The sequence below is a fragment of the Scleropages formosus genome, chromosome 17 (assembly GCF_900964775.1).
Source record: "Scleropages formosus chromosome 17, fSclFor1.1, whole genome shotgun sequence".
Classification (NCBI taxonomy): Eukaryota; Metazoa; Chordata; class Actinopteri; order Osteoglossiformes; family Osteoglossidae; genus Scleropages; species Scleropages formosus.
In genome coordinates this window covers 7,045,582-7,117,670 of record NC_041822.1, presented here as the reverse complement: position 1 = coordinate 7,117,670, position 72,089 = coordinate 7,045,582, and the positions used below count along the sequence as shown (strand labels likewise).

At 41.8% G+C, this 72,089-nt stretch overlaps 2 protein-coding genes and 2 long non-coding RNA genes across 9 annotated transcripts in view; 2 read left to right on the top strand and 2 right to left on the bottom strand.

Annotated features, from left to right (window-relative positions):
* The window catches only part of slc4a4a (solute carrier family 4 member 4a), a 65,261-nt gene extending 47,413 nt beyond the window's left edge, over positions 1-17,848 (top strand). For 3 of the 6 annotated variants that reach the window (XM_029259323.1, XM_029259322.1, XM_029259320.1), the window contains 13 exons: positions 1,959-2,029; positions 7,528-7,713; positions 8,699-8,812; positions 9,429-9,590; positions 10,500-10,678; positions 11,397-11,469; positions 12,140-12,208; positions 12,649-12,822; positions 13,738-13,899; positions 15,015-15,108; positions 16,152-16,190; positions 16,547-16,626; positions 17,776-17,848. In XM_029259323.1, the coding sequence (XP_029115156.1) occupies positions 1,959-2,029; positions 7,528-7,713; positions 8,699-8,812; positions 9,429-9,590; positions 10,500-10,678; positions 11,397-11,469; positions 12,140-12,208; positions 12,649-12,822; positions 13,738-13,899; positions 15,015-15,108; positions 16,152-16,190; positions 16,547-16,590 (1,367 nt within the window). In that variant the 3' untranslated portion in view covers positions 16,591-16,626; positions 17,776-17,848. The remainder of the gene's footprint in view (positions 1-1,958; positions 2,030-7,527; positions 7,714-8,698; positions 8,813-9,428; positions 9,591-10,499; positions 10,679-11,396; positions 11,470-12,139; positions 12,209-12,648; positions 12,823-13,737; positions 13,900-15,014; positions 15,109-16,151; positions 16,191-16,546; positions 16,627-17,775) is intronic. The other 3 variants (XM_029259325.1, XM_029259324.1, XM_029259321.1) reach the window with 1 other exon arrangement.
* A 7,453-nt stretch (positions 17,849-25,301) lies between these two features.
* LOC114912478 (uncharacterized) lies at positions 25,302-27,889 on the bottom strand. The gene is made up of 4 exons (XR_003798298.1): positions 27,841-27,889; positions 26,129-26,223; positions 25,745-25,889; positions 25,302-25,415 (listed from the first exon to the last, which is right to left on the bottom strand). It is a non-coding gene; the product is annotated as an uncharacterized LOC114912478 (long non-coding RNA).
* Positions 27,890-34,261: 6,372 nt separating this feature from the next.
* On the bottom strand, positions 34,262-36,104 carry LOC114912489 (uncharacterized). Its single transcript, XR_003798299.1, has 3 exons — positions 36,003-36,104; positions 35,568-35,634; positions 34,262-34,389 (listed from the first exon to the last, which is right to left on the bottom strand). It is a non-coding gene; the product is annotated as an uncharacterized LOC114912489 (long non-coding RNA).
* Positions 36,105-64,558: 28,454 nt separating this feature from the next.
* npffr2a (neuropeptide FF receptor 2a) lies at positions 64,559-71,721 on the top strand. Its single transcript, XM_018759009.1, has 3 exons — positions 64,559-64,889; positions 70,335-70,434; positions 70,878-71,721. The coding sequence occupies exons 1-3, from the start codon at positions 64,559-64,561 to the stop codon at positions 71,719-71,721; spliced, it is 1,275 nt and encodes a 424-aa protein (XP_018614525.1).
* Positions 71,722-72,089: the final 368 nt, after the last annotated feature.

Genomic DNA, 72,089 nt, shown 5'->3' with positions numbered 1-72,089 from the left:
CACTTACACCACAGATTATCCCAAATCTGATCTGACAGTTTAGCAGGAGTGTGCAATACAAGGAAATGTGCCTCTCAGGCCCATTTGCGTCTCTGTGCTGAGAAAGAACTCATGTTTTGTGTAGTGCTTTCCACAGAGTCTTTATGTGTGTTACATAATGGCCATAATGCAATATTCAGAAATCTTAATATCATACTTCTGATCTGTAATTTTCTTTAAAAATAATCTATACAAAATGTAAATTAAATGTAGTAATAATTATATTTTCGTAATAATGTGCAATTATATATGGAATAGCTCAGGCTAGCTCAGGATCACAGAGGCTGGTGGAGATTTGGCGCCTTTTGCTCCACCTGGAGTGATTAATGAATAATGAATATACGGAATAATTATATATTAACGTATAATTTTGTATATAGTAACTAATTGATTATTTAGTCTGTAGACAAAATATATATTGTTATTACTATGATTATTACAATTTGAGATAGCTTTTTTATACAACTTGTTCTGTCAGTGTAATTATCAGCAGGTACAGTAAGACACAAAGGCATGTGAGCTACCTGAGTGAATCTCCTGTGGAACAGGGAATTAATGTAGTGGTTTGAATGCAGCACCAGGTGTTTGTGTGCCACACAAGGTGTCTTCTTCCTAGGTCGCTTTCCCTTCTGCCTTGGGGGGGCACATTGCACTGCCCCCTGCTCGCATGAGCGAAACTCACTTGTGTTTAATTCGAAAGACTGCACTGGGGGAAACAACAGATGTTTAGAAATTAGTTCCAGTTACAGTGCATAGCCAAAGGCTGCTGTGGCTGTAAGGCTCTTTAAAAATTAATCTGGAGGAGAACGCAAGTCCTGCTTGGTAGACAGGGCAGGCTGGGGCTTCATCATGTACACTGCGAAAGTGCTGGCAGTGCTGGGGAGCGGGGGTTCTTCCTTTTAATTACACTTGTCCATCTGGGATAGAGTATCTGAGATGAGACCTTCGTCCATAGTCTCAAGTGAACTGTGAGATGAGGGTGTAGGCAGCTATGAAATACCAGTTGTGTTTAGTTCAGCCTACTAACTATACAAATGCCATGACATTTTATGCCTCATTCCATAATGTGTCTATAAAAAGTGTCTTAAAAACACCTGTCAGATGCTCTAAATTAAGGTGAATGAAGTAGAATAAAAATAAGCTTACACTTGCAAAAGAATTTCATATGTCTTTACGAAATATACTGTTTTTGCCATTCTGAATTAATACTATTTCCACCTGTTGGGCAGATTTTATTCTTATTTTTAATCTTTTGTCATAAAGCAGTATTATATTTTATCTCTCGCACAAGATTAAGGTGGAGACTTAAGATTGTTGTTTATACAAAACATTTTTTATTTATTCATTTGGAATAGAAACATATCCATTTATCTTTATGTTTGAGATACTGTACAGGTTTGAGTTGTATGCCCACGGCTTTTCATTTTACATTATATATTTGTTTGTTAGGCACATAGTACATAATGCTGCACCCTCCTGACCTGATATGACAAAGATATAAAGCTGTGTTGTACTTTCCTTTTTTCATTTTTCTGAAGTATTTCTGTAATACTATTTACAGTGAAGTGTATGTGTGAAGTTCTTCAGAATTCTTTTGTGTCCCATGTGGTGGACCTTGAGTGGCCACTGTGTAACCTTGTGCATTGTGCTTCTGGGTTAAATTGCTGTCTTTTTGCATCTCTGAGATCTTTTGGTTTGTGGGAATAGTTCAGCTGACTGAATGAATAACTCTTTGTCCAGTTCTTTCCCGTCAAAGGCACTACAAATTGCCATTTCATATTTTCACCATCAGGTTATAAAGTCACTTATTAATAGTACAATAATGAACAAGAATAGGTTCCCTCATTGCCATTGAAGCCAGCAGAAATGCAATTTTCTGAATGACATTAAAGACTGACGACTGATTTTTCTTTTCACAGACAATATCTCAGGGCTCTACAGTGATACATTGGATGGTACATCAGCATGGATTATTAACGCCACCGATCTGGCAAGTATTTTTTGAACATATTGCAAATGGGCTACTGGTGGTGATCATTACACTCTGCTTAATAGCCACGTATCTACTTCTTAGTGATTGCTGTTTACCGTTGTGATGTACAAGTAGTTCTTGATATACGAAAAATGTGACTTACAACGACTCTCGCAAAGACTTCATTCTATAATTTTCCCAACATTTAGTCATAACATCTAAGGATGACTACTGTACCGTCTGCTGTATGATAACATTGGCTGATTGTGCTGCCATAAGGCACCTATATTTCTGACTAACTCTGTGTGTTTGTCAGCAGTTGCATTTTATTTAAGAAAAAAGTTTGTAATTCCCTCCTCCATGAACCGCTACCTTACCGTGGTGGAGGGATTTGAGTGCCTGAATGAGTCCAGGAGCTATGTTGTCTGGGGCTATATGCCCCTGGTAGGGTCTCCCATGGCAGACAGGTCCTGGATGACAGACGAGACAAAGCGCGGTTCAAAAACCCCTTATGAAGGAAAAATCAAGGCTTTCGTTTACCCCGCCCGGTATGGGGTCACCGGGGCCCCACCCTGGAGCCAGGCCTGGGGGGGGGGCTCGCATGCGAGCGCCTGGTGGCCAGGTCTATGCCCACGGGGCCTGGCCGGGCTCAGCCCGAAGCCATGACGTGGAGCCGCTCTTCGGTGGGCTCACCACCTGCCGGAGAAACCGTAAGGGGCCGGTGCATTGTGATTTGGGCGGTGGTCGGGGCCGAGTGCCCGGCCGACCCAAACCTCGGGCGCCAACTCTGGTTTTTGGTACTTGGAATGTCACCTCACTGGCGGGAAAGGAGCCTGAGCTGGTGCGGGAAGTTGAGAGATACCGTCTAGATATAGTCGGGCTCACTTCCACTCACAGCTTGGGTTCTAGAACCACTCTCCTCGATCGAGGGTGGACTCTCCACTATTCTGGCGTTGCCCAAGGTGAGAGGCGGCGGGCTGGTGTGGGCTTATTAATAGCCCCCCAGTTCAGCCGCTATGTGTTGGAGTCTACCCTGGTGAATGAGAGGGTCGTCTCCCTGCGCCTTCGGGTCAGGGAACGGTCTCTCACTGTCGTTTGTGCTTATGCGCCTAGCGGCAGTGTAGAGTACTTGGCCTTTTTAGAGTCCCTGGGGGGCGTGCTGGAAAGTGCTCCCACTGGGGACTCTGTCGTTCTACTGGGGGACTTTAACGCCCATGTGGGCAGCGACAGTGATACCTGGAGAGGCGTGATTGGGAGGAATGGCCTCCCTGATCTGAACCCGAGCGGTGAGTTGTTATTGGATTTCTGTGCTAGTCGCGGTTTATCCATAACGAACACCATGTTCATGCATAAGGGTGTCCACCAGTGCACTTGGCACCAGGACACCCTAGGTCGGAGGTCGATGATTGACTTTGTAGTCGTTCCTTCTGACCTTCGGCCATATGTCTTGGACACTCGGGTGAAGAGAGGGGCTGAGCTGTCAACTGATCACCACCTGGTGGTGAGTTGGATTCGATGGCGGGCGAAAAAGCTGGACAGACCTGGCAGGCCCAAATGCATAGTGAGGGTCTGTTGGGAACGTTTGGCGGAGGCCCCTGTCAGAGAGGTCTTCAACTCCCACCTCCGACAGAGCTTCAACCAGGTCCCGAGGGAGGTGGGGGACATTGAGTCTGAATGGACTATGTTCCGCGCCTCCATTGTCGGGGCGGCGGTTCGGAGCTGCGGCCATAAGGTCTCCGGCGCCTGTCGCGGCGGCAATCCCCGAACACGGTGGCGGACACCGGAAGTAAGGGATGCCGTCAAGCTGAAGAAGGAGTTCTATCGGGCCTGGCTGGCTCATGGGACTCCTGAAGCAGCTGACAGGTACCGACGGGCCAAACGGAGCGCGGCTCTGGCAGTCGCCGCGGCAAAAACTCGGGCTTGGGAGGAGTTCGGTGAGGCCATGGAGGAAGACTTTCGGTCGGCCTCAAAGAGATTCTGGCAAACCGTCCGGCGACTCAGAGGGGGGAAGCGGTGTTCCACGAACACTGTTTACAGTGGAAGTGGTGCGCTGCTGACCTCAGCTGAGGATGTTCTCGGGCGGTGGAAGGAGTACTTTGAGGATCTCCTCAATCCCTCCGACACGCCTTCCGTAGAGGAAGCTGAGGCTGGGGACTCGGAGGGGGACTCGTCCATTACCCTGGCTGAAGTTGCTGAGGTAGTCAAAAAACTCCTCTGTGGCAAGGCTCCGGGGCTGGATGAGATCCGCCCCGAGTTTCTCAAGTCTCTGGATGTTGTGGGGCTGTCTTGGCTGACACGCCTCTGCAGCATCGCGTGGAGTTCGGGAACGGTGCCTCTGGACTGGCAGACCGGGGTGGTGGTCCCTCTTTTTAAGAAGGGGGGCCGGAGATTGTGTTCCAACTACAGGGGGATCACACTCTTTAGCCTCCCTGGGAAAGTCTATGCCAGGGTACTGGAAAGGAGAATCCGACTGATAGTCGAACCTCGGATTCAGGAGGAGCAATGCGGTTTTCGCCCTGGCCGTGGAACACTGGACCAGCTCTATACCCTCACTAGGGTGCTGGAGGGTTCGTGGGAGTTTGCCCAACCAGTCCATATGTGTTTTGTGGACCTGGAGAAGGCATTCGACCGTGTCCCTCGTGGCATCCTGTGGGGGGTACTTCGGGATTATGGGGTTCGGGGCTCGTTGCTACGGGCTGTTCGTTCCCTGTATGACCGGAGCAGGAGCTTGGTTCGCATTGCCGGCAGTAAGTCAGACCTGTTCCCGGTGCATGTTGGACTCCGCCAGGGCTGCCCTTTGTCACCGATTCTGTTCATTATCTTTATGGACAGAATTTCTAGGTGCAGTCAGGGAACGGAGGGTGTCTGTTTTGGTGGCCGCGAGATCTCGTCTCTGCTTTTTGCGGACGATGTGGTCCTGTTGGCTTCATCAGGTCAAGACTTGCAGCGTGCACTGGGGAGGTTTGCAGCCGAGTGCGAAGCGGCGGGGATGAGAATCAGCACCTCCAAATCCGAGGCCATGGTTCTCAGTCGGAAAAAGGTGGATTGCCCCCTCCGGGTTAGGGGGGAGTTGCTCCCTCAAGTGGAGGAGTTTAAGTATCTCGGGGTCTTGTTCACGAGTGAGGGAAAAATGGAGCGGCAGGTTGACAGACGGATCGGTGCGGCGTCCGCAGTAATGCGGTCATTGTACCGGTTTGTTGTGGTGAAGAAGGAGCTGAGTCGTAAGGCGAAGCTCTCAATTTACCGGTCGATCTACGTTCCTACCCTCACCTATGGTCATGAACTCTGGATCATGACCGAAAGAATGAGATCGCGGATACAAGCGGCAGAAATGAGTTTCCTCCGCAGAGTGGCTGGGCGCACCCTTAGGGATAGGGTGAGGAGCTCAGTCACCCGGGAGGAGCTCGGAGTAGAGCCGCTGCTCCTTCGCATCGAGAGGAGCCAGTTGAGGTGGCTCGGGCATCTGTTCCGGATGCCTCCTGGACGCCTCCCTGGGGAGGTGTTCCGGGCTTGTCCCACTGGGAGGAGGCCTCGGGGCAGACCCAGGACACGTTGGAGAGACTATGTCTCCCGGCTGGCCTGGGAACGCCTTGGGGTTCCCCCAGAGGAACTGGAGGAGGTGTGCGGGGAGAGGGAAGTCTGGAGGACTCTGCTCGGACTGCTGCCCCCGCGACCCGGCCCCGGATAGAAGTGGAGGAAGATGGATGGAAGTTTGTAATTCCACTGAAGTCACTTATTTACAGTGGTTAGCAAGCAAAAACATGAGTGCAGAAAACAAAAAACAAAAGAAAACAGATTTAAAAATGAAAATTAGAATAATAGTGTACTTTGAACACCATATTGCATTTATGTCATTATTCTATATTGCTAACATTTTAACATGGATAATGTGTAAAATCAAGGTTTCATAAGTTTAAGGTTCAGAAAATCTATAGTTGGTCCTTTGCTTACTTTCCTGAGACCAAGAGTTGGATTGTTAGTTCAAAAGTTTCCAAGTAACATGGAGTGGGCATGGGGCTCCTCATAATTTCTATATGCAGGTACTCACGTAATATATGCTGGAATAAATGGTGTTTGAGTAAATTGCTCTTATATGACTATTGTGTGTCTATCTGCATCTCTCTGCTGGTGAAATGCACTTTTTTCCCTCTGAGTTTTATTTTCCTTTGGAAAGAAGTGTCAGCAGCTCTGTTAGATGGGAAGCAACAGTGGGGTTTTTCAGACAGAAAGAGAGCAGCACAGCAGACTGTCTCTCTCTCTCTGTCTGTCTCACTTTCTCCCAGCACTTTCCTTCAGGGAGCCACGGAGACTCATGCAGTCACTCACTTGGACATTTTGAGTCCCCTGGCAGAGGTATTTATAACACATTATCAATCATAAAACATAACAAAGAGCCATGCCCAAAGCAAGAGCAAGGTTTTTGTGCTCATCTGCGGCCCTGCGATCCTTTTTTTTTTATCCTATATGTCACACAAAATTCAGTAATACCAAATACAAGTGTAATATTAAGAAATGATATCATAATTATTTTAGTTTTATTATTGTTATTATTAGTATTATTATTTAGAAATTTAAAAGACATGGTAAGTTGTATATTATTCACCTTGAAGTCGAGACAACTGTACATCACCTCAGAGCCGGAGGTATTACATTGAGATGGAGGCTCAAAATGGGTAGATGTAGAAGCCATAGGATCATCTACAGCTTGTTCGACAGCTGTTTTCTTCTCCGGTCTTTTGAAATTCAGCACATTATCTTTTACGATCGCATCTTCAGCCTGCGATTTGAATTGTTATGCTGGCTCTCTTTCTGAAAAATTAAATACACAATACTTCTGAAAAAGGTCTAACGGCAAAGTGCTGTACTGGAAAGTTCATAAGTCATGGGGGCCACTGTTTTTGTGTACAGGAGTATTTCTATTTATTCATTTTGGGCTACTGAGAGCCTTGCAGTTTTTTAAAGGGCAGAGCAAAATTAAAGGGTTTAGGACATGAAGATTCCGTTAAAGTATGACTTGCAAAATAAATTTGCATATTCTGATCACATTTTGTGGACTGGATTTGTACTCTGGTAACTTGGTATGGAAATGTCTCCTGCTATATGCAGCCTAGTATAATATCACTGTACAACAAAGCACTAACAATCCAACTGTGTTCTCTGCTGAAAATTAAGCATTCCTTGTAGGACAGGGTCACCATAACAATCGTTCTTTTCTCAGATCTTTTCTCAGTACTTTGTATGTTTATCTGTGCTTCAGTAATTCTGATATTGGCTTGGTGGTGAAATGGACTGAATGGTTATATTTGGAATATCAGATTCATTGTATTCAGGACAATGCCTGCTCATTAAACTTGGCACATTAACTCCATTATGAATTTTTACTCCAGTAGTAATTTTGTACAACACAATTTTTGCATATTATGTTTTGTTTTTGTTACATTGTGTTGTTTTAGCCATTTTTTAGCATATAATTCCTTTTAAAGCCCCATTCATATGTATGTGTATAATACTTTCAGCCGTTAAATGCTACATGGTCATCACTGACAAAGAAAGAGTGTCTGAAGTATGGAGGAGAGCTGGTGGGCAAGGCTTGCAAGTTCATCCCAGACATTGCCCTGATGTCCTTCATTTTGTTCTTTGGCACATATACGTGTTCCATGTGTCTCAAGAAGTTCAAGACGAGTCCCTTCTTCCCCACCACAGTGAGTCTGACTCCCGTTTTCCTTACTTGTGTGTTTTTGAAAAATACAAGACATTTGCAGTTGCTCTGCTAATAGCTCAGTCTGTTAAAAGGCTTCTGTTGAATGCAGTCTGGGGACAGATGAGAAGTTTTGACTTGTGTTCTATTGCAGCTCTATTGAGGAGACAGGTGCCTGTGAGTGTTTGCTAGTGGTCAGGGTTAGGGTTAAACAACCACAAACGCACATGGACAACCACAGATGTCTAACACATGCAACAAATATAATAACCATGTTGATACAGCACATAAATATTCTGTAGTGATATGACAGCCTGTAGGAATAAGTATCAGTTTAGTGGTTGATAAACCTTATTTCATTCGCTTGTATACGAATAGAAATGAATTTTATCTAGCTAATATTAAGTTATTAGTTAGCATTTCATTACACATAATATATATGAGAACTTGGGGTGCGGTGGCGCAGTGGGTTGGACCACAGTCCTGCTTTTCGGTGGGTCTAGGGTTCGAGTCCCGCTTGGGGTGCCTTGCGACGGACTGGCGTCCCGTCCTGGGTGTGTCCCCTCCCCCTCTGGCCTTATGCCCTGTGTTGCTGGGTAGGCTCCGGTTCCCCGCGACCCCGTATGGGACAAGCGGTTCTGAAAATGTGTGTGTATGAGAACTTGTTGAATCACACACACACACACACACACACACACACACACATTTTCAGAACCGCTTGTCCCATACGGGGTCACGGGGAACCGGAGCCTACCCGGCAACACAGGGCGTAAGGCCAGAGGGGGAGGGGACACACCCAGGACGGGACGCCAGTCCGTCGCAAGGCACCCCAAGCGGGACTCGAACCCCAGACCCACCGGACAGCAGGACTGCGGCCCAACCCACTGCGCCACCGCACCCCCTCTTGTTGAATCATCTTTTTACAATTAATGCTGAACTTTAACATTTTTACACTTGTTTGCCTTGCATTTGTTGTCGTGTTTTTCCAGGTAAGGAAGCTCATAAGTGATTTTGCCATAATCTTGGCCATTTTAATTTTCTGTGGTGTTGATGCATTGGTTGGAGTGGACACTCCAAAGCTTATCGTGCCAAGTGAATTCAAGGTAATTATTTTTTTATACAAATTTATTTCTGTTAGTCGTTTTGTTTTATGAGTAGCACAGCAGGTGTTGCAGCTGGACATAAGTTCCATTCCCACTCAGACTCTGAGCAGACTGCATATTCTCCCTGTGTTTGCTTGGTTTTATCTGAAAGCTATAATTCACACTATGCTGAAGGAAGCATGAAAGTTTCCTCCTGATGCCCCCATTTCCTCCCGCAGACAAAAGATGTACTTGCTCTTAGTGTTTGAGTACATGTGTGTTACATCACTCTGCTACAAAAGTAGGTGAATGAATGTAGGGAGTTTAGTGTAGTGTACCTATCCTTGTAAGGTGTCACCAAAAAACCAGTTAATCATTGTAAGCTGCACATGCAAATGTCATAAAATGCACTCCATGCTGTCATGTAAAACTGCAGTTTTTTTTTTTTTTTGATTTTTGTTACAGTAAATATTCATATTCAGCTTGAACTCGTTGCAAGATCGTGGAGCTTTCCGTGTAAAAATGTATTGCTCGATGTATCATGCATTACTGTAATGTCTAACCTCTCAGTTGATCTTTGGCGTTTGTGATGCCATAATTTGATGACTGGATTTTGGAAATTATTCTCTTTTTATAGCCAACAAGCCCCAACCGTGGCTGGTTTGTGCCCCCGTTCGGGGGAAACCCTTGGTGGGTGTACCTTGCATCAGCACTCCCTGCGCTGCTTGTCACCATCTTGCTTTTCATGGATCAGCAGATCACGGCCGTCATTGTCAACAGGAAGGAGCACAAACTCAAGGTGGGTCACTAAGACAAAACGCAGCCCTGCTTCTTTGCTTTCCATGGCGCTGCACATCAAAATATTATCCCTCGTCGAAACGTGACGTTTATATGTGCATTCGGAATACTAATCTTTAGGCTAGAAACATTTTTTGCCAGATATGCCATTTAATAATAAACTTACGATTGAATATGTACATGCATATATTAATTCATGAAACAACATTATTTAAATAGTTATAACCCTTAAAGCAGTTCTACCAAAACATTGAATAAACTGATCTAAATATACTAAAGGTGTGTTGCACTGCAAAATTAATGGCTGAATTTCTTTTGTTTGAAAAACCCTTTCTTATTGCTGCAGACAATTTTGAAGGGATCTCGTCATATTGAAAGTCATACCGAGAGTTGCATTTTCATAATGTGAAATGCAGAGGAAAAGACTGAAAAGCTTTTTGAGTGTTGCTAGGACTCATCTGTGGGGTCCCTTCAAAGCATTGGTAAAACCTCTGGGAGTATTTTCTTTTCTCTTGGGATTCAGCAACAGGTCCAAATCTCCTCCACAACATCAAGGGTGAATTGGCAGAACAGCACAATACAGGGATTGTTAACGGAGACAAAATGTGCTTTTCAGCATTGACTTTGGCCAGAAGTGTCGGAATCCTCCCTTAACGTTCTACTGATGGGTGTTTTTTGTTCAGCTGAATTTCCAATGCAAGTCTTTCTTTTGTTCTGTAAATAGAGATGCAGTTGTTTCCTTTGGGAATTCAGCATTTTTGCTGAAAATGCTTGGAGCAGTATGTTGCTTTTGGGTGTGCCAGTAGATTGTAAGTCTTCCAAGAAGAACATGTAACATAATGGCATTTCACAGTAGATTCTCATGTTACAGCAAGTTCCTCAGTGTCACATTTTTCTCTCTCCTCCACAGAAAGGTGCTGGATACCACCTTGATCTGTTTTGGGTTGCTGTTTTAATAGTGGTGTGTTCCTTCATGGGATTGCCATGGTACGTAGCAGCCACAGTTATCTCCATTGCCCATATTGACAGCTTGAAGATGGAGACGGAAACGTCAGCCCCTGGAGAGCAGCCCAAATTTCTGGGAGTGAGGTATGCCATTTGCAAAGCCCACTCACTACTGTTACTGTGCATGTACAGTAGGCCCATTGTTCCGCATGTACATGTATGGCATATTGCTCTTCTTCCTCCACACTCAATTCATTAGGGGAGACAATCCAGTTTATTGCATGCAAATTAAATGAAAATAAAGACGTCTTTAGTACACTTTTGTAAACCGCTCTTAATAGTACTCTCTTGGATGTTTTAAACAGCTGTTAACTTCAGGTTTTATTTACTTTTCCATGGTACAGATGGATGACATTTGACCAGCAGCTGTGGAGAAATTCCAAATACCAGCCTGTTTGTGTTAAGAACATTGCTTATTTCAGTCGCCTTAGGGGGCACCTAAAGCTGCAGCTGTTAGCTGAACAAATACCAGCGGTTTAGCTGGAGACCTCAGTCTCACAGCAATATTGAAGGATTATATAATTAACATTGGGTTACACAATCTGCACTAAGTTGACAAGTAGACAAATTAGGATATTAACAGCACTGATTGGATTTACATGTGTTATACTTTGTGTCGTAGTATAACATTATATTTTATCTTCAGCACAGGGCAATTTAATTTTTACAAGATACAATTTATTTCTCACTTTAAAAATATAAACGCAGGCATAGTACACAGTATTGGTCTCCTGTTTCGTTTTGCTTTCAGTGGTAGTCATAGAAAATGGGATGCTTTAACTAAAGCTTTGCATTTTTACAGGGAGCAGAGGATGACTGGTGTCTTTGTGTTTATTCTGACTGGACTGTCCGTCTTCATGTCTCCTGTCCTGAAGGTACTAGTCATATTCACCAGTTGTTGGGTTTTCGTAAAAATTCACAGGAAAATCATGACATCGAGTCACATACTGGAAGTTGGAAAGTTCAAATTACAGTACATTCATTTGGAATTAATCAAAGTTTATGTGTTAGTTGTGTAAATAATTTAATGTGTGTGTTTCAAAGCTTGATTGATATGAAACAGGTCTATAATATACAGTATGTTTTTCATTGTTGCTTACAACATCAGCTTAGAAAGGTATGATTTAGTGGGTGCTTGAAACTGCTTTGATTTCTGTGCAATTTCTGCCTCCTTGTGGACAGACCGTGCAGAGTAAACTGAGCAGTGCTTTGGGGGGGGTTCACAAAGCACACTTTCATTTTTGTATTTCCTGGCCTCCCTCTGGCTAGTACATTATTGATTTCAAGTGTATCAAAGAGGGTGAAAGACATGCATTTTGAATATGTTGATGTGATGTTATTCATGCCATATGTTGAACTGCTGGTGGAAGCTACTTGTCAGCCACTGGTATTTTTCCTTGGCCCTGTGCTTGTCCTTCCACTTTGTCCGTACATGTGTGCAAGGTCTCTACAGGTTATATTTTCCATTTACAATGTTGGCTCCTCAAATTGTCAGCTAAATTTAGTCGTGTTGCAATGAAATTTCCTTTTTGTGCTTTTTCACAGTTCATTCCCATGCCTGTATTGTATGGAGTCTTCCTCTACATGGGTGTGGCTTCCCTCAATGGCGTACAGGTGAGATGCTGGCAAAATATAATATTATCACTATGCACTTTGTAAAAAACACACACACAAAGTACAACATACACAAACACACACAGGGTCTTAAACCTCTTGTCCTGAGCGGGGTTGTGCTGAACCGGAGCCTAACCCGGCAACACCGGGCGCAAGGCTGGAGGGGGAGGGAACACACCCAGAACAGGGCAAAGTAAAAGTAGTATACAAAGTCCACATGAAACACACCGTGTATACTTGCAGTTTTGAGAAGCCAAATGTTCCACAGAAAATTGAATGCATTTCTCTCCTGAAACTATACCTCAGACTCCCCAACAGAACAAAATCAGGATGCGATGGGATACATTTCTGATGTCATGGATCACCCTAACATGGAGCACAGTGTTTTGAAGGGTTGTCTCGTTTCATTTAGTTCGCTAAACCTCTGTCTGTGCCTATAGTTCATGGATCGCCTCAAGTTGTTCCTCATGCCAGCAAAACACCAGCCTGACCTGATCTACCTGCGACACGTTCCCCTGCGCAAGGTCCATCTCTTCACGTTCGTCCAGGTGCTCTGTCTGGCTCTGCTCTGGATCCTCAAGTCCACGGTGGCCGCCATCATTTTCCCCGTCATGGTAAGGTGCTACCTTGGCTTAGCTGGCCAGCACTTTCCAACGTCACAGGTTATTTCTCTGAAATCCAGCGTAGAGTGCTTGAGAAATTTGAAAGAAAGGTGAGCTGCCCAACTGTAAAAGTAAGATGATTGTAAATTTCTCTGCTTTTCTAATGTAGGCCAAACTCGTGTTGTGTGTCACTAAAAGTTCTGTTGCAGTTCTGCGGTGGATTTTCACATTTATTTCTATACTTGCATCTATTGTTTCACCTGAACTTGATCAGCATCCTCACTGGTACTTTCTGATGAGGTTGTCATCGGGTGCACTTTGGGTGATCTGAAGTATCAATCAATCAATCAAAGGTTTATTTATCCAATGCACAACAATACAGCGTACAGCAGTAGTTGCTGGCAATGAAATGTCTTTTTCCGCAAGCTAGTGGAGGGTGGGGATACAAAAGGTAACAACATACATTAAGATTATTAGAAGTTAAAAATATAAACTTCCTGTTTCAAATAAGTTAAAAATAACAGCACGATAGGAATTGGGTAACACTGATAAAATATTAAGTGAAACTATGTAACGAAAACCAGATAAGTTATTGAATTTGGATGCTGCTTGACTGTTCAGGAGTCTAACAGCCTGGAGGTAGAAGCTGTCCTGCAGTCTGTTTGATTTTGATTGGATACAGTGGAAACGTTTGCCGAATGGCAGGAGAGAAAATAGTGTATGACCAGGATGACTGGGGTCCTAGAGGATAGCCCTTGCCCAGTAAAGTAAAGCCACAACTCTCCTTGGATTACGAACTGGAGGTTTTCCAATTAGCTGTGGAGCTGTCATGTCCATGTCATGTTGAAAACAGGCTTGTTCATACAGTATTTTAAAATGCAGGGAATTGGCGATCCCATCAATATCCTGCGCTGTTCTTGCTCTCAGATCTTGGCGTTGGTGGCTGTGAGGAAGGCAATGGACTATGTTTTCTCCCAGCATGACCTCAGCTTCTTGGATGATGTTATTCCCGAGAAAGACAAGAAGAAAAAAGAGGATGAGAAAAAGAAGAAGAAGAAAAAGGGCAGCATTGACAGTGATGCAGATGATGTGAGTTTCACTATTTCACTTATTTGCAGTTTCAGTTTTTTCTATATTTTCAATCCTCTGCAAAGGGTTGACTACACAGTGGCAGATAAACCTTTTCTCAAGGTGGCTGGAAGTTAATAACGAGAGTATTAAAAATGTCCTGTTTCACACAGTATTGGATACTGAGATGTTACAGATTTACACATATCTCATTTTGAATTCTCCACGTATGTACTCTACTTTTGTAAAACCAAGTGGAATTGTACAAATCCCAGAAACCTCATTGTTCCAGTTCTACAGCACATTCAGAAATTTTGGGCATATAAACTTGCATATAGAATTCACTTTATCTGTGTGCATGTGTGTTTCTAATGAAAATAAAAATGTAATTTCAGTGGTTTAGAACCTCATAAGCCCCGAGCTCAGTGAGTACAAAAGCAGAAGCAGACAGAATGCCATTTCGATGCTGACAAGCTGATGTGTGTGGATTATAAAATTAACTGCTTTCACATGCTTTGGTGTCCTCAAGTGCCACTAAAATGATTGAAGAGTGTGAAGTTCAACGATGTCAGCAGAGCACAGCTGTTATTTTCATTAATGCTGGTGCAGTGAGTAGTGCTATTGTCTCACAGCACCTGGGTGGTGTGATATGACATGGGTTTCGTCTCTGCTCAGTCTGTGTGGAGTTATGTTCTCGCTGTCATTGCGTCCGTTTCCTCCCACAGTCCAAAGACCTATGTTTCAAGTGAATTGGACCCTCTAAATTGCCCATAGTGTGTGTGTGTGTGTGTGTGTGTGTGTGTGTGTGTGTGGTGCTCTGATGCATAGAAGGGTCAGTCACTGTAAGTAGAATCTCACGTCACCTTGGGTGAAACGGTTTATGCTAAGTACTACATAGTGCTCGTTGTAAGTTGCTTTGCAGAAAAGCATGAGCTAAATTAATAATGTAGGCGTATTGCATTCCAGCACCGAAATGACTGAACTTAATAAAAGAATGAGCAATTTCCTATTGCCACCCTGTCCTTGCTGTCGTCATTGGACTGGCCAAGCACAGTATACTGTACGTGAAGCTTGACTGGATCACCAGTGGCCTCCCTATGTGCACCTCTAAGCCTCTCTGCCAATTTCCTCCACAGTCTGACTATCCCTACAATGAGAATGTCCCCAGCATTAAAATCCCAATGGATATGATGGAACAGGAGCCCTTCTTAGGTGATAAGACTGCTGACAGTGAGTAGAAGGCACTCATAGCCAACCGTTTGTGGGCTGCAGCTGGGAAGGAGGCTCTTTCCTCGTCTTTATTTGTTCCGAGATTCTGACATAATTGTTTGTCACGTCGCTTTCGCCCTGTCTTTGCATGCCACAGTCTATTCTCCAGCTGCACCATTGACCGAATCTTCTTAGCTGTTACTCTTCCGCACATTCTTCATCCCTAACATTTCTTTCTTGAGCCAGTTTTCATTTTTGCATTTGACATGTCTTAACTTTGTTTCACGTGCCTGCTTCTAGAAAATGTGGCTCTGTACTCTGTGGTTTTTCAGCATTGCCAGGAAATGATCATTCGTTCTTTATTGCTATGCCTATTAATTGTTATAATACAGAAGGAATTATTATACATATACAAACACACACACACACATTTTCAGAACCGCTTGTCCCATAGGGGGTCACGGGGAACCGGAGCCTACCCGGTAACACAGGGCGTAAGGCCAGAGGGGGAGGGGACATACCCAGGACGGGACGCCAGTCTGTCGCAAGGCACCCCAAGCGGGACTCGAACCCCAGACCCACCGGAGAGCAGGACTGTGGTCCAACCCACTGCGCCACCGCACCCCACATATACGAACATCTATACAGAAATACACACACACACGTAGACTGTACTCAAGAATTATGTTACGTTGCTTTGCAGAAAAGTGTATTCTAAATTAATAAATTAAATGGAAATATATGAGTGAGTGTGTGTGTGTGTGTATACGTGTACATATATACAGTGCATAACCTTGTGCAGTGTGTTCTGCACATCAGTTCAGAAGTTTTATAGTCTGGCATTATTGAAATATGTTGGAAAATCATTGCACAGTGTTGATGTTGGTGCCTTTACTAACAAAAATGCTTTGCTCACTAAAAAAGATCCAAAAAATCACCCATGAATGAAGTTTTACTTTACTCATTTTTATACATCAAAAATGTTTGTTCTGTGATTGATCAGCACAGAATAATATTGCATATCTTTTTCTTGAAATCTGCATTGACCAACAACAATGGAATAGCAAATTATTTTGGTCAGCTCTACAGCTACAGCACATTTGGTAATATTCCTGTTTTTATAATTCTGGTGTTATGTGTTAATAACAATGTATTTCGATTTTACTGTCACAAAGGACTATATTTTATCTTTTTTAAACTCATGGGGAAGATTCAATTGTGCCACAATAAGCCCAGAATTTTCACTTTTGTATAGAAAGCGTAAGTCTGAATATTTAATAATTTTTTTTTTTAAAAGCATTGCTATTTCCACTGTCATGAAAATGTCCGTTAAATGTTCTTATCTAAAATGAGTTGAAACGGTGAATGTGAATTATTTTTCACAGGGAGCCCTGATGCATGCCAAAGGAAAAGCTCGAGTCCGTCAAATAACCACAACTAGCGTGTTTATTTGTTCCAGGAGAGAAGTCCCCATCTTTCTCTGAACGACACACATCATGCTGAACGGCTGCACTATTTCCAGGCCAACTGTATGTCAAGGTATCAACCTAACTGCACTGATGAGCCGCATGCTTCAACCATTAAACAAACAGTAAAAACTTACAAATGCCCCAAAGCCAGTACAATTTTTATTTTTAAAGAATTTTTAAAGCCCTTTATATACCTTACTTCACAAACTTCACAGTGTATAAAAAAATGACAAACAGTGAAAAGAACAACCAAAGAATATAAATGGAGGTATTTACTTGAGACTTACATGTCTGCAGCTATGTCTCTTTCTCTTAATGTAATACATAAATTGTACTTTTGCTGAGATGTATGTCACTTTGGAGAAAAGCGTCTGCTAAATGAATAAATGTAAATGTAAATATTATTATTAGTTTAAGTATTTTTAATTAAGTACACTATTGTGCTTTCAGAAGTTAATTAGTCCATTAATAGGCACAGCGTAGTTTTTGACATTGCATGTATAAAATGTGTAGCTATTGTTCTGTAAATTAGAATGAGAACATGCTTCCTAGTTGGGGGTCACCTTCTAATGATTACCTTTGACACTAGTCCACTTTGCATTTATAGAGCGGAGCACATATGGAAAAAGCCACTTACAGGAATCTAAACCGAATGATTACGGTAAAATGCAAGAGATAGCTATCGAGGAAAATGACATTTTAAACACATTTTTTTAAATTACACTCAATGCATTTGTAAGTACTCGTACAGCACACCTTTCACATTGTTACATTTCAACATTGAGTTTGCACTTTGAGTACAGCTTTGTGTGTGTACAAGTGCATCGGGAAGAATAATTAGTAAAGAATAGAAATTGGTATTTTACTCTCTCTCTCTCTCTCTCTCTCTCTCTCTCTCACACACACACACACACACACACACACACACACACACACACACACACACACACACAAACAGGGAGAACATGGAAACTCCACACAGATTAAACAGACTAAACAAAGACTGAACATTGCACAACTGACAGCTCGGGTGCTGAGGCATCTCAACCCGTAACTCCTTCCCAAGGATTTTTTTTCCTCTCAGCATCTTTATGTGAAGTAGTCTGTTGAAATAAAATTAAAAATGAGTTGATGAAAGAAGGAACTAAAAAATCTCAATGAACTGTGCTAATGGAGTCCACAAATTGATTGTTAACATGTTTCCTTTCTCTTTTTTTAGTCCTGAAAGAAATCCATTAAAATCTGTGCCTCAGATTAGAATAGACCTCGAACCAGAAGACAACGGGTTCTTTTGGAGAAGTCACCGCTCTGAGACGTCTCTTTGACCTGCAGCGTCCATTCTTCTCCAGCACAATATGCCAATCATTGCTCAAACCACACTTCTTCCTTTTTCTGTGTTCTGCTTGTGTCTCTCCTTAAAATCTGTTTCCGATCTCTTTCACTGTCTGACACGTATGTGAAGCAACGCTTGTTTTATCACAAGAGCTATGTCCCTCTTCTCTTCCACTTGCTGGAGTGAACATCAGAACATCAGTAGAGCATCAGTGGGCTGCACATCTGCACTGGAAACTGCTGCTTTCCTGCACCGAGTACAAATACAACCTGAAAGCCTTTGTTTTGTCTTTCAATCCCTTTGTGTAGCTGTGCACTTGCACTGCTCTCGCAATGAAAATTCCTTACTATGCAAACTCTACAAGAGCAAACACCTCTTGAGCAACAGTAAGTGGCTCTTCGTGAACATGCATGGTAACATACTTTATGGCCCACAAGGATTTCTTTATTCCTCTTGTTCTTGAATTTTTCCCCTTGTTTCATATACTGTCATTTGTAACATTTTTCCTGTAGCAGGAAAATAATCTTTTGATCAATTTTGTAGCTCTACCTCTTATTTCTAGATGCTAGGCATTCTTTAAAAAGATTTGTGTTGATTTTGAGGCACAGCATGGAACTTTAGTATTGTTAATACTGGTAATGTCATTTCGAAATACTTCTGGAACAAGAGTAATTAATAATTAATTGAAAATATATATGTTTGAGAGATAATGTGATTATGCTTGTTTATTAACTTTATAATTACATATATGGCCACGTGATTTCTGACTTTCTTACTTTCTTACTTTTAATCACGTTTTGACTACAATACAATGTTAGTATTATCTTTTTCAAAAAAGTATTGGTGTTTTGTTGTATGTTCAAGAATGAGTCTTCAGTATTTGGTTGATTTACAGCTACGCAAAGAGAGCAAAAAATAACTGCCATCCATTTTTTTTTGATCATTTCAGATATTCTGAAATAAAAGTTCATGACATAAATACAAGATAAATATTTGTTGAGAAATGATGTTTTGTCAAAATCAGATAGATTAATTTTTCATCTTAGATTACTGTGTGCACACACACACACACTTTTTCAAGCAGAACATAAACAGTTGAACTGCTTTTCCTGTACAAAAAGACTTACCTAAGTGGCTTACAAGGGTAAAATTATACCATAGATATTATATTTAAAATCAACACATGTATTATGATTAACAGTAGCACAACATTTTTAAATCAAATACGTGCATAAGCCCTTGTTACCAATTGTAATATTTCTGTAATTTCCTTCTTCAGTTCAGGATGCTGTTTTCATATAGATTTTTATATAGAAATTCATATGCACAGTTAATGATTCCAGTAAATTGAGTGTCTTCCACTTGCATGCTTCTTAGTTCCTTTAGGATATTAAAAAAAAAAAATCTCTGAACTTTAATAATGCAGTACTGTACTGGAAGATATATGAATCTGAGACTTGAGAAAATCTAGCATGCAAATACTGTCTGAAATGGCCTATTTATGACCCCACAAAGCATTGGTTTGACATACATGCTCTTTGCTCTACATTTGGGCATTTAGTTATTCCAAACTGCTTGTGGTATTTCTGTGTTGTTGTTATTATTATTATGCTGTTTTTCTTTTGTGTTTCTTCCCTTATAGTAATTAACTTTGATTTTTATCCAGACTATTCCAGTTCTGTACAAGTAAGATCACTCTTTCCAAAAATCTCATATTTTAACAATATTGAAAATGTTTTTTACTTACATTTGGGAAATGGAATATAGTCAAAACATGGTTTGAAACTAGATACATGAGCATATCAGAAAAACTGTAAAACTCTAAGAAGGAAAATTCTAATGTATTAAAGACTGATACATTTTTCATTGATTTTTATTGTGACTTTTTAGGATGAAACAAGTGAAATGATTTATTTTAGAATTTCTATTTTTTAAATGAAATATGTATTAAAATAAACTGAATTTATGCAACTTGCCCTGTTTGTTTTCTGTAGGTCTTCTTTATGAAATGTTAAAGGACTAATACCCTTTTAATGACTGAGGAACATGAAAGGACAGAAGCGGCGTAACGATATTCTCTGGTATCAAACCGGATTTCATTTTATGTCCAGTACACACAGGATATTATCATTAGCCATTTAAACTTGTAGTCCATGGTGGATCTCTCTGCATGATGGTTATTTTTCCAGCTGAGCTAATTAATAAATTTGCTGTGGTTTAGTCATTGTTTGATTTAATTACGTGATTTGTGGAGGCTTGCTGTTACATGATATTTGTTTTCAATTGAAAAAATATTTAGCAATTTTTTTCCCCAATTAAGCACATACGGATAATGAATCCTCCACTTGGACTTAAGTTTTTACATTAATTAAAAGAGATGATTAGGCAGATAAATCAGGGTAAATTAGGATCTTATTTTGAGCACACTGAGAACCACAGATTTGAATGTTTTAAGATCACTCTTTAATCGTCATGTGCAGTTTTTATTTTTTCATTACTTCAATCTTTTGTATAAAACTTTTGTCTCTGAATTTTATGATCCCTAAAGTTAAGAAATATATCTTTTTTCTGGATCAATGTGATGCTTTCCATGCACAGATTTGTCACAGGTTGTATCTGAAACACTGAAATTGATCGTCTTCAAGAATTGAAAATAGTTTATTTTAGATGATTCACAGAAGAATTCCAGGAAATATGTATTTTGCAAGAGTAACATGTCAATGTCTATAGCTTTTAAAGACTAGAAATAACTGGCTTCACTGTTTTTAAAGCAGGAGTTCAACAGTTTGTAATGGCCAAGGAACATGTGATAATTGGTAAAATTGGCATAAGAGATGAGAAAGAGTATAATTTCATCCAGATGTTTCATGCGTGCTCCTACTCACTCAGCTGTGGACAGATGCCTCTACCATGAGCTCAGTCACTAAGATTGTACTAGAGGACCCAGTGTGTTCTTCGACAGCTTTCATGAGCTTCTCCAGTGATTGAAGGATAATTCTCTTAGTCTATCCAGTAGCTGCTAGGGGAAAAGGTTAACCCACAAAAAAAGTACAGAGCTGTTGTCCTGTTTGACAGCTTGTAAATTTTAAGCATACATTACTGAAGCAAGTTCATCTGAACAGGTAAGAAAAAAATGGAAGTATATTATGGTCATTTGTAAGTTTGTGTCGTGTTATGCTTGCTAGAAATACGCAAAGCATGAAATGATAACATCTTCAGGGCCAGTTCTGGTCATTCTTATATGCCTTCTGAAATTATGCGTACTGAATTAATTTGTCTCTAAGAAAAGCAGAACATGAAACTGACTGTTTCTGTTGTTTTCGCACTGATGAGAACTGGGAGATGAGCACGGAGCCTGTAACACAGACTCCAGCAGGAACTAGCAGAGGGGGGGATCAGCTGTCTTCACACTAGTCCACTGTGTCAGATCCACAAATCTTAAAATGTAAAGATGGATGGCCGGTACAAAAAAAAATGAATGAAAGAATATATTTAAAGTCTGAAAATTTGATTTTTGTTGAATGATTTTTAAGAGGGGATATCTTAATAATAACCCTAAGCATTCAATTTTTGAGATTAGTTTGGTTCTATGTTCAGTTTTGGATTAAAATAGTATCCAATGGCCTGTTTTAGGTAAGTGAGGTATTGTGTTTCACTGTTAGTACAGAATGTTGGTTGTTATTACTGTATACCATTCAAGATAGAATATGAATAAATATACTTGACAGAGATTGTGGATGCAAAGTAATACGATGAAGTCATAAATTGCATTAGCCCTTTAAGGAATATAATGAACAAGATGTTTACAGTAACAGTATATATATTGTTACTTCATTAGCTAACTTCTAAAAAAAACTTTAAAAACTCTCAGAGCGTTGGCAGCAAATTTCAAGATATCAGAGTTAGTGTTGTCACTTCTCATATTTGCTACTAAGTTGCAAATGAATACATTTTGCAGCTTTTTACATTACAAATTATTATTACTTGGCAGGTATGTGGGCATTATTTTAAATAAGGCAGTCTCAGTGTAGGGTCCATGGACCTGTTGGGGGGAGGCTGTGGACAGGCCTCAAAAGGTCCATAAAGCACAGGCTTGTTCTGAAAATAACACTGTCTAAATAAATAAAAGTTAAAATTAATATATTGCTATGATATTACTATTTATAACCTAATTCTATGTGAAGGAGGTCAATTTTAATTGCGAATCAACTGATTGCAAGATTTTCTCTGAATTTACTTGCGGATATTTTTTCCACAGGAAGGACTGCTTCGTTTTCATTAACTTCTTAAAGGGTTGAAGAGGTCAAGAACCCATACAGAGCCAGGAGACCTGGAGCTGAATGTATTAATGGTATGAATCAATAGCAATGTTAGCGTTGCAATACACTTCCATGTATGCATCCATTTTCATGAACCACTGGCCCTGAGCAGGAGAGAGGAAGGAGATGAAGTACGAGGAGATGGTGGAACAGTGATGGTGAAAAGGTTGGAGGGAAAAGTGTGTGTCCAGCGAAGTGGGCTGCAGGGGCTTTGCAGGGAGGTGGCTGTGTAGGGCTTTCAGTGTGTTGGGTACCACAGGCAGCGAAGGGGAAGGGTAATAAAGCTGGACGGGGTGTCTGCTGCTGAATGACCTAAAACAACCACTGATCCCAAGATACATCATGACGATGTGACCAGGTGAACTGCGACGTGTGTCTTATAAAAGATCAGAAGCTTTTAGTGAAATTGCAAGGCAGTGATGAGGCCACTAGATGCAGACAAAGAACAGCAATTCGGTATTTATATTTATTCATTTAGCTGATGCTTTTCCCCAAAGCAGCTTAAAATGTGGTGCCACCTGCACATCTTGACCTGTTTAAACAGCTGGGAAATTTAGGCTGCTTACCTTACTTAAGGTTATTGTAGCTGGATTTGGGATTTTAACCTCAACTTTCAGGGCCAAAGGCAGCAGCTCTAAGTGCTACACTACCATTTGCAAGGTAGAAATGACATTTTTCATTTTGTGACAACTGACAAATGTTAATTTTTGTTTGCCCTATTTGAATTTATAGAAATATATACATTGACATACAGTATATATATTAGAAAGAATTAGAGAGCTAAACTTCATTAATCTTTACATTATAAGACTTCTACCTGCTGTACTTTTCATGTACCTTTCAATAGCCATACAGTTCTCAGTGTTTTTCGACACCCAAAAAGTTGTTTTTAGACACCCTAGTTGTTCACTTCCCTCGAAAATTATTTGACATCTGGGACAAAGCGGACAGCTGTCAGTGCTAAAATGCTCCGAAAGTACTGATCATAGAGAATGATAATCAATATGGATGGAAGGACCAGATAAGGATGTTTTGTTTATAAATCAGTGTACATGTCTGCAGCCTTACATGTTGTGAATCTGTGATGTACCATGAACCATAATGAGTTCTAGTGTTTAACTCAACATACATTAGCTGACAAGGGGGCACAGTGGCGCGGTGGGTTGGACTGGGTCCTGCTCTCCGGTGGGTCTGGGGTTCCAGTCCCACTTGCAGTGCCTTGTGACAGATGGGTGTCCTGTCCTGGGTGTGTCCCCTCCCCCTCCAGCCTTACGCCCTGTGTTGCTGGGTTAGGCTCTAGCTCCCTGCGACCCTGTATGGGACAAGTGATTCAGACTGTGTGTGTGTGTTGAGAGACATTTATACAGCTTAGAATTTACTAAATAAATTGCTAAAGTTCTGCACCTTTGAAGTCTCAAAGTGCCTTTTCAGCATGTTTATTTTAAAATGATCACGAATTCAGAGCATTCACTTTAAAGTTACAGCACAGGCTACACCGTGGTGTAGTATTTTCACTAGGCTGCGTTACAAAGAACCCTAACCCCTAAACAAATAATGTGAACGTAAAAGTAACTCATCTTGTGCAGTTCTTACACCACTAAGGTTTAAGGGGTGAAATTCAAAATTCAAATGTATTTTTGTTAACTTTATGGTGATATTCCTTCCAGTGTGCTCTATTAGTGTCACTTTACCATGATTACAGTAATTATAAGGATTTGTCTGAAGGCAGTGGAAGCACTGATGATAAATCTGGAAGAAAACACGTTTCTCACAGGCATCAGTTGCAGGAATAACAGGGTTTCGATTCCAACAGCTAGAGGTGGTCATGCTTGTTCAGCTGGGTGTCTGTCACCCGGACTGACCGTGGCCGTGACCGAGACCGTGACTGAGACCATGCTTCAGAGAATGACGCACCAAGTTTTCAGGCCTGGAGCAGAACGCACACAAAGAGCAGGTCAACATGGTTTTGAAAATGACTCTCTTACCAGTGGAGCTTTGGGAATGAATGAATTTCAGCCATGTTTCTCCACACGGTGTATCAGATACGCTCCTGGGATGATACAATAAATCTTGATATTATAAAGTCCAGCAAAGCAAAGGAAATCTAGCAGCAAAAATTTAAATTGTTACCTTTATCAAATGAAGGGCTGTCATTTTTATTAGGAGGTTTCATGATATTTTATGCAGATGCCCTGAACGTACAAGATTTTTATAAGTAGGAAATGTATAATTTAATGGTGCTATTCTGAAAAAGGGCTTTGATCAGAAGGTTTTTTTTTCTTTACAACATGTGGCTATTTTGTGCAATTCCAACCCTGCTGTCATTCTGGAAAACCAGTCCAACTGTGGCTTTCTCACTGAAGGAGAGAAAAGTAACGGTGCACCCATATAACACATTCCACTCTGGACTTCACATCTTTCTTGAAGACCATATTTAAACACTAATAGCAATGAAATTGGTGGCATGGTGACACAGTAAGTAGTGCTGCAGTCACACAGCACCTGGGTGGTGTGAGATAATGTGGGTTCAACCCTCACTCAGTCTGTGTGGAGTTTGCATGTTCTCCCTGCCCTTATGTGGGTTTCTGCTGGGTGCTCTGGTTTCCTCCCACAGTCCAAAGATATGCTGTTCAGGTTCCCCCATAGTGCGAATGACATGGAGAAAGTGTGTTTCACTCATGTATGGATGAGTGACTGATTGTAAGTAGTGTATCTAGCAGTGTAAGTCACTGTGGTGAATAAGCGTGTGGGCTGAAAACACTACATAGATAGAGTTCACTGTAAGTCACTTTGGACAAAAGCATCTAAGTGAATAAGTGAAATGGTATCATTCACCTTGTCATATTGTGTGTGAAATCAAACTTTATTACACTAACAATAATAAATCATTAATGATTAAACTAGTAGCAGCTGTACATACAATGGGGAAATTTGCAACCCGCCCACCGATTTCATTTCTTATACAAGAAACAGTAGGATCACATTCTTAAAAACACAAGAATTTCTCCATGGGGATGATGAGACCAAAAGAGCTGTGAAGCTTTTGCACGACTATATTTATTGTTATTTATTCTTTAAATGACTGCCATTATAGTTTGTGTCTGCATGTATTTGTCCCTTTCCATCTCTGCTGCATTCCACCTGTCGGGCGTCACATCATCCGGGTACTCAACAGTCGTCCTTCTTGCACACCGTCATTTCTTCTACCTGTCCGTGGGGACGAACATGCTGTTATTAGTTGTTACAAACGAGCTGCAGAGCGTTCAAATAAGAGAAGCAGGCAATGAGACAAGAGTGCAGGTGAAGGTTACTGGCACACAGCGGATGTAAGAAACGCCGCGGTAAAATGATCCCATCATGATCCCATGTTTACCCGTCCCTCCCTTCTGGCTCAAACGGACTCAACGACCGCAGTTAATCGACTGCGTGTCTATAACTGTGTGCCAGGAAGTGCGGAAATGGCCTTTTGCCCTGCAGCAGACACTCTAACTTAGACTAACCACCGTCCATTAGTGAGGGAAAGTACCCCGTTTTACCATGTTTTTGCATTTCCTTGCCGGTGCGTATCGGGAGCAGCAGCTTGAGGCGAAATTTGTCAAGACCTGAGCCCTGGCTTCGTCGTGGTTCTGGCTCGCCGCCTCCGCCGCCGCCGGGGCTTCACTTTGCATGTCTCCCTGAACCCTGAGGAGTTTCACAGGTAAACAGTGTAAACACGGTTAGCAGCTCACAAGTGTGTTGTCGAGACAACTTCAGGTTGTGGTAATAGTAGCGGTTACTCTGCTACTTATCCGTCACTCGCTGGTTTTTTTTTTTTTTTTTTTTTGTCCCTACGGAAGTGTTGCAGTCGTCGACACGAAATCCGTCTCACGAGTCACGAGAAGCGAATCGCGATCCTGCTTCTGTCCTGAAATGACACTCACGCTTTTTTGAACTCGGCCCAGTCCAGTTTGAAATATTTTGAGCAAAGGTGTTCAAACTTTGAAGCAGCCGTTGCGAAGTCAGTCAGGTTGAAGTTCTGGAAGAGAAAATTATGTGATCGATTCAGGCAGGTAAATAACAGCGGAGTGAAAATAGGCTGACGAATAAAAAACGGTGCAGCTGTACCTGGGAGCGGTGTGTGTTTTTTTTTTTTCTTTTCTTTTCTTTCAAACTTTATTTAACAAAGTTATCAATAATACACACAACCAAAACATTAGAAATACACAGTCAAACAAACCCAACACCATTTTCCTACAGTTGGTCAACAAAATGACTAAGCAAGCATTACATAAAATACATTGTCAAGACAAAGTCTTTCCCATAACAATCCCCTTTCTGGCTTTGAAAAATATAAGTGACCCATGTCTTCCCCACACCAACATACCCAAAAGGACTGTCCCCCCAATAGTAGCTTAACCGAAGTCATCATATCACAATACATGCTTCCTTCAAAACACATAAAATACTTCTAAATTACAATATAAAACTTGATCATACCCCTAAAAACAGACAAATAAATACAAAACAGACATACATGAGTAGTCGTCAGTATAAAAACTCAAAGTGCACAGAATCACCCGATAAAACAAGGCCATTAAAATCTGTAGATAAAACACTATACAAATAAGTGTGTGTGTTTTTACTGCAACGCGACCGTCTTCATCACATTTCTATCTCCCGTGAGACCCCTCCTTTCTGGAACTTTGTCTCCTGTGAGACTCCTCCTTTCTGGAACTTTCTGTCTCCTGAGACGCCTTCTTTCTGGAACTTTCTGTCTCCAGTGAGACTCCTCCTTTCTGGAACTTTGTCTCCTGAGATGCCTTCTTTCTGGAACTTTCTGTCTCCAGTGAGACTCCTCCTTTCTGGAACTTTCTGTCTCCTGAGATGCCTTCTTTCTGGAACTTTCTGTCTCCAGTGAGACTCCTCCTTTCTGGAACTTTGTCTCCTGAGATGCCTTCTTTCTGGAACTTTCTGTCTCCAGTGGAGACTTCTTTCTGAGACTCCTCCTTTCTGTAACTTTCTGTCTCCTGAGACTCCTTCTTTCTGGAACTTTCTGTCAGAGACTCCATGCATTTCTCAGTCACTTCAGTGAAATGAAGCGAACAACTTGACAAGGAACACACTGAAAACGCTGCACCTTCACGGTGTGTGTGCGTGTGCGCGTGCTTTATAAGTACTACTCTGCAGAGATGTTTTTTCCACCCTTAAGGGTTCTCGCAAGATGTGCAGCTCTCTTTGAGTTTCTTCCTGCACCGAGCTCCTGTTTTTGCCTGAACGGGAACCTCCGTCGCCAAGAAAAAGTTTCAGCCCAGAAAATCCAGCCGCGTCCGAAGTTACGCGGTTAATGTGAGGCATCTTCTGGGTGCAGCAAACATGTACAAGAACGGGTCGGAGCCACGATACGCGCGGTCCGGAGGCAGAGTGACCCACGGTGACCCACGGTGACCCAGAGCGACCCATGTGCGCAGTGGCCGTGTCCATTTCCAAAGAGTGACCTGAAGGCCGCCAGTACGTCTCAACCGTGGCACCCTTCAGCAGAGTAGTAAGCCCAGAATACTCCAGTAAAATATCCAGTTACAGAAATAGATAGAAATTTAAGCTGCCCTGGACGGAGAGATTCAGAGAATAATAGAATTATAAAATAATATCTCACCACGCAACCTTTGGCATCAGAAGCATTGCAGCAGGGCTCTGAAATTAGTCTGATGACGTCCATGAAGGAAGCAAACACTGACACAGGGATAGAAGGATACTTGGCTCCAGTCTGAAACCAAAACCTGAAACACACACACACACACAACAGTTAATGAAGTCCATAGCCAGTTTTACCGTACAGTACCCTGTCACCACAGAAGTTTTGCCACGTAATCATTTCCGTGACAGACGCTAAAATAAACATGAAACATGCTTGCATTTTCATGTAATTAAAATGCGCCGGTGTTGCAGATGTATTTGTTGTTCACACAATACAGATTATATAATAAGACTAACGACACACTCAAGAAGAGCACAAGACTGAGGATTATAATGTGAACCGTGACCTGAACTGCAATGCTATACCGCGTGTAAAACTGCGCTCTGAGAACTGTGGGGGAATTTGGTCCGTTACATTCTTTACAAATTTGGTGTTTGCATTGCAGATACAAACCAGCAGCTGTGCTCTTACACAGGTGCCCTGAAGCCTAAGACTGTGATTTTATCCAAGTCCTACAGCAATAACTTGCATCTCCGAGTCGAACTGCCTGCTCAGTGAGCCGCTTAGTCTGGAGTTCGGAGTGTGCATGTTCTCCCTGGTTTTTCTCCTGCGGGTGCTCTGGTTTCCTCCCACAGTCCAAACACATGCTTTCAAATGGTGACTCTAAATTGCCCGTGTTGTGTATGTATTTGATGTTTGTGAGATAGAGAGAGAGAGAGAGAGTGTACAGTACTGTGCAAAAGTCTCAGGCGTTTAGATGTTTCACAGAATTATTTGTTTTAGATGTTTATTTGTCTTCTGCATTGGTGTCAATGGGGAGCATATTTCAGATTTCCAAGCATTCTTTTTGCAGAAATTACAGTATTACAGTAAGGGTTTTGTATGTCATTAAAGAAAGAAAGTACACACACACACACTGTCTGAGACTGCTTGTCCTGAGCGGGGTCACGGTGAGCCGGAGCCTAACCCGGTAACACAGGGCCCAAGGCTGGAGGGGGAGGGGACGCACCCAGGATGGGATGCCAGTCCATTGCAAGGCTCCCCAAGCAGGACTTGAACCCCAAACCCACCGGAGAGCAGGACCCAGCCAAGCCCGCCGTGCCCGGCGGTTGTTGACGATGGATGGTTACTAAGCTTTGCAGGACGTTCATTAATTTTGGAAGCATTTTCACTTTACAGCTTTTTCCCCAGCCAAGTACCAAAAGCTTTTGCACAGTACTGTATGTGTGTTTCACTGGTTTGCGCAGTGTATTTAGCATTGTACGTGATCTCGGGTAAAAAGGTGTGGACTAAATAGTAGTACATAGTGTCAATTGGAAGTCACTTTAGAGCAAAGTGTCTGTGACTCGAAATACACCGTGTGTCACTGTAACTCGCTCAGTTACCCATTGCTTTGCATTTCTGGTAAATATCAGAAGGTGCCGTTGCATCTGTCCTTCTCTACTGATCCTGATCCTGGCCAGTGCCATCGCTGACGATCATTCCAATTGTGGCTGAGTGTTTCGCTGCACTGACAGCCACTCATACTTTATACCAGCCACTCGTACCTTTGCAGTGCCTTGCCGTCGCCGGTGTCACAAAGGTCAGACAGAGAGGACAGCGCTGTGCCGGGGAACAGCTGGGCGTGTCTCTCCAGGTTGTCCATGCAGGGCAGGGCGCCCGGCGGGGTTTTGCCGCAGCATTTCTGAAAGTCCTCGGATTTCAGCCCAGGGGACGAGTCATTACAGAGGGCTTGGTGGAGTTCTGTGAACTGGGAGAGACACGCACACACATCCCGAGCCATGAATGATGCCTGGTTCACCCCTCACCGCTGCAGGTAACGTTAGGGTTACGTACATTTTTTTTTTTTCACATCTCTCTTCCACTTCTGCTTCATCTACGTGCCTCATTCAATTTCATTGCTCCAACTGGGCCGGTTTTCCGAGGCACAGACGCACAACTCACTTTTTTAACATTTACGCTCAATACCGTATTAAAAAGTAAATGTTTCTTGTGGTTTTTTTTCTAAAGTTTCCAATTTCTTAACTTTAAGCAATTTTAACATCAATTTGCCAGCTGATAAGCTCCTTTTTGTCACAAAATTACTTTACGGGAACCAGAGCATTTTTTTTAAAACTTTCTTATGCCGCCTTAGCTCACGTGCAATACTTACACATTAGGGATCCAAGTAATTTCATGGTATTTTACTGTATTCTAATATAAGGTTTTAGTCATAGTTGCTGACTGGGAATTCAACACAGGAATAAAAGTAATAGCAAATAACGCTGAGGAAGTGTATTGATCACAGGTAACAACTTGATGCCTTTCACACTTGCGCAGCCCACGATAGTAAAGGGCTATGAAAAGATGAACAACCTTCTCTGTCAGACAACGGGAATTTTTCTGTGAGCAGCACCAGGCCAGATTGTCACGTATGGAGCGGGTTGCGGTGAAGGCGTCGTCGAACGGGAGCTTCAGCAGACTGGCGTAATACACCATGAACCTAAGGAGAGCAGCAGAGCAATGTTACGCACCTACAACAGGTGTCACGTGCACAGTCACTTTCCTTTGGAATGCAACAATAGTTTATGCAATGTGAACATTGATCATTGAATAATGGAAGTTGTTTCCATCCAGAAATCTGACATTACCATTAATTCTGAGTGCATGCTCTGAACGAGTGTTTTTAACAATTTCGTTTTGCGCTAATCGTACACTTTCAAATGGCTTATTCTTTTTGGAAGGCTTTCGTGCAATTTTAGTACTTACGCTGTTTTATGGGTTTTCAAGTGTCTTGCATTTTCACAAACATTTGAAGCATATCTCAAGAAAATATTAAAATCCTTGTGCTGTAATCTCTACAAATGAAAAGAAATTCATATTTTTATTTATAATACTTCATTAAAGAACGAGGACTGGGAGCTCTGGAGCGCTGTGTGTTAAAAATTGCAGGGTGTAATAAATTGCAAGGATGAGACCTTTCAGTTCCCTTAGGGGAGAAATTAGGAGTTAAGGCGGTTTGCAGGAATATACATTTCGATAAAGTCCGGTAAGATTCTTTAGGGTCTTTCTGTTCCTGTTTTCATCTTTCGTTCTTTACTTAGTTAAGAAAAGTTATATGATGCACAATGTTTAACATTGTGTGTTAAATTCCAACACAGCTAATTTTTACTCAGCAGTGTCCTACATTTTTCCCACCGAATTTACCAGAATTAGTCAGGATATTAATAAATGAGATTCAACGAACAATACCAGACACTGGAGTGGATTCTTTTGCTCTCATGAGCCTTACAATGCATACATGGGAGGTGCAGTAAATTTCTTTGAAAACGCGTGTAAATCTATGTTCAGTATGGAGAGGTCTTTGCTTTTTCACTCCACGTTCAGGAATTATCTGCATAAAAATGCCTATCATCCCTAAGAACATATAAATATTTTCCTATGGATCAAAATTAATGAAATAAATGAAGACCTGACCATTCTTGCTCTTCACTAAGTGACATTTTTTACTCCACGAAAGAGTACCCTTCCTGCTGAAAGTGGACATTTCGCCGAGCCGACTGCATCACGGTTGCTTTACTGTGTCCCGACGAAAAACGTTTGCTGCGTTTTGGCGCCAAAGACGCGGCAAATGAGATGTTGCTCATCGCACATGGTGCACATGGTGCTCCGACTGGCTTCTCTTTACACGCACAGGCAAAACCCAATGAGCTGCCCGCTGGCCCTTCTACTTCTCGGCTCAGCGCGGTTATCCGAGTGCAAGTGATGACATGGTGTTACTATGCAAGCGCACAGTGCAGTACCTCTTGGAGGAAACAGATCTTGGAAAGTGATCGGCTGCAGCACTTCTCAGCCATTTCCACATAATTCTTTGTAGCTTTTAGCACCAGATCAGCTGGAATAGATTGGTACCTCCTGGAAAGCTCATACGTATACCTGCAAGGAGAATAAAGGAGAGCCCCGGTATGACTAGCTTGCGCTTGGCTTTTGTGGGGCTCCGGGATGTCAGAGACGGCGTGATCTCAGGAAAAGAGGCGGCATCTGGGCGGGCAGCTGACAAAAGGCGGTGGAAGCGCAAGGATGAGTACCGGCTGTCTTCTAACATACTCTATATTCCTGAGAGCAACAGCTGCAGCGTTTCAGAGGTTTCAGTGCCAACGTTTTCTCCCGAACCCTACGTAACGGGGGGATGTGAGCCACATCTCTCCATCTCATGGCCTTCGCAAACAGACGAGCAGCTTCACAGTAGCATTAGATGTTGTAAGTATCTTCCTGGCAAGAAGAGCTGTAAACAGAGGTTTCTTATTGGTGTCGGAAAAGCCGCCCTCACAAAGGCACTGGTGCCAGGGTGCGAGGCTTCGAATATACAGAAAGGCTGCACCGCCTGCTACGTGTCCTGTGTGCTTTAGAGAGTCGAGCAGGATGCTGTAGACGCTGGAACCCTGAAACGATCAACGGCGAAATGTGCTCATCACACATTGCAAGCAGCTTCCTTCATATTTCATTGTTATCTCTGATTGGAAGCTATCGCTGAAGACTGTGCCATAGTGTTTCAGAAGAGAGAAATTAATTCAGTTGAATAAAATTAAACACTTAGATTAAAAAAATAATTTCACCTGCACTGCTGCCCCATCTGTCTTTCTCTTCATTAATAATCACTAATGGCTACAGAATCACGCAGCTGGTCATGTGCTGCTTAGAGCTGCTGCCTTTGCGTTCACAGGCTCAAATCCCAACTCCAGCTGTAGCACCGCTGAGAAAAGGTACTTACCCTAAATTACTGCAGTAAAATTTCCCTGCTGTATAAACGGGTCAATATCTGTAAGTCGCTTGGGAGAAAAGTGTCGGCTAAACGTGAGCCGAAGCGCACGGGTCGGTTCCTTGAGCACAGCAGGCCGAAGACATGCTGGCATTTGTTTCATGGCCACACCGTACCTTGCTGAGAAGACTTGAGCGCCATGTTTCAACTGCTCACAGATTTCCTCGTTTGTGAGCTCCTGGAGAGACGGCAGCTCCTCAGAGGAATAGTGCAAGGACGCGAGACACAATCCCCATTCATGTTCACCTTTGCCGCAGCACTTGTCCAGATCTGGGTGCTTTGGAAATGGGGAGTCTTTTCTACAGAACAATGTAACCAGTTCACGAGTCTGAGAAAAGAAATTTTCGAGTCATTTAAAAACAACACTGACTCTTAGTGTCTGAAAGTAACAAAGAAACACACGGACTCACTCTAGTTACTCAGACGCACTTGCGTGTCACATTACATTTTGTTCTGTTAACTTACTCTTCTTGCTGCTCTAGACACCTTTAAATCCCACCTTAAGACCCCAAAATTGCTTATATATACCTTTATCTTGAAACATTTCAATTAGTTGTTTTCACATTTTTAGTTTGTTTTATTGTGTTATTTTTACATTTACATTTATTTATTTAGCAGAAGCTTTTCTCCACTTCCAATGAACTCTATGTAGTGTTACCAGCCCACAAACCTCATTCACCAAGGTGACTTACACTGCTAGATACACTACTTACACTGGGTCAGTCATCCATACACCAGCGGAACACACACACTCTCTCTCTGTCACTCACACACTATGGGGAACCTGCACAGCATGTCTTAGGACTGTGGGAGGAAACCAGAGCAAACCCATGCAGACAGCAGAGGTCAAACCCACATCCTCTCACACTACCCAAGCGCTGTGAGACAACAGTACTAATCAGTGTGCTACCATGCTTCTAATAGCAGTCCACCTTAGAATTTCGATTTGATATGACTCTCATAACATGTAGGTGTTTGTAATGCACACACAGTCTGAAACCACTTGTCCCAAGTGGGGTCGCAGCGAAGCGGAGCCTAACCCGGCAACACAGGGTGCAAGGCTGAGGGGGGAGGGGACACACCCAGGACAGGATGCCAGTCCATCACAAGGCACCCCAAGCAGGACTCGAACCCCAGACCCAGCAGAGAGCAGGATCTGGCTAAGCCTGCTGTGCCACCACACCCCCTTTTGCGTTTATAATGGTAAAGGGAAAAATCTAATTGTGATAAATGTACATTCTGGACAAAGATACAGTTCACTGAGATAAGAAGCAGACAGGTGAAAAGAATCATTATTTTCTCATCATATAAACAAAGAAAATTTTTGAAAAAGTACTTTAAATGTTTGAAAAATGTACTGCAACTATATATACAGTATATTTATAGTGGAAAGAAACAAAGTAGGTTTACTTAAGAATCACGTGTCTGCAACTATGTCTCTCTTTCTCCTACTGTAATGTAATTGTGTTTCTCTGAGAAGTACGAGAAAAGTGTCTGCTAAATGAATACATGTAAATATATATATAAGTGTAATAAGCAAGTGTTCCATTCAGTTTAAGCATGAAAAACAACTCACCTCCTTCTCATAACAACCTGGATTAGCATCAGGGGAACAACACTTTTCCAATATTTTAAGAATGTGGTCAGAAGTGGCACTGATTTCTTCAAATGTACCATTGGCAAACCTCTGACTGTACAGAGCAATTACCCTAGAAAAGAAAAAAAAATATTGATTACAGAAGTGAATGAAAGTTCTCTGGCAAACGATTTAACTGATTTCAATGGTCAAAACCACTGAAAATTCAGTGTAAGTGTAGTATTGTGTGCGTGTGTGTGTGTGTGTGTGTGTGTGTGTGTGTGTGTGTGTGTGTTTCCAGAAGTCTTATGTTAAATAGAAAATTGGAAATACAGATGAATGCAGAATTACACTTTCAGTCAGTCACTACATTAAAACTCATTAAATGGCCATGGCTTTGATATTAAAACCACATTTTAAAATAATTATCCTTTTAAAATTTGAGATTACCGAATAAAACCTCAAATATATTTATGCATTTGTTTCTATGAATAATCACACAAAGAAGGGACATGACTCAGTCAAAACTGCACTTTTCCCTGGGGCAGGATGAGTCTCCCCTCTCCATCACCTCCTCCAACTGCCCACAGATTGGAAGCAGGACTCTGCAGTGCATGATGCTAATAACCCCACCATGGGATGGAGGGCATAAAAGAGGTCAGGCTGTCTTAGCTGGTGCAGAGTCAAACCCCTGTTTACACTTGCCTCCCTGCTCAATTGTTTCAGCTTTGTGATGCCTTCATTATTTCTTGTCTCTGAACAGCAACTTCTGCACCACATTGTCTGACCTGCCAGTCCTATACGGGGACTCAGGGAACCGGAGCCTAACCCGACAACACAGGGCGTAAGGCCGGAGGGGGAAGGGGACACACCCAGGATGGGACGCCAGTCCGTCACAAGGCACCTCAAGCGGGACTCGAACCCCAGACCCACCGGAGAGCAGGACCCGGTCCAACCCACTGCACCACCATGCCCCCACTTGTGTTTAAAATTGTAATACATTGCACAAGCTGACCTCATAGATTTATTTGTTTAATTAATTCCAAATAACATAATTTGCGTGAATTTTTTAAAAAAGAACTTTATAAAGAGGTCTGTCCATTATTCACTGTATACTGTGTTGTCATATAACATTAGAAATAAAGCAGAAACAAGCACAGGTTCCAACTGAAAGCAACAAAAAGAGTGCCTGATGACCTTCAAAGCAGCTGTAAAAATTCATCTGCAATTAGCCACAGAAACTGCTCTTGCACCAATGCACAAATTAAATTCAATAATAATAATAATAATAATAATAATAATAATAATTACATAGCTTTGAATGCATCTTTTCCCGCTTCGTTTCGCTCCCGGCAAAGTTCTTCCACTCTGGTCTCTCCTGAATGGACAATAATCATTAAATTCATCTGCAGAGTGCACAAGGTAAAAATGACATTCTTCAGCGTAAGTTACATTTATCATAGGTAAAGTGTTTTTAGAAAATGATTTGTTGTAGTTAACATTGCAGTTAATACTTTAACACTTTAAAATATTGCAGTCTTTCAGAAGCATCTTCCATATCGCATTTTTGAATAGCTTTCCAGATTTAATCTACCGTCAAAACAGGAGGAATTATTCCGCACAAGATGTGAATGGCTAAATGTGAATTACAAGCAAATGGCCCCAAATATGTTGGCGTCTCACTCACCGCATGTAATTTTTAACCGAGCCATTTATTAGAAAAGCATTCCTCAAGTTCTTTCTTACCTTCCCATGCTGCAGAGACCAAAGTAAATGCGGAAAGCGTCAGAACTACTTGAAAGATCCTCATTTTGGAAACAGGATCCAAATCCGAGTGAATGCGACGTTCTTCTCTCAACATAAGTTAAACCGGTGCGGTCAAAAATTAACCAAGGTAAAGATTTACAGTCATGTAAATTATGTAACAGCATATCGTTATGTAACAGCAAGAATTGTGCGCTCTGATCCACGTGTTTGACAAAATTGTCTAAACTGGAGTATTTGCGTGCATCGTGGCAGCTGCACTGCTAATTTCCATGATCTGATGTCCTTTGTATGAAATATTAGGAATTGCTCTGCTGCTGACAAGAATTAATGCACTTTTTGCAGACACTTCAGACGCCTTTTGGCAGTTTATTTAAATGTGCATCCATGCAATTTACTCAGTTACACTAAGTCACTATCAATAGCCTCTTCACCCAGTGCAGTGTCACGGTGGGCCGGAGCCTATCCTGAAAGCACTGGACACGAGGTCAGGCAAGGCGCACCCCAGAAAGGATGTCAACCTATTACAGGACACCCACCCACTCGCATGCAGATTTTTTCAAGTTTATTTACTATAGTATTAAAGATTTGTTTTTATCTTCTCGAAAATGTGTACATTTTATTGAAACGTGAAAATATATAGAAATTAACATGTCGACCAAATATCCAAAGTGTTCACAACTAAAAACACTGCAGAATTAAAATATGAATACCGTCCAGTACGCGCATATTTTTATTCTGTCTGAGAACCTCATGCAACTGTTAATAAACACTCACTGATTTTTTGGAATTTTTTTGTTCTTAGAAAAGCTCGATAGTACTTTGGCAGGCTAATAAAGTCAAAAGTGCTTGACATCATACAGAAAAACCCCCTGTGTCAGTGAAAATCTTTAGTCTTCATTGTGTAATGTTTGATACACAGCTGAAGTGCAGAATTGTTACTACATTATAAAAACAAAGGATAAGTATGTGTCTTTTATTTTGTACTATATTTTGTATATTTTACTGTTTTTTGTACTATATTTTGTGATATTATGCACAAGAATACAGTTTTGTTGCTGAGCACGACAAACAATAATAAATAATAATGACATAATATGATAATATGACAATATGATAATAATCTGCCATGAATGCTCTTACATTCACTGAATGTAAAGGTGACAGAAAAGGAAAAGTATGTCCTTTAACATTAACTCATTGCTGCAGACACTGGGGAAAGGAAGACCAGACTTGTCCTTTTGAGAATTTGACCTTTTGTCCAGCAAAGTACACAAGGTTGTCATCCTTTCACCCAAACACATAGTAAACAAAGTACACAGCTCTGGTACAAAGAGTAATAAGTCCTTGGAATAGCTATATTTGCAACATTATAATTCCCTTCAAGAGCTGTGTTTTGTGAATTTTCAGCTGCATGTTATATAAGATATGATAGAGACAAGGTAGCTCATAAACACAATAACTTTTGGTATGTACTGCACTGTACGCTCACTTAAAATGCACCACTCAACAAAACTGGTTCCTTAATATCCAATATCCATGTTTTGGCTTATAAGTCTATCCATTTATGGGGGTGCGGTGGTGCGGAGGATTTGGCCGGGTCTTTCTCCCCGGTTGGTCTGGGGTTAGAGTCCCACTTACGGTGCCTTGGGATGGACTGGCGGCCTGTCCAGGGTGTGTCCCCTCCCCCTCCAACCCGGTTAGGCTCCAGTTCCAGTTCCCGTATGTGATAATCAAATTGTCGCTCTGGCATCTTTGGCTTTTGCTGTAGGTTTTGTGTCATTGGCCTCTTTGAAGATGAAGTGTCTTCCAAGCCCCAGTGCTGTTGGGGATTGCAGCATGTTTTCCTTTGGGATTTTTTGTACTTAGCTTCGTCCATTTTCCTCTATCCAAGCTGTCCAGTTCCTCAGTCCCACAGAGAATCATCCCCAAAGCATGATGCTGCTTCCACCATGTTTCACTATAGGGCCGGTGTTCTCAGTTTGAAGTGCTGTAAATGTAATAAATGTCTCATCACCCCATAAAATCATCCTCTGAATTGTTGAGTCTCTCGCATGCCTTTAAGAATGTGATACTATGAGTTTTTTTCAACAAAGACTTTCTTTTCCCCACTCTTCTAAGACAGATGTATGATGTGTGTGCTACTGTTGTCTCATGTACAGTTTCTCCCATGTCAAAGTTGTTGGAGGCACCTTAGCCATCAAATGAAAAGGTCAGTCAGTTCAGATGCCCAGAATCCTCAGAAAGCTGAAACTATCTGGGCTCTTTTCGCAGAAAAATGTTATGTCTTCATGGTTTTAACACAATACTCATATGTCAATGAGTAAACCCTCAATGACCGTTTATATGCAATAGTATTACGATGTGTAAATGCCCAAGGGTCACAGTAAAAGTGGGTGTGACTGACAGTGGCAATGGCAAGTGAAATCCAGATGAGACATCAGCTGAGTTTGAGGGGGTGTTGGCATAATCTTTTTTTTTTTTTTTTGTTTGTGGTTCTAAGAAAGCACAGATCAAAGGGAAAACAAATATTTACCTTTAGTTGTCTCGGTAAAGGTCTGACTGCGTGAGATAACTGTAACTCCGGTCTGTCCATAGTACAGCCTGTTCCACTAGACTATTCCTCAAACTGTCACCATGAAATTGTCTTTCTAAAGTAGCAAAACACTTTGAAATTATCAAAGACTTGCCAAACTGTATCAACATGAATTTAACTTTCTGCAATAATTTTTCATAATGAATTATATACTTATCATGTAAATAATGCATATACTGACATATACGCTGACAATTTGAAAGAGACAAGTTATGTAGATCATTAATCCATGAACAGAGATTTTATTCCAAAGAAAAGTACATACATGTTTATGAATTGATAATAAAGTCACTTACGCATCATGCCACCCTCAACTTTACAATATACAACGTGACAAATAAATGATTTTCCGATGGTCAAATTGAGCAATTTGTCAGATGTATTTGTCAAAATATTTTCTGCCTCTGAAGAAATTTATTTATAACTTTATTTATATTTATTTACACCTCCCAGTGTACCTGCAATGAGCAAGAGTGCTCAACTTATTCATGACGAATTATATACTTATTATGTAACTTACCACGGTAGCCGAGAAACTCCGTACAGCTTGAAAGGCCCAGAGCTGTTTTCACTGCATTTGCTTCTTCGTTTTTTTTTTAATTCAACGTACATCTAGTTTGTTTTTAAACTAGACTGAGGCTTTTTTCCTCAAACCAGTCTGGTATTCTGCATTCTGAATGTCCTCCATATGCGTTCACATTGATGAGTTTGACTGACGCTTTTCTCCAAAGTTGTGCAAAACTGAGTAAACAAGTGAATTTTACACCAGACAAAGAGTTTCAGCTTCACTGAAAGGATTATTGCAGCATCATATTATTGCAGCATCTTAGTTTGAAAGTGTCATTTTACCGGTACACGTGACTCTGACAGGTGCCTTTCGAAGTCTCATGCATATCGATGACATGCAGCTAAGATGAGCATGATGACTACATGTGATCCTTGACATGTCATGGGACTCTGATTAACTCTTTCATCTTGAGTTTGATGGAATTACATCACTGACAAAAAAATGAACACGTGTGCTGTTATTGTTCCCTCTTTTGAAAGAAATTACTTTTTACGTCTTTCGTTGCTCTCCCAGATGAAAAATTCCTTGTGGCAAAACGTTTCAATTTCACCCAAATTGATCCGCAGCAATTTCTCTGCAATGTTGTTAGCAGACAAAATAGTCTTCAGTACAAGTAGAAGCACAGCAATAGCCATATGTGATTCATGCCACGTATGTTTCATCTCTCCTTAATAGGTGTTCTTTCATACAGAAGGTAAATTTGGATTAACTGTTGTTTTTTTTTTTTTATACATCACTGAAATCGTTTTTGGTTGTCAGTACATTCCAGTACTTTGTGTGAAAAGGATCAAATAAGACAAGCTGAATTCTCTATATTATTGCTCTGTGGAATTGGAAAGAGGGGTGTTGAAGGTCATGTGTGTAATGTACATCTCTCATATTTTTAAGTAAATGAGCATTGCATTGTATTGTGACATGGACGTGAAGGTAACTTTGCAATGCTAAAGGATACCTGAGTACTTTGAATTGACAACATTTTGAATTGCCTTTACCTGGCAAAAGCAGGGCGAATAACATATCAAATCAGAAACAACTTTATTATATTTCATTGCTCATTATTCACTCCATTGATGATACAGTGAATCTAAGCCACTCAGTCCAGGCTGGGAAACGAGACACATTTGCTACCTTTTTTGTCTTAATTCAGTCATCACTATGCATTTGTTTTATTACGTCCAACCCACTCAGCACAGAGTGTATCAGAGTGTATGTAGGAGCTTTTGTGTTAAGCGTTTATGGGCAGTCGCCTGCGACACAGACTTAGACATCACTCAACTGACTACAACTGAAGCAAGAAAAAAATAAAAACCGATATTTCATTTCTTTTATAAATAATCTCTTGAAAAAAATGTTTTTTATACTGATATTATCAGAAATTGCTTATGATCTGGGTAAATGCTGAAGTTTTATTACAAATAATTTTTTCTTGGAACTTTCAAGTGACAGCTGAAGAAACAATAGCTCATTCAGTGTCTTCTATCTTTTGATGCTTTGAAACATTTAAGAAGAGGGATATCAGGTTACTCCCTGAATTCAAATTTTTTGTATTTAATTTTGGTTAACTGCAATGTAATAGACGGACTGGTGTCCCGTCCTGGGTGCGTCCCCTCCCCCTCCAGCCTTACGCCCTGCAATGTAATAATAATAGTAATAATAATACACACATCATCTGAACCGCTTGTCCCATACAGAGTCGCGGGGAGCCGGAGCCTACCCGACAACACAGGGCATAAGGCTGGAGGGGGATGGGACACACCCAGGACGGGATGCCAGTCCGTCGCAAGGCACCCCAAGTGGGACTTGAACCCCAGACCCACTGGAGAGCAGGACCCGGTCCAACCCACCGCGCCACCGCACCACCGCACCCCTGTCATAATAATAATAATAATAATAATAATAATAATAATAATAAATAGTCATTATACATGAATATGCGTATTTTAATAATGCATTAAAAGCAATAATACAAATGAATAAAAAGTCTTGTGATTATTGTAATTCAAATTCTTTAATAGAAGTAGTGCGAAAAAGATCCTGCTGATCAGTGGATATTATTGAAGACAATGTCCTAAAAGTAGGGCTGAGAGCAAAGCAGTTAGTAATAAATGCATTTATTTATTTAAACTTAATTTATGGCAGTCCACAGATCAGAAGTTGCTCTCAGCATTAGCGCTGACACCCACGGAAGAGGTGAAAATGCCAAAAAAATCATTATAGTCCTGTTTGCAGAAAGATCTCTGGTGCCTTCTGTTGGAATTTGCAACACAGGCTTTTCGAAATTATGAACGATTACAGAATCAGGCAGGCATAATAGAAACATTTGTAGTCCCTGCAAGTGAGCAGAGCAGCCATCTGGAAAAGGCACTTCACTGCTGAGTCATGTAAGCAGGAATAGAAACGATTTCATTTCGTTCACTTCTGATTTTGTTTGCTCTTTATCCTACCAGCATGTAGGAAACTGTAGGCTGACACTCATGACAACACATAAGGTTGAGGAGGATCAATAATGCCGGTGGACGTTAAGAGACTATTTTCCTCCAGTCAAAAATGAAAACCAGACAACAATTATGAGTGTCTCAGAGCTGTGCCAAATCTACCTTACAAAGGCTCCAAACCCAAGAGTTAGGCTGGAAATATCTGAGCAGGAGTGTTTTTCCCAGAGAAAGATCCTCAATGTGGAAAAGCGACCGAAGGTGCAGGAAGACACTTTAAAGAAGGCAATTCATTGCCCTTCAGAATATTCAGAAGGTACAGCATGGAAAGTGGCCATTAAAAGCTGGAAACTGCAGTGAAATCCTTTCGTATTTCACATGCAACTGGTTTACACACGGGGGGGTGTGCGGTGGTGCAGTGGGTTGGACCGGGTCCTGCTCTCCGGTGGGTCTGGAGTTCGAGTCCCGCTCGGGGTGCCTTGCGATGGACTGGCGTCCCGTCCTGGGTGTGTCCCCTCCCCCGCCGGCCTTGCACCCTGTGTTGCCGGGTTAGGCAACCCCGTATGGGACAAGTGGTTTCAGACTCTGTGAGTGCGTGCGTGCACTTTACAGACATTCCATTTGCCCAAAGAGCTCAGCTTGTAGCATTTTGTATGCATCATGCATGAGTTACCTCTCTGAAACCTTCACCTGCTCACTTGCTTAACATTTTCTTCAAGTAGTTCTCAGGTTTCCACGTGGATATGAAGTGACGACATATTAAATAACATTAATGGCTGTTTAACTTTGTTAGCTACTACTACTGCTGTGAACATTTGTTTATTAACTCTGCTGAAAAGAAGTGTTTATGATAAACCAGAGGCCGTATGGTCCGAGAAGTGACTACGTGCGAGGCAACGGTGGGTGGACATACAGCTTTTATTCTTACTTCCCAGCTCATCCTGGCCACAGAAAACTTACCATTTATACTGAAACCAAAAAAAAGGAAGGATGAGAGAAAAAAAACCAGGAAATCATAGCAACTTAAAAGAACACCAAGTAAAATGACTGAAAGTCTCCACATTCTTCTATCGCTGCACATTGTTGACTGAATTATTCCATAAACATGTGAGAAGGTCCTCCTTGAAAACAGTCAAGCGAAGAAAATTACATGAGAAATAAATAAATGTTTGCATCTTCTAAAAGTAGAAGCCTGTTTCTAAATTAATCACTTAGGTAGTACCTTTTCGAAATTTTAACAATTCGAATTTGACCTTGCTGAACTAATTTTAAGAATGTGTTATATAATGGGGGGTGCGGTGGCGCAGTGGGTTGGACCACAGTTCTGCTCTTCGGTGGGTCTGGGGTTCGAGTCCTGCTTGGGGTGCCTTGCGATGGCCTGGCGTCCTGTCCTGGGTGTGTCCCCTCCCCCTCCGGCCTTACGCCCTGTGTTACCGGGTAGGCTCCGGTTCCCCGTGACCCCGTATGGGACAAGCGGTTCTGAAAATGTGTGTGTGTGTGTTATATAATGATTTTTTTTTTTTTTAAATGTTGTAGTTCTGTGTTTAAGGTGTGACTTTCAGTGAAAGAAACTTTGGCTTTTGCATAAGATTTAGGCTTTTGTACTGATTGTTAAGACTAAAGACTAAATGTATTGGAACCAGAGAAATTTCTTGTTCATACACACCAGCCTTGGTGGAGGAAAAATGTTACCCTGGTTGGCTTGATCAACGTTCTGCAAAGGAAGTTGAAGCGCGAATAACATATAATAATGAAGCAATCTCATTAAACAGAATATTTTACCTGCATTTTGCTTGCTTTCCCTTTAGTATTGTTCAATATCTGCGGTTGTGGAAAACGTAGATAATTCAGTATTTGTGTGCTGGGAAAAGCTACATAAGCCACGAATAATTGACCGATGACAAAATATTCGCAATAATGATACAGCAATAACAAGAGTCCATTTAACAGGCGCAAACTTCCTCTGTCATCCTGCCGGCATCAAGGGACTTATATTCCGAAGAGGTTTACAGGTTTATGTAGGACTCAGCATTCAAATCATTTTAAATCTACGAAGTAATGTGTATATTTTGAGGATGTGAATGTTTTATTTCTGAGCTCGTTGTTCTAACTATATATGTGAAACTAAATGTGATACACAGCACCTCTGAGTCACCATAATTACCAATAAGGAACTCTCCTACAGTGATGCAAAAAAAGCCTCCCATGTCAAGAAGAAGTGGATCTTGGTGTCAGTAGAGTTTGTCAAGGTATTCTCATTCACCGAGAAAGATGCCATAGAGAAAAGTTCAATATTTTTTTCTCCTTTACTGTTTGAGGAGCCTCTAACAATAAACCCCTTAAAGTCTCAGTGCCTTTCAAAACAACAATGGTATGGCTTCCTACTAGATCTTACCTATTTTGAAGAAGAGCTGCACACTGCTTGAAAACGAAAAAAAAAAAAAATACAAATAAGGACAGAGTGTGTAATTCAGCAGACAAATGCAGAGGAAAACCGAGTTCATGGTTTCCTGAGGGTAACTGTGCTCATGTCAAGTAATGTAATGCTCATGCTTTTGCCTGTCTCCTTCAATTTTAAACGGGCCTGATTTCCTTTCAGCAGCCCGCATTGTCCTCAATATCACACAGAATCACAAGCTCAGAGCTGTGAACTCTGGCTTCGGTAGCTTCGGTCTCTTCGGTAGCTTCGGTCACTCCGCTCCCAGCGGCTCCGCATCGCCTTCTCTTCAGTATGTGCTGAGGGCAGAAACGCTGAGCGCCAGAATTGGCTCGGCCTCCTGAACGTAATTATACGATAAATAGTAGCTGCGCAAGAACATTTGACGTGTGTAAAAGGCAAGAGGAAACCCTTTGGCTGCCTGTGCCCCTGAGCTCTGTTGAAGTCAGTCAATGTGCAGGAGATTATGTCCTTACAACAGCGACTAGCAGGCAGATCCATACAAAGATATCAGAACCAGAGTGTGTCCAGCTTCTAAACAGAGTGACCGAGCAGTGACAGAATTTCAAGTAGGGGTGTGAAGGAGCGATAAGACAGCATGCTGGCAAGCTCTAGGTTTGTTCATTAAATTGAACTGATTAAAGCTGATGACTCAAATTTCAGCGGCGCCAGCATTACACACACGGTCGAAAAGAAAATCCGCCGCGCGCTCGATGCCTCTTCCTTGAGTTTTGTGCTTTATTTGGCTACAAGGTCAGATTGACCTCATCAAGTGGGAATGACATGAACAGCTTCGTAATTTTAACAGTTCCATTTGTAAGATAAAGGCATTAGTTTCAGTGTCACGACAGCTCTCGTTACTGCCAGCCTGGAAGGTGGGCTGTCAGCGCAACTCACATCAGTGCGTCTTGTGATGCACTGCGACGCTTGGAGCTCTTGAAGGCAACAATTGTGGCTCATATGAATTAGTGAAAGAATGTATCCGATTCTCAGCGCGAAATCTTTTTAATTTCACAGATATTTCCAGAAGGAAACAAAGTTCACAGAAATGTACTGGGCCTATGAAACTTTGGGTGCCATGTAGGGAGCAGACGAAATAATGGAAACATGGGCACTTGGAAGTCACTAATTCCACCAAACAGGTGACTCACAGCTGAACACCAAGTGGCAGTATGTGTGAGCTATAAACAACGTCACATTTCAAGGTCTGAGCTTTTAGAAACAATGAGATTCTTTACAGGTGAAGAAAGACAGAACGATAGTGCCCAAACTGCGGGTGGACTGGAAATAAAAAATGCAACATTAATTAATGTGGCGATGGGGAAAAAATGTCATCATTAGTATGCTATGTGTGAATACAAAAAACACCATAAGAAAAGTGGAACAGTGGTTGCAAATTTAACCTCACAAATAAAGATATGGAAAGTGAAACTCACATTTTGCTTTTAATCAAAACACAATGACTTATTGAGTTTGTTTCCAGTTCGGTGGAAAATAATGCGCTCTAGACAACACTGAAGATAATGTTCTGTGTGTATTTGCAGCAGGTACAGGAGAACACACAGGCTGCTAATTTTGTGCTGGCGGTGATGTTCTGTCTGGTTTCTTGATTATTTCTGCCTCTTGAATTATTTTTTCCGCATTAAAGCATCCAGGAAGAAAGGGGAACAATAACAGATAGCCTTTCTTTCAATATCATCTTTCAATTCGTCACTTGTTAGTTTGTTTTCTCCACTACATTTTCAGTTATAGTTCATATTAGTTGACATTTCAGAATCTCAAAAGCACAAGGACCCTGAATGGCATTTGAGAGATGAAGAGAATCTTATTATGTAGTAACACAACAAAACAATTCTGATTTCACTGCCATTTTTGTGCGTCCAAAATGCATTGTCTTATTTACCAAGTAAGATTCATCAGTATGGTAATTTGAAAATTATTGTTGGACTAAAAACAGGTCTAGAATTAGTGATTTTTAATTTTTTTTTTGCCTTCCAAATGATATTATAAGAAATATTAACCAATTATTGTAATATTCTGATTTGGCTGGTAATCTATAGCAATAGATGGCCAGCAACATCTTGACTTGTTCAGAACCCATCCAGGAACCAGTGGGCATAAGGCTCAGGGCTACACCCTGGACAGGGCGCTCATCCATTGCAGGGCAGCCACACACACTCACACACTAGAGGCAATTTAGCAGCACCATTTCACCTGAACTGCGTGTCTTTGCACTATCAGAAGAAACTGCACACATACTAAGTTGGTTTCAACCCATTACCCAAACAGCCCAAGCACTACGAGGCACCACTATGCTGCCAGCAGCAAAACATCTTATTGTAACTTCATTTAGCTGAATGAATTAAAAGTGTCTTACACAACATTATATACCTCTTCACACATCAGGATGATTTTTACTCTACCGATTCAAGGAAAGTACCTTGCTCAAAGGCACTACAGCCGAAGTGGGATTTAAACCTTGGTCCTCCAAGTGGCTGGTAGGTCCAGCCACTACACCACCTCAATCATTTAGTGCTCAATGTACCTTTTCATTATTCATCAAAATGTAACAATTTACCCTTGATCAGCAAAATTGCTGAATAAATCATTATACTACTTTTTATGAATGAGCACATGCTTCTATGCATAGTTACTTTGCAATTTGTCAGATCAGCAATTTATTCTATATTCACTTGATTGATGCTAAATTAACAAATTACTCAGAGACGTGAAACTGTAATGCTGCTACACTTGGAGGTAGTGTGTTAGTCACATGTCTTGCTACTTTTACTCCTTAGAAGGTACATGTGGTTCTGAGGAATACAGAACGGGAAAAGAAATGGCAAGATTGTTCCCATGCATGAATCGGAGCAATAAAACCTCAGAACTCTTGCCTATCAGTATGAGGGTGAACACAGTGATGACCAGCCATCCAAACTGAAAGAATAATGTGTGAATCAAACAGTGCAGATCCCACCTGCTGAAGGCTGTGCTCCATGACTAAATCCATTCAGTGAAATACAGTGATTTTCTGTTGGGTTCGGGTTACAGTTTTCTGTGCGCTTTTAGCGTACAACATATACAAGGAGTCATATGGAGCTGAGCATCAGCAGGGGGTTTGTGCAATGCCAGACAACATTTCATAAAATCTTACCTCTGCAAAGTCCGTGACTAAAACTTGTGTTCACTTCAACCTTTCACAGGACTGTTGAGTAGAATAATTCTAATAAATTCAAAAACGGTTATTGTTAGTTTATACTTGACCTTACCTTTCAACCACATCTACTAGCATTAAAAATATTTAGACATTTCTTTGTATTATAAATGATTATTCAGACCCTGCAGGCATTCACATCTCTATCCAGTAAGTACTTTTGTTCCAAAATTGTGTTTTCGGATAACAGTGTCCAGTCTGTCTAAACCCAGATTTCTTGTTGCATTTCCTTACAGAGACAGGCCAAAGCTAAAATACACTTTGTCTAAATGGACTATACATTAAATTTTCCTTTGCAAAGTCATGTATTTTAAATCATGCAGTTATGCTACAGACAGCTTAACTTTAAAGAGATGGAAGTGTTTTAGAAAACAGCAACAGCAGTTAACAATATTAGCTAAAATTATTCTAAGAATAATGTTATTCATGATTGTAATTCCTGAAAACACTAATGCTACCAAAAGGCAGACTTATTTTATGCGTCATGCCTCACTAAGTTCTGCTGAGATTCAGCACTGTCCCTGCAGCTGTACAATTTGTGCTGGTTGTCGGTCCCACCCAAACAGTTATTCTCCTAATTCAGCCAAAGTTCAGTCACTCGTTATTTTAAAGGAATCTTGAAAAGCAGCCTTGTATTCTTTCTTTCACAGCTAATTTTGAAAGCGTGTTGTGAACTGCAGCCCCATATGCATTTTATACAATCACAAATGTATTTCGCTGCAAAAGCTGAGGTGCATCCCCTAATTGGATTACAATAAACTAATACAGACCTATGAGTTTATAACTGTCTTAAAGTTGCTCCTAATTATACTCCTGACATCAAGGCTTGAGGCTTCAGATCTCTATTATGTTCCTATAATGAGAACAGGAACAACTAGGCTGCTCCTGACTCTGGGGCTTTTCCGCATCATTTGAGACAGTCAGTATTTAAAGGGCAATGGTTTCAAAGAAAGCTTAATTTAAGGCTCAGTAGATTGTGCTCAAACACATCTGTGTTAAGAAGTATGGCAGTGCAGTGTGCTTTTCAATGTTTGTCTTCCTATATATATTGATTCATGTTTCATTGTCCGTAAGCACGTCCTGTCCAGAGTGCACTCCCCTCGGATTTGCGCCCGAGCCATCCGGGACAGGCTCTGTAATCGTGACCCTGCTCAGGACAAGAGGTTATAGAAAGTTGATTGGATGGATTGGATGGTTGGATTGTCAATAGCCAGCTGACCAGTGGAGGGTCATGATAGTCCAGAGACAAACCAAGAAGAGTAGAGTATGAGGCAGGGTACACCTTGGATGGGACCCCAGTCTACTGCAGAACAAAAATATAAATGCACAACCATTTACACATACATAGACTAAGGGAATTTTGCCTTTGGTGTGTGGAAGGAAACCAGAGTACCCCAAAAGAAACCCATGTGGACATGGAAGAAACGTAACCTCTGCAGAGGTTGAGCGAAATATCCAAGCCTGCTTCCAAACCCATAGTCCAAGATGAGAAGTTTAATTTTTTACCCTAGTATACAGTATAAAACTATTTTGTAATAAAAGTTGTTCACAGGCTAAATTAAAATCTCAGTTATGCATATCGAAACATATGTTAAGGATTGCTTCTGAACACCGAACACAGTTCACAGCACACCATCAAATCATTAAAGATTTGACAGAGAGTTTAAAAGAGGGACTTAGGATGAAAGGAAATAAAAGCTTAGAGTCTGCAATGTCAATGAAAAGACATGGCAGTGCAGTGTCATTTTGTACATTTGTATTCCAGTGGCTCGAGCGCTGGTGCTCTGGTTTCCTGCTCACTGCACCGGTGTAAAGGCACAGCACTCCAGTCAGAGTACAGAGTACAGCGATCACATGGCACAGTGAAGGTCAGCTGTCCGGCCTCGTGCTGCTGCGGCTTTGCTGAGCCTCCACGGGGCCTCGGAGGTGTGCTTGATATCGGTCACAGTCACTGGTGAATGTGTACTCATGCTGCACAAACACAAGTGCACGAAAATAGCATGGTGCCGACTGCAAGCTGTGCTCAAAAGCACTTTGCTCCCGTGTTCATTTGTCTAATCGGTCAAAGTGAGGAGGCCGACAGAGTTGTATTTGTTCAATTTAGATGGAAGTTAATGAAATGCTCAGTGTGGTGCAGTGGTGCAGCAGGTTTGGCCAGGTCCTGCTATGTGGTGGGTCTGAGGTTCGAGTCCCGCTTGGGGTGCCTTGTGATGGACTGGTGTCTTGTCTTGGGTGTGTCCCCTCCCCCTCCAGCCTTATGCCCTGTGTTGCCGGGTTAGGCTCCGGCTCGCCGTGACCCTGTTTGGGACAAGCAGCTTCAGCCAGTGTGTGTGTGTGTGAGTTGATGAAATGCCTAGATACGCAGAGCTGATTGAGGTATCATGAAGTTATTACAGAATGCCTATAATACCTCTACACATTAAATTGTACAGGAATCTGAAATCATTGGAAAATAAAAATGACCCCTAATATCAAAATATTCCTTTCAGCACAGTAACTACAGTTAATCCTCTGTTTTACAACAGTTTTTTTCCTCCTTCATCTGTGAGTATTGGGATTTTAGACCATTAAAAATATCCATTTCTCTAAAGAATGAAGAATGTGGTAATCTACTCATTCTAGAACATTCTAGAACTCCTCATTAAGGTTCAAGTGTGTTTAAATGTGGTAAATGGGGAGGCCACTCAAGGAATTTAATTTTGTTCAAGTGTCTATGAAACCACTCAGTATTAGCGGAAACTCTTAACCTCGGGACATTTTCACATTACCGATTCTATTGAGATGCAATAATGAAGCTTTAAGATGTTTTATTTGAAAAATGTCATGCTTCACATGTTAACCACCAGGCAGCTGCTCATGTATTTTACTCTTAGTTACTCATTTAGCTCATGCTTTTCTCCAAGAAGAGAGAATTAAAATCAAGCAAATCATACTTTAACTGAATTACAAAAAACTTTTGATGTTTTTCATAATTTTTTTTTCCTAGAATGGGGAGCACAAAAGCTGGTATGTAGTGAGCTATGATATGTGAGAATCATTAGGACAGGCACAACAGACTACCAAGTTATGATTTTTAGCGGAAAAGCACATTGACCAATAACATGAGGAATCCTGCACGTTTACGAAATAAACTGGTGAATAGGGATTCAGACTGGAGTTGGACAGAAAAGTGCCTTAATGTTCTTATCCTGGTTTTATTATTATTGACTATATAGGTCAAGATATTAATAGAGAAGATGTCTGCTTTTTATCTCATGCCCAAACTGCTTGCTTCCAGATGGTAGGGTTATGATGGTTGGAGAAGTAGAGTCGCTTTCTTCATTTGAACCGCAGCCATCTGTCTGACCTCTTTCGATGTGTCACAATCAATTTAATTTGCCTTTATGGTTAGTCAAATATAAATCATATTGTTTTTGTGTGCTTTCAATAAGTTAGATTTTTTCAGTGTAATCCTTCTTTGAGTCCCTTCTTTGTATTGTCATTTTTTTTAATTTTCAGATGTATATTATGTTTCTTTATTCTGGACCCAACATTTAGAGGCTGCCTGGTGGCTTAAGGTCCCTGTCTGGTCTTTTATGTTGTCGATGCCCAATGCCAGTTTTGACTTTCTGCATATTAACTCTCTTAGCAGTTGACTTTACTTTGTAGGCCAAAGCTGAATGAAAGGCAGTGCAATTTAAAATGAAATATGTAATGAAAATTGCAGTTATTGTCTAAGTTCCATGACATGATCAAGTCACACAGGTTGTACACCACAGCTGTGTGCATAAGCACAGAATGGGGCTGCTTGTAATGTGTGCAACATTCTTGTCTATGTTGTAGAACAGCATAGAACGGTGCTCAGCACACAGGCAGCACTCCTCAGCTCCAGTCTCCTTGTCGGTTCCGTACTGCTGCTGGGATCCAGAGTAAAACTCACCCAGACCTACAGATCTCTAACCCCCCCTTCTGCCTCCTGGCTCCCAACCTATGGAAAGGCCTCACACTCAACACATCTGCTGTCATTCTCTGCACTTTGCCCTACCTTTGCCCGTTAAGGCTCTTTACTTTGTCACTGGATGGCTCTACCAGGATATACAGTATACCGTATCTCAGAGCCACTGCCATGCTCTGGGTCATAGATTTAGCTTAAAACAATCTGAATTTGTCAGAGGGATCTTGTCAGTTATGCTTATCTACAGGTTGAGCTTGTGATCAGTTCTACATCACACTGTAGCATTAAGGTTATGCTTTGCAGCATAGTAAGCAATAAAGTTCACTAATCATAAGTCACCACAAAGTGAGATAGATAGATAGATAGATAGATAGATATTTCATCAATAAGCCTGTTATACGATAAAAATGTCAGCCACTTTCACCTTCGGCACCGAATCAAAGAGCGTATACAGAATAATGACTTCTTTAAAAAATATCTTTGAAGACAAGAAGAGAGTAAGAACTTTCACGGTTCAGTATGTATCATTTCTGTTCTCAGTTATTTGCAGTGATTTGATATTTATTTCTGAAAGCGATTCTACTTTGTCACTTAGAACAAATTCACAGGAAGCTCTCACACTTATGGCAGCTCATGTTCTTAGGCTCTGTAAGTCCTATCTGATTTTAATACAGGAAACTGTGCAGGATATTGTGATTCTAACCCAGAAACCTATGAAAAAATTATTTTACAAATAATTGCAAAATTGTACTTTTTAACTGTAAACAGCACAACATATTTACATTTATTCATTTAGCGGATGCTTTTCTCCAAAGCAACTTACAATTATTTACCCATTTATACAACTGGGTGACTTTGACTGGATCAATTTAGCGTAGGTACCTTGCTCAAGGGTCGAAAGCTGGAGGTGGGACTGAAGCACTGACCTTTGGATGCAAAGGCAACAGCGCTAACCATTACACAACTGTCCCCCACATTATATAATTAAGAAAACAAAATTTAGTTTTATCTTTAATCCACAAAAGTAGTTTTTTACCGGAGGTGCGGTGGCGTAGTGGGTTGGACCACAGTCCTGCTCTCTGGTGGGTCTGGGGTTTGAGTCCCGCTTGGGGTGCCTTGCAACGGACTGGTGTCCCGTCCCGTCCTGGGTGTGTCCCCTCCCTCTCTGGCCTTACGCCCTGTGTTACCGGGTTGGCTCTGGTTCCCCGTGACCCCGTATGGGACAAGTGTGTGTGTGTGTGTGTGTGTGTGTGTGTGTGTGTGTGTGTGTGTGTGTGTGTGTAATTTTTTACCATGTCAATCACATGTATTTAAACAATCATTTTTTTGCATGTTGTTTCAAGCTAGGGGGTGCGGTGGCGCAGTGGCGCAGTGGGTTGGACCACAGTCCTGCTCTCGGGTGGGTCTGGGGTTCGAGTCCTGCTTGGGGTGTCTTGTGACGGACTGGTGTCCTGTCTTGTCCTGGGTCTGTCCCCTCCCCCTCTGGCCTTATGCCCTGTGTTACCGGGTAGGCTCCCGTTCCCCGCGACCCCATATGGGACAAGAAAAGTCTCCAGGTTCTGAAAATGTGTGTGTTTCAAGCTAGGGCATCAATAAATTTGTGATTTAATTTAAAATTAATCTTTTTTTTTCAGTTGCTCCTCTTGGCACACTGCAGTGTTTTTATATCAACTCATATATTTTCTGAAATTTACTGTAGGTGATATGATGTACCGCATCCCTGCCACATCAGCTGACACTCTCCATGACACAGTTTGTGGGGGGGGGGGGGGGGCACTACCTCGTAACATATCATATGATGACAGATATACAGATACAGCAGAGGCATGAAACATTTTTATAAGCCACAACTGGAGACGAGTACCGCAGCTGAACAGTCACTGTCACATCCAGTAAGAGGTCAAGAACATGGATCCCATGATTTGTTATGCATTTAAAAATGTTGCAAATGACAGTCCTTTCTAGTGTTTCCTCAAATGATTTTAGATGCCCGTTCTTACTGCTTGGCTTAACTTCATTTAAAAATTGAGCTGACATTTTGAGTCCTTTCAGTGATTTATCACTCCTAATTAGCAATAATATAAAGCTATAATCTGCTTTTTAACAGCAAGCATTTTATCAAAATTATTTTACAAGTCTTTCCCTTTGTTTTAAATAGAGACATTCATTAATGAATGATCAGCACAGTTTTGCTGAATCATCAATCGGTCATTTCACAAAAATTATATTGTAAAAATAGATTGCAGTGTAGCCTCTTGAATGGTCACTGAGAGGTCTTCAGTAAATCCATATCTCGATTTACAAAATGAATTCCTTCCTGAAATGGTGCAGCTATCGAAGTTTTGGATAACAAAAGCTTGTTTTCCATCCCATGGGAAAAATAAAAATGAGTTCCCAACCCGATCGAAAACCCCAAAGGAATTTTCTCAAATATCACCAATAGGCTGGAAAACACCTACAGTATATAATAATACTCTAAGTGTGAACCTATGATTTCAGCACAATATAAAACACTTACATACCGCATGCATTTATATGTGTTTATTTAGCAAATGCTTTTCTCCTAAGCAAAGTACATCTCAGAAAACAATTTAGAAGTCTGCTTCACGTCTTACCTTTGTTGTCCTGCTTCCGTACTGTACTCCGAATACCCGGGACAGTTTTCTGTTTCCATTGAAAACTCCGGTGCTGGAGTCACTGCTCCGGGGTAATTATCGCTTTTTTAATTGATCATTTCTCTGCAGGATGACCAATAAACCAAGCAGGGATCTATTGAGCACGTTGTGTTGATTGTGAACAACTTTCTAGAAGTGTGCACTGTTGCCAAAATGCACATACATAAGCTGAAAAACCATCAGCTAAACTTTTCCTCCTCTTCTGTCTCTGCGATCATTCGATTGAATAACACACAGTATGGTGAACAGACACACCTGTGGAATTCCATACACTTCCCATAATGCCCAACTTTCTCAAAGCAATACTCTTACATTCCTAACAGCAACAGACAAGAGAGATGTGGTTACAGATGTGCCAACTACAGTATTGTCCTTCTTCCTGAAGACTTTCAATTTTTTTGGACATGCTTGGAATAAATCCTTTTAAACTGAGTTTTTTGTTCTATCAAAAAAAATGGGGTATCAAAAGACAACAGATGTTATTGCAAGATTTCAGATAGAGAGAGTTTGTAAATCGTGGGATGCCTGCGATATGGAGACAATTGTTCAATTCGTAGGCACCAGTTATGGTATGAGGGTAAAAAAAACAGTAGGGTCACAGTTAATATTCTCAGTTTTTGCAGTTTCAGGTGAAGAGAGTCTCTGCTGCAAAGTAATCAGTTTGAAAGTATCTTAGAATTCATACCATGATGAGTGCCTTATAATAATGAGACTCATTCGGTCAGGATTGCAACTCAGGGAACTGTATATTTGTATGAATATATATTTTTACTACTATTACTTACCACTTTACTACTACTTAAGGACTTGGCTTTTGCCAAAAATATGCTTACATCTGTTTCCTACTCACTTGGAGCTGTTGAACACAACCAAACTGCCCGTGCTGAGGTGTATATAGTAAAACTAAAACTCATATAATGTGTATATAGAAAATAAATACTGAAATGCGGAGAAAATCTACATTTCTCTCTCTGGTGAAACAACAAAGTTTTAAAGTTTTCCATTAAGATCGAAAACAACCTGTGCATTTTGTCACGCCAAAAAAGTCCTGGGGGCAATTGTGGCAATATTAGTACTTTCTATTTTTTATCTAAGAAGTAGAATCCATGTTTTGAGTGCAACATCACTATTGGCTCTTTTATTTAAAGCCCTTGACACTCAAAAAGAATTATTCCCAAAATACATGTAATTACCTCACCTACTGCTTGAGCGCATTCTTCACGGAGGTTCGACCGATTGCTCTGAGCTTTATCTGCCCTTTCCGGCTGTGGCTGCTGAATTAACACAGCTTTGTTCCCATTGTCTGGTCTTGCGGCTCACTTTGCGAGCAAAGTGTTTCTCCCAGCTTCGGAGCGTCAGAACACAGTAGCATTCCACAGACTGGCAACAGATTAACTTGCTTCTAAAAATGCTCCTCAGTATCTTACGATGCCTAAACCTCATAAAATGAAAGCCATTATCTGCTTGTTCAGTGTCAACATATGCTCTATTGGATCATGTGTATGAGAGAACCTTTTAAGAGAATGATTTGCTCTCACAGCTTGGGATATTCCTGCATTACGCTGCTTTCTGCCTTGTCCCGTTGCAAATATGGAACCAATTTTAAGTGTTCTGAGCTACCTTATCATCAAGAGCCACATAATCTGAGTGATGCCTTTGCTATTTAAAGGCTTGTGTGCTGACTGTGCACTGAATGATGTCTTCGAATGGTGTATCTGACGATTTAATCCAGCTGTGATGTTCTTAACCTGCATGTGGTCTGTATGTCCTAATATTTTAAAATGAAGCTATTTGTGTATTGCCATCTGTATTAAATCTTTACATGTCATTTGTCATTGGGGACTACTTTCCAAGCACCATAAGAATACTTTAACTGAACTTGGAAATATGGAAGAATTAAGCATTATCTAACAAAAAGTGTACCTCACTCCCAGTCACATATCCTCTAACAAATTTTTCTCAGTTTTGCTTTGTTACCCTAATTGATCACTATGAACCAGCCGTGTATAAGTAATACTGTATGTGTTTGTGCGCATACATTAATTCAGTCCTTTTGCCAGATGAATGATAGCAAGGGGCAGAAGGTGTGGAAAGGTCTGACATGTAATGAAGCGTATAAAGTAAAAAATGCTAGTTTTGTTATTGGGCTCTACTCTATTGTTCAGCAGAACAGTGGTGCAACAGGTAGCCCATGATGCCTCTGAGCACCTGGGCTCTGGGCTTGAGTCTTGATCCCTGCTCAGACTACACAGAGTTTGCACCCTCAAGAGTATGTATTTGTGGGATTTTACACAGTCCAAAGGTATGTGTTGAAGAAAGCAATGAAGAGCCCCTTCCATACCCTCCTGTCTCTTGAAAACTTCATAACTGGTTGCTAAGAATTGACTATGACTCAATGCTACTTTTCTGTAAAATTTTATAACTGTCACGGCAGGCCGAGAGGACCGAGGTGGAAAGACCCAACTGTGGAGTCGTTCGTCTGGAGTCAGAGGATCAGGCAAGTTCTCGGTATCGGGGACAGGCAGAGGGTCGGTCGATCGGCAGTCGGGGTCAGAGCGGGAATCCATGGGCGAGATCAGGAGACGAAGAGAAGAGTGGGTCGAACGGCGATCGGAGTTGAAACGAAGATCCGTGGACATGGTCGAGAAACAAAGCCGGAGAACGTCAACTAAGAACTGGAGATGCGTTTGTGTGAGGAGTCACAAGGAAAGGCGGTTGTCCCTGATGAGATTCTGCAAAGGTATGGGAACTGAGGAGGGTCTTTTAAAGGGTGAGCAGTTAATCAGGTGCTGGAGCAGAGTCAGGTGTTGTCGGTTGAGTTGCGGGTGTGGACATGACAATAACCTTTTGGGTTAGAATTATCTTTGAACATTAGCAACACACATTAGCAGATGCACTAAGGCTTATCATTTTTAACAAAATACAATATGGGTGCAATGAGGTGTTGACACCTTAATATAGAAATTTTCATTCACAGACTACAAGAGACAAAGGGTCTGTAGACTTTTCTTGGTAATCCTGGTTTAGTATCTTATGATAACTTAATTTTGGAAACAATACATAGAAAACATACGGTAGGTTTTATACTGAAAATGGATTTTTTAATAGATAGGGTGGCTATTTTTCTATACATAGCAATTTTATTTGAGCTGTTGTTCTATTAGTCAGTCATAATGATGAGTGAAAAAAACCTACTATTGGGGACACAATAAAAAACCACAGATGCTGTGTGCTTATGATTTTATGCTTACTTTTTAAATGGAGCACCAAAGATGTATTTTTTTTTAAGGTTTGGAGTTCTGGTGTGTGGCATTTTGTAATGGTTCATGACATTTTGCAACATTTTGAAGTTCTGAAAATATCACTTTGGTTCATTGAGCACCTATGGAATGTATTCTCAGCATTACTTTGCAAAGATGTATAGACTATATGAGTAACAAATTTTTAGAAGTTGAGCTACTTCTGTTTTTTCTTCTCTACTTGTACTGAAATCTGATGACTGCGCCCCCTCCATCTCAACTACGGTTCAGTATGGTGTGCCACAGGGCTCTGTGTTGGGGCTATTACTGTTCTCACTCTATATGTTACCATTGGGTGACATTATTCGCAAACACAATGTGAATTTCCATTCGTATGCCGATGACACACAGCTTTATGTATCATTTAAGCCTGATGATCCATCACATGTGGTGTCATTAGCTAATTGTTTTACCAGTATAAAATTATGGATGAGTAAAAATTTTTTATCTCTAGATGCCAGTAAAACAGAGGTACTTGTGGTGGGTGGTGATGCCAAAACTCTCGACATAATCACACCAATCTTTACAACAAATGGTATTAGCTTCAAGCGTATGGATTGTGTCAAGGATTGGGTGTCCTGCTGGATGGAAAGCTGTCATTTGTATCGCATGTAAATGCTTTGATTAAATTGTGCTTCCTTCATTTAAGAAACATAGCTAAATATCAGCGATTCCTGAGACGGGATTCTGAGAAACTGGTTCATGCTTTGTTCAAGCAGGCTGGATCACTGGAATGCTTTATTGTCGGGTTCTCCATACCAGACTGTATCCAGGCTACAGCTGGTACAAAATGCTGCTGTGAGAATTGTCACTAGAACTAGGAAGTTTGACCATATAACACCGGTACTTAAATTGTTGCATTGGTTCCCGGTCGCATTTAGAGTTGATTATAAAATCCTACTTTTGACCTATAAGGCAGTACCTGGCATTGCTCCAGCTTACCTTTGTGAGATCATTGATTCTTATATCCCAGGACGATATCTCCGTTCATTAGATGCAGGTTACCTTAAAGTACCTGTGATCAATAAGACCTCAGTAGGAGGTTGCGCCTTTACTTATAGAGCGCCTAAACTGTGGAATAGTCTACCAGTTACTGTCAGAAATACCCCGTCTGTTTCTGTTTTCAAATCCCGACTAAAGACTTACATGTTCACTCAGGCATTCCACCTCGTAATGTAATTCCACCTGCCTTGGTTGTTTTTCATCACCTTTATAAAAATGCATATTAAATTAACTTAAGTAACAAATTACTAACTCCGTTCTTTCTTCTTGTTGAGCACTACCTCGCTGCATAATACCCGAGGAGGCCAACCAGTGGTGACAGACGAATCCCATGCTGACAGAGGATGATGTCCATCTGCCATGACGAACGAGACTTTCCATGCTGAGCTGGGGATCCAAGATGCCATTTAGCAACATAATCATTATTACTTGTTACACTGTCTTACAATTGTTACTTTCTAGAATGCCCGGGAGGGGTGGGCAACCACTGGCCCATGGACCCCCGGAGGTTTTTTCTCCTTCAACCTTCAGTTGGGAGTTTTTGTTCCTTTCCCCAGTGACCAGTAGGCATACTTATAGCACTATAAAAGTACTTTATTATGGTAGCCATTAGTCAACTGTCTGTTTCACTGCGTGAGAAGAGCGCTCTGTAAAAATAAACGGAATTGAATTGAATTGAATTCTCGGGGTATATATATTCTCCTTTATAGTGCTACTTTCCTGGTGCTATCTGTAGGTCAAAGGAAGAGTCCATTATGGAAATGATGATAAATTATGTATCTGTTTGTATCCGTGTGTATTGTATGTACAGTATCTCTGTACTGCATGTCTAGATGTACAGTAGGGCGGGTGTGTAGGAATACGCGCACTTGTATGTTTTTTAGCTGGGGGTGCGGTGGCGCAGTGGGTTGGACCGGGTCCTGCTCTCCGGTGGGTCTGGGATTCTAGTCCCGCTTGGGGTGCCTTGCGACGGACTGGCGTCCCGTCCTGGGTGTGTCCCCTCCCCCTTCGGCCTTACGCCTTGTGTTGCCGGGTAGGCTCCGGTTCCCCGCGACCCCGTATGGGACAAGCGGTTCTGAAAATGTGTGTGTGTGTGTGTGTTTGTGTGTGTGTGTGTGTGTATATATTATACAAAATAGGTTAAAGAGGCCTCATGTGTATATATATATTTTTTTTTTCATGTAATATATGAAGCCTCTTTCCCTGTGCAGCTGATTTGAACACATTCTCTTGGATCTTTCCTCCATCACTCACTGCCGATGCCGTTGCTCCTCTTGGGGAAAGAAGAATGTGGTTAAGGACCTTCGAATGACACGCCCGCCTCTGTAAATAACGAGCGATCCGCCGTCCGTCCACCCCTCCCCCCAGCCCCATCCATGACGCGCGCACTTCCTCTCAGCACCTCGGAGAGCTCCGCCGCAAAACAGCGCAGCGCAGAGTCGCTCGGGTTCGAGCCGCAAGGGACGTGTTCAGAGCGCGCGGAGGAAAGAGCCTCAACGGAGTCGAGACGCGCCTGAGCTCCTCTTGGAAAGGCGACGAGCCGCTCCATGGCTCCTTCTACCTGGACACAGGTGTAGCACCGAGGCGCGTCTTTGCGCTGAGGCGCGCGCGCGGTAAGCAACTTAATTCGTGTCTTGTTGCGCTGCGGACTCGTTGTGCGGGACTGCGGGACAGCGTGGGATGTGGAGGCATCGGCTCACGTGCGCGTGGCGCGGCTCTTCCGTGTGTCCTGCGCCAGAGCCGAACGTGTCGGGTGTGCGTGCGCTGCAAACCGCGGCATCGTGGCGTGGCGTGGCGTGGCGTGGCGTGGCGAGAGACCTGAGCTTCCCTTGCATTCACGTGAAATATTCCCTCCCTCGTATTGCCGCATCGCCACAAATAATAGCCTGGCTTGAACAAGGAGAGGAATTAATTTTCAACGAGCAATCTGACCTCATTTAGAGGTGCTGTCTGATGGACCGGGCTGAGGATTAGGGTTAGGGTTAGGGTTTAAGTTTAGGGTTTAGGGTTTAGGGTTTAGGTTGGGGTTAGGGTTTAGTGTTTAGGGTTGGGATCTGTGGTTTAGGGTTAGGATTTAGAGTTAGGGTTAAGGTAAGGGTTTAGGGTTAGAGTTTAGGGTTTAGGTTAGGGTTAGGGTCAATGTTAGGGTTTAGGGTGAGGATTACAGTTAGGGTTAGAGCTTAGGGTTAGGGTTAGGATGTAGGGTTAGGGTCATTTCTGCCATGGACACCCTCAGTCTTCTTTGTTTCTGTGCAGTTCAACTCACGTGATATCGGCACAGAGCATTTGTCTAACTGCCGTTTTCATGAGGAATGTTGCTTTGAAGAACAGCAGGCGGGATGTGGCTTTTGACTCAACAGTGTTACAAATAGGAGGAAGGGAAAATTACAGGGATGCTTCTTGGCTTTGACTGCTTTCCAGGTTTTGTCTGTTTTTCAGTTCATCTCCAGCTCACTGTGTAATTTTTAATGTCAGCTTGTTATTTCAGATTCCAGCAGCGAGCAGCTATTTTATTCATTTTTATGCGCTTTCATAGGCGAGAAGGTTGTGGGACTAAAGAGGACCTGCTATGATTCCATTTATGTGCATAAATAGCTGCAATCTGGGAGCATGGGGGATAACACAATTTTTTTCCATGTGTCACTCTTCTCCTTTCACTCTTTCGCAATTTCACTGCCTGTTGCACATTGAACTGATTTACTTCAGATTTCTTTATGAACACAAAACACAAGTCTATGTAATTACAAGAGAAGTGTTTAGAGGCAATACATGTGTTGATGTTTATGTTATGAAATATAGAATTATTTCAACAAAAAGTCATGTTTCCTTATAAAAAATATGCTGACAATATAGCCTGATGAATTGCTTCATGCTTGTCATTATACATGGGGTTACTTTGCTTATTTACTGCTTACACTAATGTATGATTAAAATATTGTTTCTGGATCAATATAATCAACATTTTAAAGTAAAAATTCTCTTTGGAATTAATTAAAAAAAGATTCTGTGCATCCTATTATGGAATTTTTGTTATACGTGCAACCAAAATCTCTACTGTTGTACTTCATAGTTTATTACATTGCACATATTATAATACACATTTTTCTTGTTCCTGTGATGAACATATTATGCAGTGTTAATTTTTGATTCTCTGTCTTGTTTGAGCATTTCTCGTCTGAGAACATAACGCTTTTTGTAGTGTCATTAATTGTTTGATCCAAGCAACAGCAACACATAATTTATATGCAGCTGCTGTGGCCTTTTTGGAAGCAGCCCCAGTTCCTGACTGCTTTGACTTGGGGGGTGAAGTGACACATAATGGGTGGGGGTTATCGTGGTGGAACTCGGGGATCCAGCCGACGGATTCAGACGCGGTAGCATGTTTATCCAGTTGGGGCAGGCAAGAGGATCGTCAGGGATGGGCACAGGTCAGTTGCTCAGCAAACGTCATACGGAGGGGCAGGCAGATGTCAGAACCGGTAAGACAAGAGCAAAGAGTCAAGGGGCCGAACAGAAGGAGAATAAATACACCGGTGAAGAACTTGGGCGAGGTGCTGCGGTTGCTCTCAAAGAGGTTCCGCACTCAGGAGTGTCTGAGCCATCCTTTTACCTGTGCCTCCTTGATCGGCTGCAGGTGCAGGATCGGAGCACGCGGTCGTGGGTGTGTCAGGGATACCAGGCTTTAGTTAGTCAGATTATGAACAGATCTCTTTGGGGGGCGTTGGAAGGCATTGTTCGTACATCAGCATAGTCAAAAAAAAAAAAAACAAAATTATATTTAAGTGCAAACTGTATATCCTTGGGTAGCTACATTGCAACTACATGCTCAGCGGGAAGCAGTGTGGTCTGGGTCGGGGGGACTGTGGTATTCTCAAGATATTCTGCATGCCTGAACCATCCAACACCTTTTCCTTCTCGAAATGCATTTGGAGCGTGAGCCAAAGGGGGTCTGTAGAGGCTGTGCTGAGGAAGAGCTTCGGAGATGTGCTTGCAAACGTTGGAAGGCAGAAGGGAGTTGTACTTTACAAGAGAATTCTCTATATCCTGAACCAGATCCTCCAAAATATATGTTTAACACAGGTGAACATTTTGACTTGTTCATATTGTTTTGTCTATAATTTCAATTTTTAATTTTACAGTATTGTGTGTGTGTTATTGCAATTAACAAGCTAAATTAGATTAATTAAAGTATAATATTTTCAACTGCTTCAGGTATGAAGTCCACATAAACAAAATTTAATTCTTTAATTTAATTCTTGATTTTCTTTTTAGTGCCTGTATTTTTACAAACTGCTAACATGTGAATGTGGAGTTCACTTACATTTGATCTCTCTACTTGCAAAGGTAACACTTGAAGAAACGGACATGCAGAGCAGAAGTACCATTAGTAGTATGACACAGCCTAAAAATTTCTCCTTTGCTTTTCTTGCTTTTCAATTTTTCACTGGCTCTCCAGATGTGATGCCATGTGCTCGTTTTTGGATATGTCAGGAGATTTTTCCTAAGACTGCATTTCACTAGCATCTATCTACTTTTGTTTGCAGAGAAGCATCTCCCTACAGCGAAATAAACAGAACATGTTTAGACACTTGTGGGAAAAATGCACTGGCTTTTCTGTTCACTTGAAAATAAACATAATTAGTGTCATGACGGGGAACGATGTTCAGCAGTAAAAGCAGAGTAGTTAAGGGGTTTTACGGGGGCATTGTGGAATCTGGGAATAGGAGGAATTTGAAATTTTTAACCTTTAAATTTAAAAGTGCGAAACACAGCACTACGGCTCTAGTCCGGTCTCAGCGCACGAGCGAATAGAGAGCGAACAGAGTGAAGGAGAAGACTGCAGACAGAATGCAAATCCACTTGTTTCCGTACTGAACCAATAACACTCCTTGCTGATGCTTAAATACGTATAAACGACAAGGCTTGTTTGCTTGAAATTTTAAAATCAGTGCAGTCAGTTTGCTTTTGTGATTCAGAGCAAAGATGTACTTGATGCCAGGTGTGGACAATCCCTTAGCCCTTAAAGTCGGTTTGTGCGTGGATCTTCAGAAGTGTCGCTACAAGCGTATTCAAATGGACAGAGGCTCGACGAGATTCATTCATCAGAGGCAATTTGGCCAATTTAATGTTGATGCACACCGACTTTCATAAGAATAATGCTTCAGTACTGTTTGTTATACTCTGCTCGGTACGTCTCCTTTTTCTCTCACTCCATGAAAAATACCATTTCAGCTCACTGCTCTAATACTCCATGAGGTGTTAGCTGTGTTCCTGTCATGGATTAATTGCAGTTTCAGCTCGCTGGTCTTGTTTTTCAGACCTGGCATGTTGATAAACATTGACTTCCCATGTTTACAGCATTTCCTTTTTTTTTGCGTCTCGTGATCTAATCCCACAAAAAAACCATTTTATTATATTATTATCTATTGTACTTATAGAGCTGCTCGAAAGTATGTGAACCCCATAGGGATGGTCATTATTCTTATATAGTATATTAGAATAAACTTATAAAATGTAAATCTTAAACGTGTAAAATGAATAAATGACTTATAGATGGTCAGATATTTTCTTCTGACCTTCCTGGTTTAACAAATACAACTTGCACTTCAGGTAGTTCTGCACCTGCACTAATTCCATGTTTCTTACATTTACATTTATTTATTTAGCAGACGCATTTGTGCAAAGCAACTTCCAGTGAACTCTATGTAGTGTAATCAGCCCACACACCTTATTCACCGTAGTGACTTACACTGCTAGATACACTACTTACAATGGGTCACTCATCCATGCATCAGTGGAACACACACACTATCTCTGTCTGTCACTCACACACTATGGGGAACTTGAACAGCATGTCTTTGGACTGTGGGAGGAAACCCACGCAGACACGGGGAGAACGTGCAAACTCCACACAGACTGAGCAGTGATCGAACCCACGTTCTCTCATACCACCCAGGTCCTATGAGACAGGAGTACTACTCACTGTGCCCCCATGCCATCCTGTTTGTGCTACACACATGATTTCCTGTAAAGCAACATTTGGAACAGGTCAGTACACACCTGTTATGTCACATGAGAAAAACTGATTCTCATTAAATAACCATTTTATGCTAAAACTAAGGGACACAAGGGGTTCACACACTTCCATGCAGCGCAGTATAAAGTACATTTATGACAGACAGAAATGATGAACACACTCACTGCCTCCTTAATATTAAACGCTTTGTAGCTGTGACTGCTTTTGTTCCTCTTACTCACACAAAAGCCATATACTTAAAGAGTTTACATTCCTGTTTGGAGAAAATGTATGCAAATATTCATTAATATGTTTATCATTTATATTTGGCTGTAAAAATTTTGTTCCTTTTCTGTAGGTCTAAAATGAGCCAAAGCCTGGAGCCCAACTTCACATCTGAAGACATCCTGAACTGGACTTTTCTGAATACATCTGAGGATTACTACTTTCCACAGCCCAACATTACATATGTTGGATACTATTTGCACCAGCCATCTGTTGCAGCTGTTTTCATTATCTCCTATTTGCTCATTTTTCTCGTGTGCATGGTTGGGAACGGAGTGGTTTGTTTCATTGTGCTGCGAAGCAAGAACATGCGGACAGTTACCAATTTATTCATTTTGAACCTTGCAGTCAGTGACCTTCTTGTCGGAATTTTCTGCATGCCAACAACCCTTCTGGATAACATCATTACTGGTAAGTAATAATCGCTTCCCTATTTAAGTAAAAATGAATCTTACACCACCAGAGTTTTAGCTGACTGGAGTAACTTACTGTACGTAAATGTATGTAATACATTTCAATCACAAGGTGAGGATGAAGAATGTTTAAAAAAATACATTTTCGGTGCTGTAACATTAAAAGCACATAAAATTCTGAGAAGAACTAAATTACTGATTCGGTGTTCTGAAAACCTTAGTATGTACAACTAATAATGTAGCATCCCCCATGGAGCTGCTAGAAACAGGCTCAGGAGTCAGGGTAAAAGGAACGCGCTCTATATTTGCAGGGTACTTGTCTTTTGGCAGCAGTCTTAACAAAGACACTTCAGACAGTACAAGTGATCCTGAAACACTGGAGAATCCCCATGAGTCACTCCCAGCCCCCCCATCGCACCCAAAGGTTATGGGGCCAACCCTAGAATTCCCTACAATTCCCCTCATGACGCACCAAGCATTAACAGAACAACAACCAATCAGAACAACACAGACAACTATGTACAGACATGAACACTAATAACAACTATATGCACGGAGCTATTTCAGCTCCCCTCAGCGCCGTTACAATGACGTCTTTAAAAAGGCTGCTGTCGCACTGCTCCTCTTTCTGCTCACCCTTGACTTTATGCAGTAGGTCTACCAGGTGGCCTGCTTATTTCTATTAAATGCTCACACTTTTCTGAAATCTCAGTATAACTTTTTTCACTCTGATTTCTCCTTTTCCTCTGCTGTGTCACACCTAGATGAACTTTTTCTTCAGTGTTCAATCTGTTCTCTTTCAGTCGGTACAGCCGGCTCCTTAGTCGTCTTTCAAAGCCTAGAAAAACATCTTATAAAAAACCTTTCTTCTATATTTTGGTCCGACTTTGAAGACTGAATTTCTGCTTGGCCTCCAGGCTGTTGCATGCTCTCTGTTAGCATACACAATTTTTTTTTCCAGTGTGACTGCCATTAATATGTGTTTTACATAATCAGAGGTACTCCTTCTGGACAGACACCTTACCCATCACCTTCATTACTCCGTTATTGCCTGTTGTGAGAGTCCTTTCAATAAAGAAGCAAATCTAATGATTAGTCCTCCTCTAATATGGAACAGAATGGGAGTTACAATTGCATTTTATGTACCCTTGTGTGCCAGATTTGGATATATACTGATTAAAAATGATTATCTGGAACAGAATGAACAGCAAAATTAGCTGAAAATGAAAAAACTAATAAAAAATGTCATAGCTTCCAAATAAAGGTTTCCTTTGTACAGTGAATGCTAATGTCCTAAAATTCTAGCTTATAATATCCAATATAAGTTAGAAGATATATCCAATATCTCACATCCAAGCAAATGTAAAATATGAGGCTTAGTGATTTTGAGCCCTGCACAGGGCAAGCAGTGTCCGTCCTCTGTGTAGAGTGTTTTCTCCTGTGCATCTCAGGTTGTCTTATAAAGAATCTTCTAGAAATTTCTTGACTTTTTAACAGTGTAATGCCATCACCCATCATGGTTATAAGGCCTAATAATACAAGTATGAAGGACGTACTAAAATAAGAAAACAAATGAAAGCTTCATGCATCTTTACTTTATATGACACTTTGAAAAGATAACGCTTCAGGTGGTCTTTACATGGGGGGAGAATCGGGTCAGTACGCGGGCACTAGTGGACTCGAGTGTAACGGGGTGCTTTATGGATATCGGATTCGCAGATGCCCGACAAGTACCCGGGGGGGCGTGTGACATTGCGTTAAGAATCAGTGCCTTGGATGAACAACCTCTAGGGACCGGGGTAGGAGAAGCTCACATGGTCACATTATGCCTGGGAGTAGGGGTTTGTCATCAGGAGGAGCTTGGGTTCTTTTTGATTAAGTCTCCAGACAACCCCATAATCCCAGGTTTCCCCTGGCTGCTATAGCACGACTTGGTGTTTTGCTGGAATAAGGGGGAGCTGATTGCGTGGGGGTCCCAGTGCAGTAAGGTGTGTCTGTCCGTGCCGTGCAGAGCCACCTCAGTGGAGTGCGCTGAGAACCCATAACAGGTAATGGTTCCTGCTGAATATTAGGACCTCGGGGAGGTTTTTAGCAAGGAAAAGGCAGTGGCACTGCCCCTGCACAGACCCTGGGATTGTGCGATCGATCTCCTTCCGGGTACTACACCTCCCTGAGGTCGGGTCTACCTCCTATCACTGCCAGAACAGGAGGCCATGCAGCGGTACAAAACCGAAGCATTAGCAGCAGGCATCATTCATCCCTTGACCTCTCCCGCCTCTCCTGGGTTCTTTTTTATCATCAAGAAAAACGGGGGCCTCCGTTCATGTTTAGAATATCGAGTACTCAATAGTATCACAGTCAAATATCCACGTCCCTTACCCCTAATCACCGCTACGCTCGAGTAAGTACATGGGGCACAGGTGTTTACTAAGTTAGACCTTTCCAGCACATACCACCTGGTTCGGATACGAGAGGGGGATGAGTGGAAGACGGCCTTCAGCGCTACCCTGGGCCATTATGAGCACCTTGCCATTTGGTCTAGACAATGCACCCAATGTGCTCCAGGCTTTTGTGAATCATGTGTTAGAAGACCTGGTAAACAACGGAATCCTGGTGTACCTGAATGACATTCTTAGACCCAACATTGCCCTTTGTCATCAAGGTGAATGCTTCAGTCATGGGGGTAGGTGCTGTGCTGTCCTAACGACAGGGCGACCCACCCAAGTTCCACCCATGCGCTTAATTCTTGCATAAGCTGTCCAAGGCAGAGCAGAATTACGATATAGGGAACCGCGAGCTTTTGGCCATCAGACTGGCCCTAGAAAAGTGGAAGCATTGGATGGAGGGGGCTGCGCACCCTTTCTTGATCATAACCGATCATAAAAACCTGGAGTTACTCTAGAAGGCCAGACGTCTGACCCCTAGTCAAGCCCGCTGGGGCCTTTTCTTTACCAGGTTCCACTTCAAGCAGGTTGTGTCATATAGGCCAGCCAGCAAGAACACCAAGCCCGACGATCTCTCCCGGGTACACGGGGTCTCTCCTGTCTACCCCGGAACTCATCCTGCCCCAGGACTGTATGCTTGCACCTGTGCAGTAGAAATTCACCCAGGACTTGCAGAAGGCGCAAGAGACCGAACATGGACCCCCGAGACACCAACAGGGAAACAATACGTACCCACAAGTGTGTGATCGACACTCCTGAAGTAGGCATACGATTCCCCAGCAGCTGGACATCCCAGTCTCAGTAGAACGCTCTCCCTCCTCCACAAACAATTCTGGTGGCCCTCTATCTGAGAAGACGTTTTGCGTTATATTAGTGTGTGTGTCACCTACACCCAAACAAAGACCCCGACTCAGAAGCCAGCGTGGCTTCTCTAACCCCTACCAATTCTGGCCCGTCCCTGGTCCCATGTGGCCCTTGACTCCCTCGTGGATCTTCCCCCATCGGAAGGTAAGACTACAGTGTTCACAGTGATCGACCGGTTTTCCAAAGCATGCCTTCTTGTCCCTCTCCCTAAGCTCCCCACAGCCCTGGAGACTGCGGAACTGTTCTTCAATCATGTGTTTCGTTGCTATGGCCTTCCAGAGGACATTGTGTTGGACCAGGGGTCCCAGTTCACATCCCAGGTTTGGAAGACCTTCTGACACAAGCTCGGGGTCTCGGTGAGTCTGACATCAATCAGGCTATCACCCTCAGGCCAATGGGCAGGTCAAGCGGCTGCAACAAGACACTGGTCGTTTCTTGCGGTGTTACTGCAGCTCCAAATAACATCAGTGGGCTTGATACTTACCTTAGCCGAATACACCCGCAACACACTGACCCACACAACCACAAGACTCTCACCATTTCAGTGTGTGCGTGGTTATCAACCCCCTTTGTTCCCTTGGCACCCCAGCTCAAGCAATCGGCTGTAGATGCCTGGTATAATGACAATGCGGAGGCCTGGCAAGCTGTCCAGGACCACCTCCAATGCTGTACCCGTAGGTACCAACAACAAGTGGACTGCCACCGGCATCCGCTCTCCTTTTTGCCTGGTCAGCGAATGTGGCTGTCCATGAAGGATCTCTGGTTGAAGTTGCCAGCCAAGAAACTCAGCCCCCCGGTATATTGACCCATTCAAGGTGCACTGTCATGTTACCCCAGTCACCTAATGGCTCCAGTTGCCTCCACGGTTGTGGATGAATTCCAACCTTTCACGTGTCTCTCTTGAAACCGAGTGCTGTGTCCCTTCACCAACCACCATGGCTGCGGCACCATCCCCGCTGATGCAAGTCGACAGAGGTCCAGCTTATGCCATCCGGGAACTCCTGGACTCTTGCCACAGGCAGGGGAGTTGTAGTACCTCGTAGACTTGGAGGGATACAGTCCATAGGAGCAGTGCGGAGTGCCGGCGTGGAATGCATTGGATTCTGTCCTTGTTCCTGATTTTCCCAGGGACCACCCAGACCGGCTGTTGCCCAAACCACGGGGTCACCTCACCCAGGTGACGTAGAGCGGCCGGTGTCGCTCATACTGTAGGGGATGCTGTCACGCCCACGGCCTCACAATGACCTGACACACCTGTGGTTGATCAGGGAGATGGAGCATAAAAGGACAATGCCGGACCGCCCAGATCACAGAACCTCTTTGAGCCATGCACTCACCTACGCCTGTGTTCTCCTGTGCTATCGCATGTGCTTCTGTTCTCTGACCCTATATCCCTGTTCCGGCGATTTCCTGGTGTTCTGATCTCTCGTTTCATTTCTTGGATTATGGTTTTGGATTCTCTCTTTACTTCAAACGTTTGCTCATCGGTGACCCCTGCCTGTTGTTGACGATTCTCTCTGCCTGTCTGACAGCAAAATAAAACGATTCAACCACACTTGTGTCTGACGCCTCTTTGCAACCATGACAGTGGGATACATCCAGAACAATATCCCAGTACACTTATACACATATTTACTCACATGGACACATTGCAGGCAATTCAAAGTCACCAGATGCGATGGAACATATCTTTGGACAGTAGGAGGATTAAACGTTTATTCTACAAGGATTTATTTTTACGAGAATTTACTTTATAAGCAGGTTTTTAGGAATTAATTGTACTCTTTAGAGGGAAATGTAACCATAGTTGTAATTAGTAGCATGTGGGTCATCTAAGGTCCAGTAAAGAAGGTGCTAATTTTTGGCCAATTTATTTTTCTGTCCCGTTAGTTATTCTCAATTGAAATAAAACTAGAAAGACAACTGTATTGCATATGGTTGTATTCAATTGGTTTAATAAGCTTATTTTTTTAGGGAGATAATAAACACAAAACTTGAAAGTTTATTTATTGTGTAAATAAGGAAAATAGAAGTAATTCCTGTCTGCTCCAGGTAAACAGAATGTGAGGACCAGTGTGTGTTTCAGACTTTTTCATGTAGCAATACAGAAAAAACTTTGTGGTCTTTCCCAACAGGATGGCCTTTTGGAAGTTTGGTGTGCAAAATGAGCGGAATGGTCCAAGGCATATCTGTGTCAGCATCAGTCTTTACCCTCGTGGCAATTGCTGTTGACAGGTAAAAATATCAGACTGATGGAGCTAATGTTTTTTTCCTGGTTCACTTAAGATTACTGGGAAAATAGAAGTAATAGATTTTTTTTTTCCCATTTCACAACAAAACAAAATAATGTGGACTAAAAAGGATTTTTAAATAAAATTCATTCAAGTGTGTGACAGGCAGGTCTGGATGACAAGTTACACAAGAACCATGACTGCCATGTACCTATTTTACTTTTGGTGAGTTTTGTTTTTCAAATATACTGAAGCATACAAAGCACTGACAATTAAAAATGACGAGGTAATGGCAAAAATTAGCTGCAGATTGGCAGCAATACAGTAACACTGTAGTACAGTAAAAGAAACAAGGGACAACAAACATAGTAATAAAAAACTGTGCATGTGAAGGAGTCATAAGAAGTTCTCAGAAAATCATTAAAAATATTTTTCTTTTATTTGCAGGTTCAGATGCATTGTTTACCCCTTTAAGCAAAAGTTGACGATATCAACATCAACATTAATAATTGTTGTAATCTGGGTTTTGGCAATTGCCATCATGTGCCCATCAGGAGTTATGCTGCAAGTCACCCAAGAGCACACAATCCGAATCTTTACTGGAGATGGCAGCAAAACGAATCCCTTTTACTGGTGCAGGGAGAACTGGCCAAATCAAGAGATGCGGAAAATTTACACAACTGTTCTGTTTGCCAACATCTACCTTGCTCCGCTTTCCTTGATTGTGATTATGTATGCTCGTATTGGCATCACTCTTTTCAAAACAACAGTTCCTACTACAGTGGGTAAACCCGGACAGGAGAACCGTCACGCAGTGTCGAAAAAGAAACAGAGGGTCATCAAGATGTTACTCATTGTCGCCTTACTCTTCATTTTGTCCTGGTTGCCTCTGTGGACTCTCATGATGCTCAGTGACTATGCTAGCCTCACCGAATACCAGTACAGGCTGATAAACATATACATTTATCCTTTTGCGCACTGGCTGGCCTTCTTCAACAGCAGCGTCAACCCCATCATCTATGGCTTCTTCAACGAAAACTTCAGAAGAGGATTTGAGGCGGCGTTCAAGTTGCAGCTGTGCGCAGCGGACATGGAGCGGAGGAAGACATACTCACACAGGGTTCAAGGGAATGCTGTACTACCGACCAACGTGCAGCTCTCAGCAGATCAAGTGTCATTCAACGGTCACGAGAACAACAGTTTCAAGAGGAACAACAATGTGAAAGAACCAGACTTGGTCATGGAAGACTTAGAAAAGGTATCAACACTAAGCAGCGTGAAAAGGATTTAACCTTCAAGGTGACTAATTAATGGGTTCACATATGTTTTATTACATATCTCTACTTGATGGGCATGTATTTTGTGTTTTTGCAAGGCTCCAAGTTAGCCCAACATGATGTGAGGAAAAAAAATTATGACATTAATTGGCCTCTCGATAACATGTCATTGTGACAGTTTCATTAAAAAAATGTGGAATGAATTCATTAATTCAGTGAAATTTAGGACTCAGATATTTTATTCAATTGAGAATGGTTTGACAGAATCCAAATATCATTTCATGAGAAAGTCAAGCACAGCAGCCGATGAGCTGAAAAGGCAGAGGGTGTTACCACTCAGTGTATGATTAAAAACAAGTAAGAAAGGGCTGCTAGATGTGAG

Excerpts from the sequence above, each read along its gene's own strand:
- npffr2a (XM_018759009.1), top strand. The coding sequence starts at position 64,559 with ATGAGCCAAAGCCTGGAGCCCAACTTCACATCTGAAGACATCCTGAAC. Across the intron at positions 64,890-70,334 it reads TCTGGATAACATCATTACTG|GATGGCCTTTTGGAAGTTTG; the intron begins GTAAGTAATAAT and ends CTTTCCCAACAG. Across the intron at positions 70,435-70,877 it reads GTGGCAATTGCTGTTGACAG|GTTCAGATGCATTGTTTACC; the intron begins GTAAAAATATCA and ends TTTTATTTGCAG.